At 47.2% G+C, this 70,928-nt stretch overlaps 3 protein-coding genes and 1 pseudogene across 3 annotated transcripts; all 4 read right to left on the bottom strand.

Moving 5' to 3' along the window:
• Positions 1–2,608: 2,608 nt before the first annotated feature.
• LOC129052841 (melanoma-associated antigen 8-like) lies at positions 2,609–3,481 on the bottom strand (annotated as a pseudogene).
• A 12,744-nt stretch (positions 3,482–16,225) lies between these two features.
• On the bottom strand, positions 16,226–22,591 carry LOC100456992 (melanoma-associated antigen 9). Its single transcript, XM_054545172.1, has 4 exons — positions 21,866–22,591; positions 18,095–18,181; positions 17,873–17,943; positions 16,226–17,797 (listed from the first exon to the last, which is right to left on the bottom strand). The coding sequence occupies exon 4, from the start codon at positions 17,730–17,732 to the stop codon at positions 16,785–16,787; it is 948 nt and encodes a 315-aa protein (XP_054401147.1). The 5' UTR covers positions 17,733–17,797; positions 17,873–17,943; positions 18,095–18,181; positions 21,866–22,591; the 3' UTR covers positions 16,226–16,784.
• Positions 22,592–27,043: 4,452 nt separating this feature from the next.
• LOC129053093 (heat shock transcription factor, X-linked-like) lies at positions 27,044–30,194 on the bottom strand. The gene is made up of 2 exons (XM_054545171.1): positions 28,670–30,194; positions 27,044–27,832 (listed from the first exon to the last, which is right to left on the bottom strand). The coding sequence occupies exons 1-2, from the start codon at positions 29,231–29,233 to the stop codon at positions 27,125–27,127; spliced, it is 1,272 nt and encodes a 423-aa protein (XP_054401146.1). The 5' UTR covers positions 29,234–30,194; the 3' UTR covers positions 27,044–27,124.
• A 462-nt stretch (positions 30,195–30,656) lies between these two features.
• LOC100440565 (transmembrane protein 185A) lies at positions 30,657–35,018 on the bottom strand. Its single transcript, XM_054544200.2, has 3 exons — positions 34,843–35,018; positions 34,095–34,218; positions 30,657–32,806 (listed from the first exon to the last, which is right to left on the bottom strand). The coding sequence occupies exons 1-3, from the start codon at positions 34,990–34,992 to the stop codon at positions 32,562–32,564; spliced, it is 519 nt and encodes a 172-aa protein (XP_054400175.2). The 5' UTR covers positions 34,993–35,018; the 3' UTR covers positions 30,657–32,561.
• Between the last annotated feature and the right edge of the window lie 35,910 nt (positions 35,019–70,928).

Below are 70,928 nucleotides of genomic sequence, written 5' to 3'. Positions count from 1 at the left end.
GGCTTATTCTAGTAACTCCACTAACCCAGAGCCTTCCAAAGAGGAGATGCTCATAAAAGTTGTGGAAAGAAAGAGTCAGTGAGCAAGTCTTTTGTTTAAGTTGTAATTTCTCTACAACCTTAAAAAAGCGAAGCAAATCCAGGTATATGTATATGTTTCAATTTTATAGAACAACAGATGAAAATGGATAAAAAGGCTAGAATTAGCAGACTTTTCCTTTTATTTCTCTATTTTATGGCCCCATGAATCTTATTGATAATTTCTTACATTTGCCAAGAAAATATCTATTCCAATGCCATGGTATATTGTTATAAGTCACAAAGCAATATGGAAGGCTTCCCAGTATGTCTCACTGAAGGCAGCAGCAGCAGCCAGTCTGGAGTGGATGCTACCATCACATGAGCTACAACAGGGAGGTGCAGCCAGGGCTGCACACTCCTTGGAACCAGCATGAGGCAGGGACAAGTGGGAGCCCTGCCCCTTCCGAGTTGATGGGGTGGGAGCTCCCTGGGTGCAGCCACAGCCACCCAAGTTGCAGCTTTGGATACAGGCCTCCCGCTTCATGAAGCAGACAGGAGACTCACTCCCCTGGGTGCAGCTGCAGCCACTCAAACCATGGCTGCAGACCCAGGCATCCTGCTCCATGGAGCAGGCAGGAGCCCCGCCCCCCTCCCCTGGTCACAGCTGCAACCGCCCAAACCATCACTGCAGATTCTGGCATACCTGCACTCTTGGGGGCCCAGGAAGGCCCCCACTGCCCTGGCAGGGTCAGAAATGCCTGCTCCTACTCCTGGCTTCTCCCTGCTATCAGCAACCACTCCAGACTCAGAGCAAAGTTGGGCCAAGCCCAGGTGCTGTCACAGCCTGGCTGGGTGTGCACACACTCAGGGCAGTGCTGACATGTCAGTCCCCTCCTGGCTTGGACCCCTATGGAATTTGGGCGCCAATGAGCATAGTAGGGAAGCTGATGGGTTGGAGAGGGCAGCTCATAACTGGCCTGTAGGCATCCCTTGGCACCTATGGCCTGGGCTCTGTGAATGACAGCAGGAGGCAGACAGGTTCCGGGGCAGAAGTGGGAGAGTCCCGGGTGAGGCCCCACCTTCAGGCTGGGGAGGGCCTGAAGTCTGGGGGCTGGGCTGCCAGTCCTGTGGACCAGAGGAGGAACTTGTGGTGCCTTTTCTGGGCCCACCCATGGCCACCTATGGACCAACTGGCATTCACTTTCTCCCTTCTGAGGCCCAAAAATCCCCAGGCTCAGCCAGAGGTGAGCAGATGTCGGGACAACCAGCTTCAGAGTGGAGCTATCCACTCCAGGGCCTTCCCTCTGCTGGAAGCTGCAGAGACGGGAGGACCTGCTTGCCGAGAGAAGCTTCCCACTCCAGGGTCTCCTCTCTGCTGGGAGCTGAACACTTGTTGGGACACCCTGCCTGCAGGAAGGAGCTGCCCCCCTGCAGGAGACTAAGCTGTTCTACTGCTAATTAAAGCTCCTCTTCATCTTGCTCACCTTCCATTTGTCTATGTACCTCATTCTTCCTGGTTGCAGGACAAGAACCTAGAACCCATTGAATAGCTGAGCTAATAGAGCTGTAACACAAACAGACTGAAACATGCCCCTTGCTCACCATGTTGCGAGCAATGAGAAGGAGATAAGAGCTGTGGCCCATCCGGGAGCCCAGACCTGGGAGCTCCCTGAGCCAGGGCTGTGACTCCCTCTTTGGGGCCCTGCAGTTCCTGGCATCTCCAAGCTTCCAGGTGCCACCATGTTCTGCAGTGCCAGCTGTGGAAGCTGCTTGTGGTGTGCCTGGTCCAGCTGCAGGTTTGTGGAGAGCCAACACCTGTGCCAGTGCCTAAAGCTGCCTGCCCCACTGCAGCAGCTGGCATGTCAGACTGTGGGCAGTGGCTGGACCCCACAGTCATTCACGCAACCCTCACCATTACACGCCTGACTCGCCCTTGGCGGGAATGGGACCCAGACTGGTAATGTGAGCTGAGCGCAGCATGCCAGGTTGAGTGGTCAAAACAAGCCCAGCAGGCCCAAGCAAAATTCAGGCAAAGGTGCCACTGGCCATAAAGGTTTCTTGCCAGAAAAATGACACCCCAAAGGTCCCATAACATTACAAAATAGCGAACTCTTATACATGAAATGGATTAGTAAAAATACATGTGTGATTAATATCATTCATAAACTTAGATGTTGAAACTAATTAAATCTTCTGTTAAAAGGAACAGATTTGAAAATTACTAAAAGGAAACAAAGATAAATCTCCAATCGCTCAATAGAACAGGAAGCCAAAGATGGTATGCAATGTGTTTCCTTCCATCCACCATGACCTCCCTTACCAAGAATTCTGACTACTCTCTTCAAATACAGGGTGAAGAAAGGGCCTGATTTCACATGGGGTAGGTTGTGCCCCTGGAACGTGTACTGGCCCTGTCCCTAAACCTGCCACCTACTGGCCCTGGCTGCAACTTGTACTCATACTCCCTCTTTCCCCTTTCTCAAAGCCTCTTCATACAGAGATGGGTAGGAGGTGGGATCTGTCCCATGGACCCTGGCCACATACTCCAGGACTTTCATCTTGTTGGTTTTAGTGTGGGCTCTTGGACTCTACAGGAACTCATAGTGTGCAGGATCACTGCTGGGCACCTGGTGGTACTCCAGGTAGTTTTCCTGCACCCAGTCTTCGGTGAGCAGCTTCCTGGGCTTCCCATAGACACTGTGCTTCCTCCCAGAATACAGCCCCATCACACTCAGGGTTTCCCATATGACTTCTTCAGGGGTGCAGTTGCCCTCCATTATAATCGTGCACAGGACCGTTATCTGGAGGCCTGCATTGGGCTTGCTCTGATCATCACCCAGCAGGCCATCATAGGAGAGGCCCAGGGAAGTGACAAGGATGTAGGAGTGGCCAGTGGTATCCACTTCCTTCACGTCAAAAAAAAAAAACAGACCAGCCACATGCACTTGAAGATCACAGGAAAGTAATCCTTATAATTTTTGATGACACTCTCTAGCATTTCTGCCTTTGTGATTGTCTCCTTGACTCAACACTTGTAGAGCAGGAAATGAACCAACTCAGTCACCTTCCCATCAAGTGCTTCTTGGAACAAGGTCTTCAGGTCTGCTGGATCTGGTGAGGTGCTTGGAGCCTCCTCTTGGCTGCTGGAGCCCTCATTAGATTGGCTCCATAGAGTGTTGTCAATGGTAGTGGGGGAGGTGGAGGCTCCCTGAGGACTCTGGGGAGAACCAGTTGACCCAGCAGCAGGCAGCCCCTCCAGGGTGCCCACTGTCAGAGGAGAGGAGAAGGAGGCAGCCTCCTGCTCTTCAGCCAAGGGAGTCTGCACAGCCACCAGGCCCAAAGCCTCGTCTCCTTGGGCCTCAAGGTTTTCCTCAGGCTCGCAGTGCTGATCCCTCTGCTCAGGAGACATGATGACTCTGGTCAGAATGGCAGAGTGTGCGCAGGAGCTGGGCAAGCGGGACCTACAGGCCTGAGGAGAGAGGGAGCCAGTGAGGGACCTCAGCTGAGAGCCAAACCTTGGAGGCTCTAACAAAAGCAGACTTATGGATCTTTTCATTTGGTGCTCCTCTGGGGCCTCCTGGGGCACCTATCCTCCTAGCTGGCCTGTTCACCGAGAACTTGGAGGAAGTGAGAGTGTTACAGTGAGTAGCTAGTCAGGTATGATCAGGGAAGGAGAGGGTTCCCCCAGCCACTCCATGCCTGTGCACATGCATGCATGTGCACACACACACACACACACACACACACTAGGAATGTTGGGTGACTACCAGGCGATGGTCAAGTGGTTAACTATTTCTGTAAAGTAATAATTGTTCACAGCCCTTGCCAGCGAAAGGCAGTCTCCTAATAGAAAACACCTGAAATGGATCAGCAGCTTCCCAATAAGATCTCAGGACTGGGGAGAAAGTAACACAAGATCTCTGAAGTAGGCTGATATGGTTTGGCTGTGTCCCCACCCAAATCTCATCTTGAATTCTCACACATTGTGGGAGGGACCCAGTGGGAGGTAACTGAATCATAGAGGCAGGTCCTTCCCATGCTGTTCGCATGATAGTCTTATGAGATCTGATGGTTATTATAAAGGGGAGTTTTCCTGCAAAAGCTTCTTTTTTTTTGCTTGCTGCCATCCATGTAAGATGTGACTTTCTCCTCCTTGCCTTCTGCCATGATTGTGAAGCTTCCCCAGCCACATGGAACTGTAAGTCCAATTAAACGTCTTTCTATTGCAAATTGCCCAGTCTTGGGTATGTCTTTATCAGCAATGTGAAAACTAACACACATGCCAACATAAAACCCCAAGTCAAGAGGTCAAGCTGTGCTTTTGGTTTCTCAAGTTGACTACTTGGCCCTCTTCCGAGTTATACTTTTCTTGTTTCCTTTTCTTCCTTTCCTTACTGTTCTAAAGCTTTGTGTTTTGTTTGTTTGTTTGTTTGTTTTTTGCCTCAGTCTTTCCTTCTGCCTTTTGCCCCTCAGTCGAATTCTTTCTTCTGAGGAGGTAAGAACTGAAGTTGCTGCAGACCTATATGGATACACCATCAGTAACTCAGGGTAACTTGGGTACCTGCCACCACTAACAAGAAGGCTCCTCAGGGTGCAGCTTGTCAGCAGAAGCCAAGGCTCTAGCACTAACAGTAGGATAGATGGGGTTGGCACTTTGGAGTCCCCTCTGTTCTGGGGCCAGTGGAGCCCTTTGTATACATTCAAAGTAAACACCTCACCTTGCCTGCTGGCAATACCTGGGCCTCCTCTGCTCTATGACTTCAGGACACTGCCTCAGACCAAGGCCCAAACCTCTTTGAGACCTGGGAGAAAGAAGTGAGGGGGCACCACATGGAAACTTCTGCACAGGATTCCCAAGGCTGACAGAAGGAGCAGGTTTCAGGAGTGCCTCCTCTGTCTGCATGTCCTCCAGGTATTCAGATTTATTCCCAACAGTGCCCAGCCCTTTCGCTCCTGCTTAACTGTGGATGAGTCTTATATGCCAAGGCCACCATCTTCCTGGGACCCCCAAGGAGAAAGTGGGGGACCAGTCCCTTCTCCACAGGCCTTCCTGGCCTCCCAGGACTGATAGCAGAGGCAGATTTCCTAGGTCCAGGATAACAGTCGGCTGAGTCCTCTCTCAGGGCTCTAGGGGACTTCTCTCTTTGCTGGCCTGAGGCTCTACTCCTCATATTACACACCTCTCGTCACTGGCACCCCAAAGACACAGCAAAGATGTGCCACACACAGCCATCACTCCCAGGACCTCCCAGGGTCGAGGTCCTCTGAGTCCTCCCTCTTCTTCCTCCTCTTGATCCTGTCAGGGTTGAGCCTCACCCCTTTGTGGACCTGAATCTATATCCCTCAAATTGCCAAGGCCAATTGAGGAGGTGCCTCAGTTTCAGACAGAAGTGGAATAGGCCCCCTGTTCTGGGTTGCTGGGTCCCCACAGGCCTGCCTTGTCTCCTAGCTGGGCCTGGACCCACCCTCTGCTCCCCTGAGGCCATGCTCATGATACCAAGCCCCTTCTCTCCATCAGCCCCCGATGTGAACATCAGGATCCACATGCCTGGCCACCATGCCCGGAACTTCCCCGGGCTGACAGCAGAGATGAAGCCTCGCTCTGTGGGATCTCAGCCCTCCCTCAGGGTCCAGACCTTGATGCCTGGCAGGTAGATCATGGGTCCTGCCCTTTCCTAATCAGCCCTTCCCTGGTCACACCAAGCCCTGTCTCCAGAATCCCCTGCGGCTTAAGTGGCAGTGGAGCCGGGAGCGGCCCAGCCAGAGAAGTCTGGCCCCGGGTGGTCCAGGGCTGGCAGCAGGGGTGGCACTGGGTTAATTGGAGTCCTCTCTCTGGGGTGGGGGCATCCTCAGTCTTCCTCAGTGTCTCACCTTGCCTCCTCACAGAGCCAGGGCCTGTTTCCCTCCACCAATCTCAAGCTGTCACTCAGAGCGAGGCGCTCTTGCTATCCTCTGACCCCTGAGGTCACGTCAGTGGCGTGACATCCGGCCCTCAAGCCTGGGGCTTCCCTGGGTCGACAGCAGCAGCAGAACTGGATTCTTCCAGGTGTGGGGGTAGGAATGGTTATAGGGGCCCTCAAGCTTCCCTCAGTGTCCTGACATTGATTCCTTGCAGAGCCTGGACCTCCCGCCCTCTGCCAAATGGGTCTGCTCCCTTCACACCAAGTCTCTGACTCCCAGTCCCCTGAGGTGGCAGTGGTGGGAGGCGTGTGTTCAGGGCAACAACATTGCCAGGATCTTCCAGGACTTTTAGAAGGGGCTGAGCTGGATTCTCTGGTTCCTCTATGAGGGGAGAGTGAACCCTCAGTCCTCACTCAAGAGGATCTTCCTCCTGGCTCTTGGATCTTTAATGAAGCTATGGGCAGGAGATACTCTGTTTCTGCCACTTCTGAGCATTTGCCCAGCTGCACCTCTTGCAGAGAATGGCTGCGGGTCCCAGGCCAGGTACTCCCTGCAGAGCGGCAGCTTCTGTGATTGTAGTGACCTCTGGGAGAAGTCGCACACCTTCCCAAGGAAGCTCTTCCCCAGCCAGAGGTCGAGTTTGCAAATCTTTTTTCCTAAAATATTTGTTTTTACATTGAATAGGCTGAGCAGCAGCAGGAAATTTGGGGATTCCTGCCATTAGAATTATCTAGTATTTCATAGCTCAGTGCAGTGATTTTCATTTTTAAACTTTCATTCAGCATCAGAAATCATACTTAACCTCATTATGCCTGTTTCATTCTAATGCTCAACGCTCTATTTGTAATCCATTCTTTATGTTCAGTTAAGCCAATCTTCACCTATTAATGTGGTTTTAGTTGGTTATTAGCACAGACTGGAGCTACTACTGTTTCAATGAAACCAGACTACTGGCACCTGTGGTCTAGGTGCCACCTGACATTTTCACAGTGGAATGGGGCAAAAGTTTAAACATTTCCTTCTACACATCCTGTCATCTTCCTTCTATGCCAGCTATGGACTCTCCCTAACTTCCCCGACACTCTGGCCACTTCGATTAAAGGTACCAGTTAAACACAGTCTTCATTCTCCCCCAGGGCTTTGCTTTGTTATTTAGATTTTGTTGTTGATACTATTTGTTGTTTTTTTTTTTTTTTTTAATTTTACTCTTTCTTCTATAGTTTTTCAGGATTGATTTTGGTAGTTGAAGGCAGGAGTCCAAGCCTGACATTCATCTTGGCAGCTAAATTTTAAGCATTATATCTGTAAATCTTGAATAATAAAAATTGATATCTTTTCAATAGTCTGTTCTCTATTAAGGGATATAGAATACAGCTCTGTTTATCTGGGAACTTTTTGACCTAAATCTATCAGTACTTGCATAGTTGTTTCCATAAAGATCCTGTATGCTTTGTCTATCTCCATTGGATAATTTATATATTTTGTTGCCATTGTGAATGGGGTATTTTCTATTACTTATTCTGAATAGTTATTTATTTGGGTTGCAAGGATTTTGGTTTTACTGTAGTAATCTTCTGTATACTATTTTTCTGAAGTCTGTGATTTGACTATTCCATCTGCACAATTCTTTGAATTCTATAGATAATCATATTGTCATACCAAATATTAAATCTGTTCAATATTTATACTGATTTCTTTTGATGTCCACATCTCTGACCTTATGTTACAGTGTAATTTCCAAAGATAGAGGTTATAGCATAGTCCTATGACAAGAATTCTTCTGACATTTCATGTTTGGGTATGCTGGCCAGTGATCATGGGAAAAGCTAATTTCCTTCTAACCTCATTTTGCTAAAAGTTTTGACCACAACCTTGCGTAGAATTTCCTCCAGAATCTTTTCTGTACCTATTGTACCTATTAAAGTGATCGCTTTTTAAAATCTTAATTCGATAATGTAGGAAATTACAATTGAAAATTGTTTTATATTAAATCATGTTTTTGTTCCTTGGACACAATCTGTTAATTCACTTCTATGTTGAATATGCTACTAATTTAATTAATATATTTGCCTCTGTGTGAGTGAAGTTTGGCTCAAGTGTTTTCACGGTGCTGTCCTCCTCTGGTACTTGAATGAAGAATGGTTAGCTTGGGAAAATAATTTGAATAATTGCCCAACTTTTCGTATGCCTTGGAAGAGTTTACTTAAGGTGGCTTTGAGCTTTACCTGATAACAATGTAGAACTGGCCTCCGAAGCTGCCTTGTCCACATTTGAGGATGGCTTGAGCTTCGATTAGTTTCACTTTTTATTGTTTGGTTAAAGATTTGAATTTCTTTTTGTATCAATTTGTTCATGTACTTATTTTCCTAAAATATTATCCATTTCACTTGGGATTTCAAATTAAATATCATATTTATTTCAAAAATACTTTCATTACAAACATTTTCAAATATACCTAATAATAGGGTAAATACTATAATTAATCTAATATACCAGACTCTCAGTATCAATAATCTTCAACTCATGGCCAATCTGGTTCTAATTATACCCCTACTTACTCCGCATAGCAGAAACTGAAATAATGTGGAGCAAATGCAAGACACCATGGATTTTGACTTATATTACTTACCTATTCTTGGATATTATCCACTTTTTCCATTAGGGCCCACAGCATGTTACTCATACTTGTCTTAAATTCCCAGTCAGATCATTCCAACATCTCTATCATATCTGAGTCTGTTTCTGATACCTGCTCTTTGTCTTCACACTGTGTTTTTTTTTTTTTCTATTACTATGCTTTGAAATTTCCTTTTGCAAACTTGCCACAATGTGTCAGGTGAAAAGAATGGAGTTAAATAGGCCTTTAGTGTGAGGTTTACCTTCATCTGGCTGTGTTTACTGTTTGCTGTAGCTGTAGGTGTCAGAGGCTAAACCTCCCTGTGGTTTCCTTCACTTTTCCTCCTTGGTTGTGTTTGGTTTTCCTTGGAGACCTGTTCACTATGGTCTGGCACTCACAGTTCTTCTATCCCTCCCCTAGCCCCCCACCCCCTGACAGGCCCCAGTGTGTGATGCTCCCCTTCCTGTGTCCATGTGTTCTCATTGTTTAACTCCCACTTATGACTGAGAACATGCGGTGTTTGGATTTCTGTTCCTGTGTTAGTTTGCTGAGAATGATGGTTTCCAGCTTCATCTATGTCCCTACAAAGGACATGAACCCATCCTTTTTTGTGGCTGCATAGTATTCCATGGTGTATATGTGCCACATTTTCTTTATCCGGTCTATCACTGATGGGCATTTGGGTTGGTTCCAAGCCTTTGCTATTGTGAATAGTGCCACATGGCACGTGTATACCTATGTAACAAACCTGCACGTTCTGCACTATGTAACAAACCTGCACGTTCTACACATATACCCCAGAACATAAAATGTAATAATAATAATTTAAAATTAAAAGATAGTGCCTGGAAAAAAAATCCCATCTCGATCACTTTGCTCCTTTAGTATCACTTCTTACGTGCTCTTTTCTCCTTTCCAAATAATCATCTGAGGCCCAGCTGATACAGCGTATTATCCTCAAAGGCTTTGTTGACTCCAGCTACACTCTAAATTCTATACTGTAAATTGTTGATTTTTTTTTTTTACCAAAAAAACCCCAAAAAACAAACAAAAAACAAAAACGAAAACAAAATAGCCGTTTTAATAAAATTAAAAATGAAATGCTTTGGTATATATCTAACAAAACACGTACATATCAGGATGGTGAAAACTACAAAATGCTGATGAAAAATTCAAAGAAGGCCCAACTAAATAGACATAGCATGTACATTCACTGGAAGACTCAGTGAAGATATGTGATCTGTAACAAAGCAATCCATAGATCCAATGTAACTCTAGTAAAATACCAGCAAGCTTTTTTATACTTGTACACAAGCTGATTCAAAAAGCATATGGAAAGGTAAAGGTTTTGAAATAATTAAAACAATTTTCAAAACACAGAGTAATTGCACTAATCATACCACTCAATTTTAAGATTTAGCATAAGCCTAAAACAATCAAGTCATTATGGAATTATCTAAGGGATACACGTATAGATTAATGGATTAAAACAGAGACTCCATAAATAGACCCACACGAATATAGCAATGGAGGTTTTAGAAAGGGGTAAAGACAATTTATTGGAAAAATATTAGTCTTTTCAATTAGTGGTATTGGAACAATTGAACATCCATGTGTTATAAAAAAGATTTGACCAAAACCTCACATGTAATACAAAAATTAACTCAAAGTGGATCACAGATCCAAATGTTACATGAAATACTGTAAAACTTTTAATGAAGGCTGGGTGCGGTGGCTCACGCCTGTAATCCCAGCACTTTGGGAGGCCGAGGTGGACGGATCACAAGGTCAGGAGTTCAAGACCAGCTTGACCAACATGGTGAAACCCCATCTCTACTAAAAATATAAAAATTAGCTGGGCGTGGTGGTGCACAACTGCAATCCCAGCTACTCGGGAGGCTGAAGCAGGAGAATCGCTTGAACCCGGGAGGCGGAGGTTGCAGTGAGCTGAGATCGTGCCAGTGCGCTCCAGCCTGGGCAATAGAGTGAGACTCCGTCTCAAAAAACAAACAAACAAACAAACAACAACAGCAACAAAAAACTTTTAAAGAAAACATAGGGTGAAATATTAGTAGCCTGATGTGAGGCAAAGAGGTCTTAAACATGACACCAGCAGTGTGATTCATAAAGAAAAGAAACAATAAATTAGACTTCCTCAAAGTTAAAACTTTTGCTCTGAGAAAGACAGTGAGGAGAGACTAAAAAGCCAAACGAAGTATTCACAAGTATTTGCAAATCATGTATACACCAAAGGCCTTTTATGAAAATTGTATAAAGATTCCTAAAATCTCAAAACTTAGAACACACGTCAGAACACATTTCAAAACACAAAGTTTCACCAAATTTTGTTCAAAGATCTAACTGGCTTTTCTTTATGATTCTTGAATGGGCATTTTTTCTCTCCGTCAACTTGAATGAGTGTCCCTATGTGTTGAGCAAAAGACGTTGGCTTATAGGCAGAAGAGGACTGAAAAAAGTAGAAACAGGGAACAAAACGTGGTTTGGTGATTTCAAAGTTGATTTCCTTGTAGGATTAAATCAGAGAAAACTTTCTTATCGTGCCTGCTGAGGTACGGTGGGCTCCTTGTTATTGGTTGCTGTGACTATTCTGTCTTTAATTTTTTGAGAACTGGCCCATTTCAATGTTCACTTTGATGAATGGCAATTGGTACAAGGGACACTATTCTGATTTTGTCTGTTCTGCTGGGGCCTGGGGCCAGAGATTAGGGCAAAACAATGGCCTCCCATGAGTTCATTTAACACAAACAACCACATTTTTTAGAAGGGCAAAACATATCAATAGACATTTCACCCAAAAGGACATACGCATGACAAATAAGCCCATGAAAAACTATTCTACATCACAGCTATCAGAAAAATGCAAATTAAACCATGATCGGATGCCATAACACATATTTGAAAATGACTGAAATTTTTAACGAGATACTTCTAAGTGCTAACAAGGATGAAGAACAACTTGAAATTTCATACATTGCTAGTGGCAGTTATGAAACGGGACAACTGCAGAAAACGATTTGGTAATTACTTATGAACACATGCCATGTGACTCAGCGATTTCACCTAAGGGAAAAAGAAAAATTTATGTTCACACAAAAGCCTATGTACATGAATGTTTATAGCAGCTCTAGTCATATTTGTCAAAACCTGGAAATTATACAAATGTATTTCCATGGATAAATGGGAAATGAAATTTTGGGGCATCCTTACTTACTATGAAATACTTCTCAGCAATGAAAAAGAATGGACTACTGATACACACAACAATGTGTTTCAAACTCGAAGGTGTTTTGCTGTGTGAAAGGAGCCAGTCTCAACCAGTTACATATTCTATTACTCTGTTTACCTGACATTCTTGAAAGAGAAATCTGAAACAATGGAGTACAGATGAGTGGCTGCCAGGGTTCGGCGCGCAGTGGTGGGTACAGCTATAAATGAATTGCACATGGAAGAGGTTTCTTTTGGGGAGAAGACATAATAATCTTAACTGTTAATTCACCTAAAAGCAGAGCTTCAAAATGCAAGAAACTACATCTGATAGAACTGCAAGGATAAATCGTCAAATCTACAATGATATTTGGAGATGGCAACAGTCCTCTCCAAGTAAATGATTGAAGTAGACAGAAATTCTGCAAGGGTGTAGGAGGAGCTGAGCAACAAAGAACCAATTTGAGCTGATTAGATTTTAGTGAACACTCCTCAGAACGACAGTAGATTATATGATATTTTCAAGTGTGTGTGGAATTTTTACCAAAAGAGACCAGAAAACAACCCATAAAAAATTTAAAATAATTGGAATTGTACAAAGTATCTTTTTAAAATCTATAATGGAATGTAATTCAAAATATAACAAAGGAAATATCTGTAAAGTCCTTAAGTATTTTTAAAATGAATGACACATTTTTACTAATCCGTGTTTAAAAAATTCTTGAGGAAAGTTAGAAAATATTTTCAAATAAATAAAAATGGAAATTGGAAATGTGATGTTTTAAAATATCTGCAATTTAGCTAAAATGTGCCTAGGGGACATTTTATGTACTGAAATGTTTATATTAGAAAGTAATAAAAGACTCAAATATGTATATTTTGATCTTAAATAACTAGAAAAAGGAAATTAAACCTAAGGTGAGCAAAACGATGGGGATATCATAGACAAGAAGAGAAAAATTAATGAAATTGAGGTTTCAGAAATTTTAGAAAAACAATAAATAATACTGACGGAATCAAAAGTTAGATCTTTAAGTAGATCAGACAAGCTGAAAGGCCCGAAGTCAATCTGAGAAATTTGAAACACAGGGGTTTGGGCCAGGTGCGGTGGTTCAAGCCTGTAATCCCAGTACTTTTTGAGGCAGAAGCAGGCAGATCTATTGAGGCCAGGAGTTCAAGACCAGCCTGGCCAAGATGGTGAAACCCTGTCTCTACTAAAAATACAAAAATTAGGCAGGCGTGCGGTGCATGCCTGTAATACCAGCTATTCGGGAGGCTGAGGTACGAAAATGGTTTGAGCCTGGGAGGCAGGGATTGCAGTGAGCTGTGATCTTGCCACTGCACTCCAGCTTGGGCAACAGAGTGAGACTCTGTCTCACAAAACAAAACAAAATCCCAGAAAACGTGGTTCTGGAGAAGCAACAGCTTTGAACACAGCTAGAAGGAGAGGACATTTTACAGAAACTATAAACTGTTGTGACAACAACAATGTTTGTTTCTTAGAGAAGTTTCTGAGAAGACCAGATTTGCCTTGAAATGCTCAACGTGTCTGCTATGTTACAGATGCTTTCAAACGTATTAACCCAGGGGTCCCCAACACCCCCGGCCATGGATAGGAACTGGGCTGCACAGCGGGAAGTGAGTGGTTGGACAAGCAAGTGAAGCTGAACTCCACCTCCTGTCAGATCAGTGGCGACATTAGATTCTCATAGGAGCAGGAACCCTATTGTGAACTGCACACGTGAGGGGTCTAGGTTGCGTGCTCCTGATGAGAATCTAACGTTTGGTGATATGTTACTGTCTCCAATCACCCCCAGATAGGACCATCTATTTGCAGGAAAACAAGCTCAGGGCTCCCACTGATTCTACATGATGGTGAGTATGCAATAATAATAGAAATAAAGTGCACAATAAATGTAATGTGCTTGAATCATCTTGAAACAATGCCCCACCCCCACCCCGTGCTCATGGAAAAATTGTCTTCCAGAAACCGGTCCCTGGTGCCAGGAAGGGTGGGGATCGCTGCATTAACCCATCTAATTTGAAGAGGATCCTGTAAGGTCAGCATGAAGAGTTCACCTTCTACACTCCATAGCATTTTCTGCACTTCTCTTTGCAACACCATCTATCATCTCAGGAAGCTGAGGATTTCCTCCTTCCATCTGATGCAGGGGCAGAATCTTACCCATCATCTCTGCTACCCTCCATATGACTATTCTTACCTGAACACCTGTATAGGTGCCACTAGTCACGCTGAAAGCCGGCATGTTCCTGGGGACAGATGCCAGACAGGGAGCAGTGGAAAGCTAGTTAATTATTCTTTTGAAACTCCAGCTGGCATGTCCGCCATGGAACCATTTTTCACCTCCTGGGAGGAGCCCAGGGTTTGTAAGAATTCAGCTTCATAGAATGGCTGCTCCTCTTCTACCTCTTGGGGGGGAATTTCTGAGCACCATCCATCTGTTTGCGTGTTCTGTCCCCAGCTTCAGATAACAAACTCAATAAAATCCTACTGCAAATAGGCAACTGACTGAGAAAACACTCTCTCAATCTTCGGGGCTGTAACCCAACCAGGAGCTTATGGGTCAAATTGGACTCTTCTCACAGCCCACTGGAAATACACAGAGTAGAATTCTCCCAGGGAGGGAGGACCGAGTGTCTAAAGTCACCGTCCAGAATGGTTGCGGCTGTGGGACTGGACTAAGGGCGAGCCATGCGAGAAGCAGGGGACTACTTCAGGGGCTAGGAATGCTCCATGTTGCAGGAAGGGCAGGTGGGTCTGCCCAGCCTCCAGGGGAGGCAACAGTGAAGAGCAAGCAGTAAGTCAGGTCGCAGAGTCAGAAGGGAGGAAACATGATAGTGACCGGGGAAGGGCACTGTGACACGGGAACGTGCTGGTGCCAGACAGAAGTGCTGATTATGTATTCGTCCCTTGTGCCCAGGAAAGAGAAGACAAAAGATGTGGATGGAGCATTTGTAGGTGCTCCTACAACCTGTTTCATAGTAGGTGCTCAACAGGCAGCACCCAGCAGACAGTTCCCAGGGGACCCACCGCATGCCATCCCCAAATTGTATTTGATGCTCATTGTCACTTTCTTTAGGCCTGCATTTAGTATCTTGGCCTGAGAGTCCTTCTTTTTGTTACTTGAGAGAGATGATGCATTGCTGAGAAGAGAAATGAAATACCAGTGAGGAGGTCTGCCTCCGGCTCAGGGGAGTGGGAACAGCACGGGCTCTAGAGGAATTCAGATCAGGGATCCGGTTCCAGCTCTGTTCCTTACTAGCCACCTGATCCTGGGAAATACCCAAGTACTGTGAGCCTCTGCTTCTTCATCTGTGAAGCAGGTATGATGAGGCCCTTCCACTAGGACGGTTAGGGTGTGTGCAATGTAAGTGAAGCATCTGGCTCGGGGCCTGGCATTAAGTTAGAAGTTTAAGGAATGGCGGATGGCTGTCGTATCGAATACTATTTGACCCTAGACCCTAGCAGTCTGGGATTTCGTAAATGTTGTTGTTCTCCAAGACTTACCAGAGAATATATAGCTCAATAGGACAAGGGATAATTAGCCCAAACAGGAAGTTTCGTCAATAAAATTAAGTATTTCCTCTCAGCGAATGTACTTCAAAATTTGGGTGTGCTGGAGTCTTGCGCAGCTGAATGCAGCTCAAAGCTCCTAGAATTTGAATCGAGGATCAACTCCTTTCCTCTCTCCCACCTGCTTTTTGATCCAAGACACTGTTTTCACTTATTTTGTTAACACTTGAAATCTCGCCTTTGCTCACAATTGCTCAAATCCCACCTGAGATAACTTGATTAGAATGCCTTTTAAATATGATCAACTCTGACTCTTCCAGACAGGCAGAAAAGCACCTGGCCAATGACTTCTGTGCGTCCCTTCTGGGAGATTCACCCTCATCTTGCAGGAAACCCTTGCAGATGATAGGTATCCATCACCTAGCCCCTGCACTGTGTTCAACCGCACCGAGACAAGAGCGCAGGAGAATTTCCTTCTATTCCTGCCCCAGGCGGAGACTCTTCTCTGTTCATCCACCATCCAAAAGGAACTGCTGAGCAGTCATCCACTCCAGGCCTTTCTCTCATCCTCTGAGAATCTGGCTCTGGCACCACCCAGCTTCAATAGAATTACCTCCCCCAGAAGGAACTGCAGTTTCCCAAAGCCCAAAAGGCCCTGGCTCAGGGCATGTACACTCGACTGCTGTCATCTAGAGCCCCAAACCCTCACCCATGTTTTATTTTCCTCTGGTTCTTAGAGGACATGGCACCACCTTAATTTTAGGATTGTAGCTCCTGGACTTCACCACCCTATGGTAAAGGGGTGGGTCTGGCTTACCTAGCATCTCTACTATTAACCCAGGGTGTTCCGAATAACAGAGGCTCAGTGCATGTTTGAAGAAAAAATGAGCCAGTGAACAGGAAAAATTATTCTTTCAATTTTTATTTCTCTTACATTCTCAAAGAAGCCAAGCAAATCCAGGTATACATGTATATATTTTAATTTTACAGGGGAGAGAAAGAGGTATAAGGCAAGAATTAACTACATTTTCATTTCACTATTTCTTTATGAGCTCTATTTTGCTGCTAAGTTCAAGTTTCAAAAAAAATTATTAATTCCTCTGCTATGTTATCTTGTCCCAATTCACAAAATAACAGGGATTTCCCCATGTGAATCAAAAGCAAGAATCTTACTCCTAAATAACATAAACAGCAATATGTGTGACTACTGTCATTCATTAACTTCGATGGTGAAGTTCATTAAACTGACCATTAAAAGAGCATTTGAACAATTCCAAAAGGGAGCAAGGATAAACCTCCAAATCACCCAATAGACAAGGAACCCAGAGGTGACATATAGTGTGCTCACTTCCACCCACTGCCACTGAGAACACTGATTGCTCTCTTCAAACACAGAGTGAAGAATGGGCCTCATGTCACATGGGGCAGGGCAGCTGCTGGATGGGGCCCTGACCCCACAAACATTGGCCCTGGCTGCGGCTGGTGCTCAGACTCCCTCTTGCTCCTCTCCCAAAACCTCTTCATAAAGGGATGGGTAGCAAATGGGCTCTCTTGCATTGACCATGACCAAATAATTTATGACATTCTCATAGCTGGTTTCAGCGTGGGCCTTTGAACCCCACAGGAACTCGTAGTGCGCAGGATCACTGCCGGGCACCTGCCGGTACTCCAGGTAGTTTTCCTGCACCCAATCTTGGGTGAGCAGCTTCCTGGGCTCCCCATAGAATATGTGCTCCGTCCCAACATACACCCCCATCACACTCAACGCTTCCCAGATAACCTCTTCAGGGGCGCAGTTATCTTTGGTTAAGATCACACCCAGGATAATGATCAGGAGGGCGGCCTTGGGCATGCTATGACCATCACCCAGCATGCTATCGCACGAGAGGCCAAGAGCAGTGACAAGGATGTAGGAGTGGCCGGCGGGGTCCACCTCCTTCACATCAGTGCCAAAGATCAGCTGCAGGAACTCGGAGGCTTTGCCGAAGATCACAGGAAAGTAGTGCTTGTAATTTTTGATGACACTCTCCAGCATTTCTGCCTTTGTGACCGGCTCCTTGACTCGGTATTTGTGGAGCAGGAAACGAACCAACTCAGCCACCTTCAATTTCAGTGCTTCTTGGAACATGAACTCCAGGTGAGCTGGGTCGACCGAGGTGCTTGGCCCTTCCTCTTCTTGACTGCTGGAGCCCTCATCGAATTGGCTCCATAAAGTGTAGTAGATGGAAGTGGAGGAGGAAGCGCCTCCCTGAGGACTCTGGGGAGGACTTGATGACCCAGCAGCAGACACCTCCTCCTCCTTGTTGTCAGAGGAGGAGGTAGTCTCCTGCTCCTCGCCTGTGGGATCCTGTGCACCCATCAGGCCCAAGTCCTCTCCTTGGGCTTCAAGGTCTTCATCAGGCTTGCAGTGCGGACTCCTCTGCTCAAGAGACATGATGCCTCTGGTCAGGGCAGCAGTCAGGAGCGTGGGCAGGAGCTGGGCGATGGAGACCCACAGGCCTGCGGAGAGAGGGAGTGTGTGAGAGACTTCAGCTGAGAACCGAACCTTGGAGGTTCTAACAAAGGCTGACTTACAGGTCTTCTTCAGTGCTGCTCTGGGGCCTCTTGGGGCTCCTGTCCTCCTGGTCAGCCTGTCCCCTGAGAATCTGAAGGAGGAAGTGAGAGGGCTACTCAGCTAGCCTGCAGAGATCAAGGCTCTATGAGTGACAGTAGGGGGGATGGGGCCAGGTGCTATGGGGTCCCATGTGTGCTGGGGCAGGTGGGGCCCTTGGTGCACATTCAGGGTGAACACTTCACCTTCACTGCTGACACTGCCTGGGTCTCCTCTGCTCTGTGACCTGAGGACACCGTCTCAGACCAAGGCTTGCCTGCTTCCTGGAGCTCCTGGAAGAGGAATCGAAGGGCCCTTAGGCTGCAGACTGCAGGCAGAGCCCCGGTCCCTCAGTGCTGTCAAGAGGGCGGGCTGGACACTCTTGAGTTCTACACACTTTTGGGGTGGATGGTCCCCTCTGCGTTCACTCGGGGCCCTCACCTTTCTCCTGGCAGGGACTGGACTCCACTCCTCTACTTGCCTGAGAGTCTCTCAGATCAAGAGCTCACATCCCTGATGTGGAACAGAAGGACATGCCCCAACCAACATCTGCCCACACCTCCCCAGGGTTTCCTCGGAAGTACAGTAAGAGATGTCCAAATTCAATGGGGTCCATGTGTCCTGGGGTGAGGATACTGCCTGGTCCTCATCTTGATGCCTGCAGGGTCTGGAACCCTCCCTCTGTTGACCTGAGGCCCTATCTCCAGGAGACACCTGAAGAGGAAGTGAGGGGAGTCCATCCACCCAGCGGCTTCCCTCAGCTGACAGAAGGGGCAGGGTGGGGCTAGGTCCTCTGTGTTTGGTGAGTGGAGTCCCCTCAGTCTGCACCTGGACTCCTGGCAGGGCCTGGGACCCTCCCTCTGCTGACATGAGTGCAGCCCCCTCAGACCAAGGCCAGCCCTCCCTGACACCAGTGATCCCAGGATAAAGGAGGGACCTCAGCAGACAGCCCTGCCCGGGCTCTCTGGGGTGACAGTAGGGGCAGGGCAAACTCTCTTGATCTGAGAGTTTCTCTGGCCTGGAGGTACCCTCGATCCTCCCTTAGGTTCCTCACCTGGACTGCTCTCCAATCCTGGGACCACTGTGTCTGTCGAACACAGGGCCTCCCTGTTTTGTCCACACACCCTCTGAGAACAAAGTCCTCACCTCCCTGAGATCCAGAAACAGAGGGGAGGAGGCCCCACATCTGTCACCCCTGCGTGGGGTGTCCGGGGCTGACCCCACCAGCTGAACCCTTCAGGTATGAGGTGGGTGTTCCAAAGTCCTCCTGCGGGTTATTCATCTTTACTCCTGCTGGGGCTTCTACTTCCTCGACCCTCAAACCCTTGAGATGAGAAGACATCTCCCTTTACATCAACGCCTCATCCCCCTGAGGGTTCCTCAACTTCCTGCCGTGGTACAAGTGAGCTTGCCATTTAGCGCCATCCTTCATCAGGCCCCGCCCCCCCCGTCCCCAGATCTAAGAACAGAGTTCACCTAGACTCTGTGGGGTGGCTTCTTTCTGGGTTGGGGGTACCTCCATTCCTCATGAAGGGGGCACACCTTGGGTCCTGCTGATCCTGGGAGTCCTCCTTCTACTGACCAGGTGTGGAGCCCTCTGTTGAATCTCTCAGTGCCCCCTGGCATCAAGGTACTCACCTCCCTGAGACCTCTCACCCCCAGTCACGTGGGAGAAATGAGAGCATGCCTCATGCCATTCCTGCCTGGGGCCACCTGGGGCTGAGAACAGGTGACACCAGTGTCTGTGAGGTCCTTTCTTTTTTGAGAGCGTGGAGGTACCTTCTTACCTTCAGTCCTCACCAAACTTCCTCCCCGTCACTCCTGGAAGACCCTGGATTCCACCCTGTGCTGACCAGGTGTGGCTCCCTCTGCTGAGCTGAGGAAACCCCTCGGACCAAGGCCCCCACCTCCCTGAGACCCGGGAGGCAGAAGTGAGGGGCCACCTCATGGTCACTCATGCATGAGATACCCAAGGCTGACCAAAGGAGCAGGTTCCAGGGGGCCTCGTCGGTCTGGGTGTCCTCTAGGTATTCATATTTGCTTCTGACAGAATCTGGCCCCTTCCATTTTGCTGAACCAGAGATGAGTCTTGCAGACCAAGGCCAATTTCTCCCTTAGACCCTCTTTGAGAAAGTGTGTGTTGGGGGTGGAGGGGGCACTTCCCTTCCTCACAGTCCTGCCTGGGGCCTCCCAAGACTGACGGCAGGGGCAGGTTTCCTAGGTCTGGGATGAGAGGTCTGGTGAATCCTTCCTCAGGCCTCTGGGACTCCTCCTCCTGCTCACCTGAGGCCCCACTCCTCATACCACAGCACTGTTCCCATTGACACCCGATCCCAGCAGCCACAATGCACCACGTGCGGCCACCGTGCCCGGGATCGCCCAGGCAAAGATCCCCACTGAGCTGGACTCCGGGGTCCCCTCTGTCCTCCGTCTTGTTCCTTCCCTGGTCTCCTAGAGGGCTGGGCCCCACCCCTCAGTGGACCTGAGTCTCTATCTGTCAGATTCCCGAGGCTGAATGAGGAGGGGCCTCGGTCTCAGATAGGGGCGGGGTGGGCCCCTTGTCCTGGGGTACTGGGTCCCCTCAGGCCTCCCTTGTCTCCCAGCAGGACCTGGGCCCTCCCTCTGTTCTCCCGCGGCCATGCTAACGATACCAAGCCCCTTCCCTCGGTCAGCCCAGGATGCAGATATCAGGATCCGCTTGCCTGACCGCCATGCCCAGAACTTCCCAGGGTTGACTGCAGGGGCAGTGACTCCCTCTATGGGGCCTCAGGCCTCCCTCAGGGTCCTGGCCCTGATGCCTGGCAGAGCCTGGCCCCCACCCTCTCTTAACCAGTCCTGCCCTGGTCACACCAAGCTCTGGGGCTTAAGCGGTGGGGTGGCGAAGGGTGGCCCAGCCTGAGAAGTCCGCCCCCGGGGTGGTTCAGGGCTGGCAGCAGGGGTGGTGCTGGATTCTTTGGGGCCCTCTATCTGGGGTGGGGGCGTCCTAAGTCCTCCCTCAGCGTCTCACCTTGCCTCTTCACAGAGCCTGGGCCCGCTTCCCTCTGCCGATCTTCAGCCACCACTCAGAACCAAGCCCTTGCTACTCTCTGACCCCCAGTGCGCAAGTCAATGGCCTTACATCAGGCACCCGGAGCTCCCCTGGGTTGACAGCAGGGGCTGAACTGGATTCTGCCACGGGAGACTTGGGGGTGGGGTGGAGTGGGGAGGGTGAGGATGGAGGTGGGGAACCTGAGGCTGTAGGTCATGGTGGTGGTGGCTGGGTTAGGGGTGTGGAGGCGTTCAGCCCTCCCTCAGGGTTCTGACCTTGATGCCAGTCAGAGCCTGGGCCCAGCCTGATAAGCCCGAACCCGTGGGGTGGTCCAGGGCTGGCGCAGGGGCCGCGCTGTATTATTTGGGGTCCTCTATCTGGGGTGGGGGGGGTCTTGAGTCCTCCCTCAGGGTCTCACCTTGCCTCCTCACAGAGCCTGGGCCCGCTTCCCTCCGCCGATATCGACTCACCCCTCACAGCGAGGCCCCCGCTACTCTCTGACCCCCAGTGCCCAAGTCACTGGCCTTACATCTGGGCACCTGGGGCTTTCCTGGGTTGACAACAGGGGCGGAACCAGATTCTGCCGCGGGAGAGTTGGGGGTGGGGTGGGGTGGGGTGTAGCGTGGGGCTGAGGTTGGGGCTGGGGAACCTGGGGCTGTAGGTCATGGTTGGGTTGGGGGGGCCCAGCCCTCCCTCAGGGTCCTGACCTTGATGCCCGGCAGAGCCTGGGCCCTGCCCTCTCCTAACCAGCCCTGCCCTGGTCACACCAAGCTCTCACTCCAGAGTGCCCAGCAGCTTGAGCGGCGGAGGGAGGGGGTCGGCCCAGCCTCACAAGTCAGCCCCAGATTGGCCCCCGGGTGGTCCAGGGCTGGGAGCAGAGATGGCACTTGGTTCTTTCGGGTCCTCTATGTGGGGTGGGGGCATCCTCAGTCTTCCCTCAGCACCTCACCTTGACTCCTCACAGAACCTCGGCCCGCTTCCCTCCACCGGTATCAAGCCGCCCCTCAGAAGGAGGCCTCTCCCTTCTCTCTGACCCCCAGTGCGCACGTCAGTGAGCGCACGTCAGTGACGTCACATCCAGCCTCCAAGCCTGGGGCTTCCCTGGGTTGACAGTAGGGGCTGAACCGGGTTCTGGCGGAGTAGGGGTGGGGATGGGGATAGGGGCCCTCAGTCATCCCTCAGGGGGTCCTGACCTTGATGCCTGGGTCTGGATCCCCATTCTCTGCCGATTGGGTCTGCTCCTCTCGGACCAAGTCTCTGACTCCCAATCACATGAAGTGGCAGTGAGGGGAGGGGTGTGGTCGGGGTGACAACATTGCCAGGGTCTTCCAGGGCTGACAAGAAGGGCTGAGCTGGATTCTGTGGCCCCTCTATGTGGGGAAGGTGGACCTTCAGTCCCCTCTCAGGAGGGTTCTGCTCCTGGCTCCTGGCTCCTGGCTCTTTGATGAAGTGATGGGTGGGAGATGATCCGTTTATGTCACCTTTGAGCATTTGCCCAGCTGCACGCGTTGCAGAGAATGGCTGCGGGTCCAAGGCTAGATGCTCCCTGGGGGGCTGCAGCATCTGTGATTGTAGGACCTGTGAGAGAAGATACACACCTTCCCATGGGGGCTCCTCCCCAGCCAGAGCTAGACTTTGCAAACCTTTTGTCGCAAAGGATTTATTTTTACACGGAAGAGGCTGAGCAGCAGCAAGAGATTTGGAGAAGCCATGTGTTTTGAAGGGATCGAACACAGCAGAGTCCAGATTAGCGATTTTCATATTTTAATCCTCATTCATATGGTAATAAATTTTACATTGTATGTGTACATTATATATGGTATATGTACATTTTGTTTATATCTACGTTTATATACATACGTGTTTTAGACATTATATATATTTATGCTTATATGTATATACACATGCATATATATCTTTATATCATATATGTATAATTATATGTACTTACATGTATATATCTTTAGATACATATTTGTTTGTATTTGTAGACTTTATACTATATATATGCACACATATTTTATTAATATCTACTCACAGTATGTGGCCTTCACACATACTTACTATTCTATTCCTAGTTCATTCTTTATATTCCATTAAAATAATAATTTTTTGGAAGGCTGGTCTTCTCCTACTAAGTTTGTTTCAGGTGGTTGTTAGCAGAACTCTGGAGCCATAGTGTCTCAATCAACTCAAATTTCCTGGTGTCCTGATATTACCCCAGGGCTACTGGCATCAGATTTTGTGGTGCTGCCTGAGATTGTGCGATGATGTGGGGTGGAATGTTAAACACTTTCTCCTATCCATCCTGTAATCTGCTATCTGTGCAGGGTACAGACCTCCTCGATTTCCCTGCTGCTCTCTGGACCCAAAACACAAGTACTAGTTTAGCACAGTCTTCAGTCATCCTCAGGGCTTTCCCTGTTTTGATGGTTTTTTTTTTTTAATCTTTTCCCTCCTATATTTTTCCAGGGTTGATTTGGGGAGCAGAGCACAGCAACCTGAGCTTGGTTGTCACTTTGGCAATGACAGTTAAGGCACTCACTCTGTATTTAATTTAAGTAGCATTTACATCTTTGCCATATTCTGTTCCCCATCAAGGAATATGGTAATATGGTATACAGATCCATTTACTTGAGATTATTTCCTGAGTCTATCAGCAACTTTGCACAGTTGCTTCCATGAAGGTCTTGTTAGGCTCTTCTTATTTACATTTTGGATTTTAATGCTGCTGTGAATGGTATATTTTCTATTTTCTATTTTATGCACTAAGTTGCTTTTGTGTGGCAAGGCTCTTGATTTTGCTGTAATGACCTTCTATATGATGTTTTCTGAAGTCTTTTATTCATTTGAATATTCAATGTGTCTATTCCTTTGAATTTTCTATGTAGATAATCATATAGTTAACAAATACTATCTATTTCTTTGCAGTCTTCATATCTCATTTTCATTTTGACATCCATAGCTCTGGCTCTTTTTCATTTTGATATTCACTGCAGATGTAGGTGGTAGTGGTGACAGCATATGTCAACGACTTGTCACTGCCGTGAATGGCAGAGCTTCTGACATTTCACATTTATGTATGCTTGCTGCCGATTTTAGGAAACGGAAGTTCCTTTTAATGTTAGTTTGCTAAACATTGTTAATTTGTACTTACACAGAATTCATTTCAGAGCCTTTTCCTGTACCCATTGTCGTGACTGAATGTTTTTTTCTAGTCTATCTTGTATGCAGGGAATTAGAATTGAATTTTTTTCTAACATTTAATCGTATTTTTATTCCATGCATACAGGCGGCTTGTTCGTTTAATCCACTGTTGTGTTGGATATGTGATTATCTGTTTATGACATTTGCTGCGATATGTGTGAACACTTGCCTCACAAATTCTTTTCATGAGCGCTCGGGTGCCTTCATCTGTTTATGAATCTAGGAGAGCGAGCCTGGGAGAATGAGTTAAACAATTGCCCATTTTGGGTGCATTGGAAGGGGTGAGATAAGATGGTGATTCATTTTCCCTTGCCACTTGGCTGAACTGGCCTCCAAAATTTCCTGTCCTGGAATATTTGAGGGTAGATTGAACTTTGAATACACTTTCAGTTTGTGGAAGTACCATTGGTTTTATCCATTCACCTCTTCAAGGACATCTTGGTTGGTGATTATGAATAAACTACTATATACATTCGTGTACATGATTTTCCATGTGAGAACCAAAGTTTCCAATTCACTTAGGTAAAACCTAGGAGTACGACTGATGGATCTAAAGGTAAGTCTATGTTTTACTACATAGGAAAGGGCCAAAAGGCCTTCTAGAGTGAATGAAACATTTTTCTTGTATACCAGCTATGAATGAGAATTCCACATCCTCTCCAGAATTTGATATTCTCAGGTATTTGAATTGTATCCATTGTAATAGGTGGATAGAGGAATCTTAGTGCTGTTGACATTTGCATTATTAGTGAATAATTGTGGTGATCATCTTTTCATGTGTGTATCTTCATTGGTGAATGTATGTGTATTTCTGCGTGTCTTCATTGGTGAATGTCTTCAAATCATTTACATCTTTAGTTGGATTCTTTGTTTTCAAAGGTTGAATGTTAAAAGTTTGGTATTTACTCAGCATATGAGTTCTTTATCGGACATCAGATTACTAATATTTTCTCTCCATCTATATAGTTTTTTCCATTCCTATAACAGTTTTTTTTTTTTTTTTTTTTTTGGAGATGGAGTCTCACTCTGTCGCCCAGCCTGGAGTGCAGTGGCGTGATCTCCACTCACTGCAATCTCTGCCCTCTGAGTTCAAGCGATTCTCCTGCCTCAGCCTCCCGAGTAGCTGGGATTACAGGTGCCTGCCAACGTGCCCGGCTAATTTTTGTATTTTTAGTAGAGACAGGATTTCACCATCTTGGCCAGGCTGGTCTTGAACTCCTGACCTCGTGGTCCACCTGCCTCAGTCTCCCAAAGTGCTGGGATGACAGGTGTGAGCCACCGTGCCCGGCTGAGATTCACAGGAAAACCATGATCGGAGGGGTGTAAGTTTGTAGGAAAGAGGTTTTTAAGTGGCAGCATCTTTGCATGATTCAAACTCTGGAGGCATATGTATAAAGTCCAAGAAACACATGAGAAAATTGTACTTCTTGGAAACTACGGAGCTCACAAATGATGAAATGTGATTCACACCGATTTGTAAATGAGCACCCATTTGTAAGTGAGCAGGCCGAGACAGGGAGATCCACCTGCAGACCATGGCTGGACTCTGGATTAATCCATTCCCATGTCTGCATTCTCTTATGGCCTCTTCCCACGTCTCCCAGGACTCTGCCACCTACTGTCAAATTAAAAATCACAGGCAGGGATACCTCTGGGTTCTGGTGTGTGGGTGTTGGGGCTCTCTGCATGCCCTGATTTCAGAGCTCTTTTGATGTCTGTGCCCAGTTGTCTCTACGGTAAGAACTTGAATCTATTTCCTCTGATCATTCAGTCAAAGAGGTTTGTCGATGATAGCATGTGTTCTAAGATGAACACCCCAAGTGACCAGAAAAGGCTGCTTCCTAAGTTAAAACATGACATGACATCTTTTAAATTAATTTTTGACTCCAAAAGAAAGAAGGAGAAGGAAGGAAAGGAGGGAAAGAGAGAGAGAGAGAGATGGAAGGAAGGAAGGCAGGAAGGAAGGAAGGAAGGAAAGAAGGAAGGAAGGAAGAAGGAAGGAAGGAAGCAGAGAGAGAGAGAGAGAGAGAAAGAGAAAGAAAAAAGGAAAGGAAAGGAAAGTAGGAAGGAAGGAAAACAAGAAAGAAAAAGTGGGAGCATAGTGGAGGAATCAAGGAAGGAAATAAAAAACCCCACCGGATCCAGTACAGACATAAAAGCCAAACGTAAATCCTGTCCACCAGACACTAATGAGCACCCTCTAAACTGCAAACCCGTAGGACTCCTTGGTAGTATGTGTAACCTCCACAACTATCAAGGGCACTTTTTAACCCAATGAAAAAGCCAGACGTGATCTCATCTGTATGTAAAGTGAAGATCCTGTTATATAAAGGCACTGCCATGACAAGGAATGGCCAGCAACACAGTGTCATTGTGAACCCTCGGCCAGCAATGCTAGCAGCACAACTGGCACTCAGCGAGCAACTCCAGGTAATTTTTTTTTTTTTTTTTGAGACGGAGTCTTGCTCTGTCGCCCAGGCTGGAGTGCAGTGGCGCGATCTCGGCTCGCTGCACGCTCCGTCTCCCAGGTTCATGCCATTCTCCTGCCTCAGCCTCCCGAGCAGCTGGGACTACAGGCGCCCACCACCACGCCTGGCTAATTTTTTGTATTTTTAGCATAGACATGGTTTCACCGTGTTAGCCAGGACGGTCTCGATCTCCTGAGCTCGTGATCCGCCCGCCTCAGCCTCCCAAAGTGCTGGGATTACAGGCGTGAGCCACTGCGCCCGGCCGGCTCCAGGTAATTTTTAATGAGCAGAGGCAGGATGTCTGAGGGGCTTCCTAAAACCCAGCACCTGCTCGAGTATCTCCTGGGCACTTTTCCAGGGAGGCGTGTTAGGCTGAAGCCTCTATCATGCAAGCCAAAGATGTCGGAGGGGGGTACTCAACTGCAAAGAAAGAAAAAGGACGGAGACCACGAAGACTTTTTTGTGCAGTCAGAAAATTACTCATTCTCTGACACATTTATTGACCAGCACATATTCTGCCCAAATGCTCGCCTCTATGTGCTCTGGTCTGCGTAGTCTGGGTACGCCTGGGGCCCATCGCTAGCTGGCATGTACTGTGACGTGTGGTGGCTGTGGGGGCAATGGTGGTGCAGAGCTGGGGGATGGGGGAACATGGCCATGGAGGCAGCAGGCTGTGCAGTCCCAGCAGCCACTAGGGTCACCGGTACCCAGAGATGGCAAAAGGGCAGCACGCCGGGTGCAGGAAGTCCTGTGGTGTCCATGACAAGGGTACTAGGGGAAGCTGTGGGAAGGGCCACCACAGGCCCATAAGAATTCATCTGAGTGGGAGATCCAGGGACATAGAGGAAGGGCAGCGCTGCAGGCTCAGGGACAGCGGCCACCAGAGTGACGTGAGCCTGGCTGCCCTCTGACCACTCGCCGGCCGGCTGGGTCGCTGGAGCGTTGTCACTCGCCACGGTGGGATCGGGCACCGTCACAGGAGTTGCTGGTGGAGCAGAGCCACTCCTGATTTGGGTGTTGGGACCGGCCGGTTCCTGGTGTTGTGGTGTGACCTGGTCATTCTCATTCGGAGACGTGTGATCTTGTTGCTCAGGGTCTGCTGGTGCCAGACAGGATCCAGCAGCTTCTGGCTCGTCCTCTTCCTGATGTCTGGGTGCAGACTTGACGCCCACTCTTCTCTTCATCCTCACGAGGAGGTGAGGGGCGTCTCTTTGAAAGTAAGGATGGCAGTAGAACTCTAACTGTAAGTCAAAGTTTAAATAAACAAAAGGAAACTGCAAGTCACAAGGATGGACTACAACTACCAACCATCTACGCCCCTGTGCAAGAGAACTCTACTGGCCCAGGAGGCCTTTCTGGAAAAGGTCCCAGTCCCCAAAGGAAGCTGGCGACTCGCGTTCACATCGTCAAGGTTTACCAAGTTGTGGCGGGCCTTTCCGTCTTGGAAAAAGCCTCAAAATGGCAGATTAGGGTGTCCACGGCCGGTGGAAAGGGTCTTTGAAGTTGCAGACCAGGAGGGAAGAAGATTCTGGGCCTCCCCCATGCAGTGGCAGCTGGCAACAGAATGCACCCCGGCTGGGCTGGAGGCCCTGGGCACTGGCTCTTCCACACCAGGGGCCCACCTACTAAGGGCAGCAGGAGCATCTGCACCTCCTGCGCCAGGCGCCCTTCAGCGCTTCAACTTGAGCACTTCTCCAGACACCAGCTAGGGTGACAGTGGTACAAATACCAGACTCCCCTGGCCTGCTCACCTCACAGGGTGAAGCGCTATGGAGTCAGCGGGACACAGCCACCACCAGACGACATGACTGGCCCCAGGCAGGAGGACATGCAGATACGGCTACTTAGCACCTGTGATATTTTACACACTCGAGAGGGGCCGGCACCATTCTCAGCCCTCTCCCCACATTCACTTTTAGTTCATGTCACCTCCACCCAGAGGGGGACACAGGCCCACAGCGATGGCCCCACACCCTGCCTGAGGTCACCCACTTCCCAGGAGGCAGTCTTGGGACTTCCACCCGACCAGGCCCCAGAGCCCACCGACTTAACCCCTCCAGAGGCTTGTTGTTCATTACCTTATTCAAGATGGAGCCCAGCCTTTTTGCGGAGACAATGCGGGTGAAGGTCCTGAAAGTGCATTGACGCCGTTTTCGGAAGCCGTACAAGTTTAGCTGGCGGAAGAAGCTGGTTATCGAATTTGTGGCAAACACTTTGTGTGCGACGTCCCTTTTGAGAATCTCCTTTTCAAAGAGTTTTTGATTGATCACTATACAAGCCCCACTGTCATCCCACCAGATGGACAAAAACTGGTTGCTGCTGACCAGTCTCCACAGTTTCTGCGGAAAGGGGAGGGAGAGGAGATTATCTTCTCCCTGGGGCGGGTCGTCACCGTCAGGGTGTGGCCTTCTGAACGAAGCTTCCTGGGCCAGAGGTTGGAAAGCGATTTCTTCTGTCAGCAGCCTGAAGTTAGGGCTCCCAGTGGACACTGGGTCATCCCAGGCAGGGGAAGGATCTGCTGGGTGAAGGTAGGTCTCTGAGTGCAATTGGGGAGGAAAAGGCACCCTTTCCAAGCCATGACCCTGTCCTCTCGAATGTCTTTCCTCACAGCGAGCCATACTCAATGATGGCTTGTTCTCCATCTGGCAAACTTGCTAGTGCAGTGTGGCCAGCAGCACCCCTTGGCAGTCATGTAACCAGCCCCACGACATCATAAAGGGGCTCTGACTGCGGGGGGTGGGGGGGGGTGGCATCTCCACACACCCAGCAAGTTATGTAATAAAGGGCCAAGGCAGACAAGTAGCTGCCCATCTGCATGTGCACATTCTGGTCCTCACAGTCATTTCAATGGGAAAGATGACACTAGTGCACAAGAGTGCCGAGGGGCCCTGCCACACCTTAGATGCAGACCTGGAGCAGTCCCCTTGTCCTAGAGCTCCTGAGCCAGACAGAACTACAGCAAAGCCCTGGCTCAGGAAGGTCAGAGCTCACCGTCTGAGTCATGGGCCCACAGACCCCAGCACATGACTGACACTTTGAAGCACAGAACAAAGGGTAGGACGGTGCCCATGGGTCAGGCTGTAGCCACGCCACCCTTTCCACCCTGTCCTAGCCAGAGGCAGCAATGTGCTCCATACAGATCCTCCTAACACATCCACACTATCGGTCCCCAGCACGCAGATGCCCGACAGCCACTCAGGCAAATGGCTTAGCTGACTGCCCCACCACACACCGTCGCCATGCAGTCCAGTGGGGAGTCGGAGGCAGCCTTCTTCCTGCCTCTCCTCGGCCTGCACGTGTCCTCCCACCAAGCAGAGACACCCTTCTACACCCCGGGTCTCTGCGGTCACGTCGTGGTGGGGCATGCAGCTGTTGGCCTTCCAACATGTTTTGTTTTCCTTGGCCAGTGTCTCCAGAGAAACGCACGTGGGTTTGTGTCCAGCGGTCCATCTCTGCAACAGTTGTTCCTTTGGGATTGGATGCTAGGAGGTCACGGGAGAGGTGTCCATCCAAAGCAGTGTCTGTGTCACACACTGTCCCCACACACAGGGCCACCTCTGCACAGACTCCCCCGACTCGATTCTGGGCACAGAGCTCAGTGACCCTCCAGAGACTGCCACGAACCGGTGATGCCTCCACGCTTGAGACATCCTGACCGCAGGGCCCAAGACGCACTGGCTCAGGGGGTGACAGTGAGGGGTCTGCAAACAGACTGCTGATGCTGGTGTCTCAACCTGGCCGCTGCCGAGCTGTGTGACTTGGGCACGTCACTTAACCTCTCTCGGCCTCTGTCTCCTCCCGGGGATAAGAGTAGTAGCACCTGCTTCCCGGGGCTGTGAGGATCCAGTGGGACGTATAGGAACCAGCAAGGCACCGGCAGTTGGGTCACAGCTACTGTTGTCACTTCACAAGGCATTTTCTTGAACAGCAAGTCGGAAATCTCATGAGCCTAGGGCAGAATCCACCTGTGGCCTCTGGTTACAACCCACAGGACTGAAAATCCTTCCAGCCACAGCAACTGGTGGATTTCCTGGTCAATTGCCGCAAGTCATGAGCTGAACCCCACTTGAGTTTCAGTTCAGGCAGAACTCTAGAGACGGCCAGGGCGAGCTAGACAGCAATTGCAGAGCCTTTTGTTGCAGCGTGAGCAGTCCTCAGCTGTTGACATCACTGGGGAGCAAACCAGGACCAGGAGCGGTAAAAGGACAGTGTCTGCTGCAGATTGTCGTAGCACCCAAGGAACAGTCCAGAAAGCCTCCTAAGCAGTAACAAGTGTGGCATGGTGTAGCCCAGCCAACAGTGGCATCTGCGAGGCGTCCCCTCCTTCCTGCAACTACCCCGTATACCCTGGGACCTGTGCACTGAAGGACTCATTCTAAAGGCTGTGCCCCTGCAGCCGCCAGCCTCACTCGGCTGCCTGTGCCAGCTAGAGATTTCTTTCCTCTGAGGCTGGCTGAGAGGACCATTCCAGTTTCCTGGGCCATCCAGCAAATAAGATACACATCATGCACGTGTAAAACGAGGAACCGGTTTATTGAACAGCTTAAGAGAGCAAAAATAGTGGCTTTCACTACATTTTTTACACACTGAGCAGGAAAGGCTAAGCCATCCCGTTCCCCCGTACCCCAAAGAGAACAGGGCTTGCTGGAGGCCAGTGCCAGGGGCGGAGTCGTGTTCGCAGCAGACTTGAATTAACCCCATGTAGGCCGGCGAGCAGTTGCCCGCGTGAAAACGCCACACTCTTCTCCTGGCTGAGACGATCAAAGCTCTTTTTTTTACCCTCTTTTCAGCAAAGTACCTATTTGTTTTCAGGCAGGAGGATGTTAAACTTGCAGCCTCTGACACACGGCGGAACCTGCAGTGCTTGGAGAAACGGCACGCACATGTGAAAACATCGTGCCTACCCCAAAGCCTTCTTGTTGCTGGCAGGAGGGAAGCTTGAGACTTTCCCACGCATAGTCGTCACCCGCGTGGCCGTTTCTGCCCTCAGCAACATTCTCTAGTGTTCCGGCTTCAAGCAGCGCTTGTCAGGTTTGAAGCTAGCCACTATTCTGAGAACGTCAGAAAAGCATGGACCATCTCTTGCTTGGCATTGCTGTTCTGGCAGTAGCAGCTACTACGTACCTGCACGAGTTCCAGAGCAGAAGTGGCAATGTCCCATGAAGGCGTGGCACTCCACTGGGGCAGGGTGGGTGTGCCACGGGCGTCCACTTCTGCAGCAGAAGGCATGTGCCTACAGCACAAGCTTGTAAAAAAAATACTTGAACAGAATATGCTGTACAGGACTAGGGGTTAACACCGCATATGAAGATGCTAAAACATTTGTATAAATACTCTGTATACAAGCATGGAGTCACTCCCGTAGAAAGGGCTCATCGGTGAGGCTATGAAAAACTGCTGTCAGCATGCCCAAAGAGAAACTACTTCCACAGTAGGAACAGAAAAAAGGACTGTGCTGTGTCTAAACACGTGGTGCATCAGAGACATAGTTACAGTTCCTACTGACTGCCCCAGCCACGACCTGGGAGTGCTGAGGACCTGGGAGTGCTGAGCGAGCTGCAGGAGGTCAGCCCTGTGGAGAAATACATTTCTAAACAATACTTTTGATTGGGATTTCAGCACCGTGTAGACAGATGTTCCTTCCGGGGGCCTGGCAAGCAGCCATCCCCCAGTGGGTCTGACGGGGAAGAGGGGTACCTGGAGCCCCTCCCAGACAGATGGAAATCCCACCCCTGTTCTCACACTCTTCCTGGCATCCGCATCTGCTGGCACACAGCCCCGTCACCTGCCACTTCCACGTCCCGTCGTGGTGAGTGGCTGATAGGCGCTGGATGCAAACAAGGCATGAGATGGACGTACCTGGAAACCCAGCTCCAGTTCTGGTTCTGGTCTGCGGGGTGAACGAGGAGGCAGAGGAAGGCGGAGAGAGTGTGTCCCAGTCCACTTAAGCTCTGTCCCCGGAAGTGGCATCTAATCTGGCATTTCGATATTTAATTTGGGAGGTGGGAGCACATACTTCCCAGGACTCTGGGTAATGACCACTCTGGCCTTCTTTCGAAACATGGGTGCGATTTTAGGAGGCTCCGGAACTGGGGTCTCCTCGGTTTCTTCATTATCTTCGTGATGGAGCTCATAGGAAATGTTTCCATATTCTCGTAGAAATGGGAAGATTTCAAGCAGAAACTGACAGAAATCTTTGCGGATACCAAACCACCCTGAAAAATAAGAATGTTTTATTTCACACACGAGGCTCAACTGACCTTCCTGTTAACTTTCTTTCCATAACAAGAAGTTTCACTCCTACAATGTCATAACATACTTTATCCAGACTCCTGAGTCACAAAGCCTGAACAGGGCTTGAGTACCCAAAATGGGGAAGAAGTGCAAATGCTAGCTCTGTGGTGCTCGGAGTGGGGTTCCCGGACCGGCAGGGACAGCGTCCCCGGGGCTTAGTTAGGGATGCCATTCTCCGGCCCCAGCCCAGACCTCCAGAAACTGAGTCGGGCTAGGGTGGGCTCCAGCGGTCCCCTTTTCCTGGCCCTTTTGGGATTCTGCTGGGTGCCCAAGTTTCAGAACTATTGCTCTAGTGAGTCTCAAAATATCTGTTGTGAGTAGACTATGGTGTCTTCCGCTAATCTTCTCCAGCCAGGATAAGCTCATGGATGACAGTGCAACCCAAGAACAAGATTTCTGTCACCCTCTAGAATCCGCGAGGGCGGTAGTCATGCGTGGGTCCTGGGCAGGAGGGGGCCTGAACTCATGGAGCCACCTTAAAGCCACTTTCCCAGTCCCGCTATTCCTCTCTGTAGGCTACTGGAGTGTCAGCTCTGTGCAAGCCCTCCCTGCTCCCGGGGGGCGCAGAGGCACAAACAGCAAGCATAGCCTGGGCTGCTGGGCTGCAGTGAGGCCCTGCCCCCATACCCACTGGCTTTCGGAAGGGCAATGCTCTGGGCTTCCATGCCATGGAGCTCACAGCCTTGCCAGGAAGGCACCCTCTGCAGAGATCATTTTGGAAGTGTCTGCCTCAGCAAGCAGGTGGAGGGGAATAGAGTGTTAGCAAGGCAAGATAGGCAAGACTCGGGTGATGGCAGCAAGGATATGGGGGAGGCAGAGGGGCCAACAGGGACCTAGGATGAATCCCAGGTTTGGGTGGGAGATGTGGATTTTCCATCAAACCCTCCCGGGCCTGGGAAGAATCTGTCTTGATCCCCATTTTGCAGAGGAGGGAACGGGATCTCTGAGAGGTTGCCTGCCTTGTCTGGTTCTACCTCAAATGGCAATGTGCACTGCGAGAAAAGTCCCGGTGCAGGCCAGCAGAACACCAGAGTTATGGCATGCCCTTCCCTTAGAAGGTCCCAGAATTTCCTCAGCCCTCACTTTCCCACACAAACTTCTAAATTGGGGCCCTCGGGGACTCATCCCTTCCTAGACTTCTATCCGCCCCCCACCCCCTGGTCCCACCCCAGACACACACCAAGGACTTCTGAAATGTTGAGTACATACAGTGGTTTCCTCCCTTCTGTCCAAATGTGGTTGCCATCAGCGTGATCAAGGAGAGCCAAAGGGGCACAAAGATCGGGATGCAGGAGAAGGCGTTGTGGCCATCCAGTTTGTGCACCAGCAGAATCTAAAGAAAGAGACATAGTCCCGGTAGAGCCAGCACCAAAAATGGACAGAGGCGGAAGCCAGACCTCATTAGGCAGTTCCTCCCCACCACCCCACCCCCGCGTGTGCTCCCACGAAAGGGAACATCAGCACCGCCAGAAAAAGGCAGGAAACCACCTATCACTGGGGAAAGCTCGAAATGAGCTTTTATGTCCCTCTTCAGAGCTCGGCAATAGCCTATCCACTTGAAAAGTTCCCAATGCCAGCAGTTTTATGGCAAACTCCTCCCGGTGTTTGTTCTAAGGAGTCAACGGCTCCCATTCGAGAATTCTCCACGTGACTCCAATACACAAATCTGACATCCAACTCTGCTTTTCCAAAAGTGGAAACTGGAGCCATACAGAGGCACCATGGCTAAAAAGGTGCAGTCTTCTCCCTGCCAGCCCCACGCGCTGTCCCCAAGAGAAAGGAAGGATGCTCTCCTTTCACCGAAGCTCCCTCTCGGAGACGGCCGTGTTCTCTCCCTTCTCCTGGAGTGGGCTCACTGTGAGCTCAAGGGACAGAGGCTGCCTTTCTAGGGGTGCAGAATCCTGTCAGGGGAAGCGCAAGCTTCAGGGGCTGAAGAGGCTTCCCGTAGAATGCTTACCTCAAATGTAAGAAAGGGCACGATGATGGTCATCCAGCTCAGGGCCATGGCTATATGTGTCCTGCGCTGCTCCGCAATCACATCCACAGAGCGCAAGAACAAGACGGACCACACGATGTAGTAGAGGACCACCAGGCACAGAAAGGACATGAGAATCCACAGCGGGACACACACAACCTGGGGGTGGGTGAGAGAACAGCGAGAGAAAGTCTCTTTGGAGCTTCCAACCTGGCCTCTGATGGAAGGCATCTTTAGCACCTTGCTGTTAAGGCGGTCCTTCCCGTGAGCCGAATAAGGACCATTCCATCTCCCAGGACTGCTGGGAGCATCGCTCAGGACTGAAAAGGTATGGTATGTTCACTATGGGGCCTGCTGCCACCAAGGGACACACACACTCAGTGAGTCATCAGTCCCTCTTCCTTTGGGTGACAGCCAGCCCTGCATCTGGCTCCGCAGCCTCTACTCTTCCAGAGGCCCGCCCTCCCACACTGTCTCAGGCTCCCCTAGGTTCTGCTGCCATCACAGCTTCCCGGGAAACGGGACACAGCTGTCACCCTGTGCACACACACAAGATCTCACCCCAACAGACTCTCTTCACAGGCAACATTCCCACAACCTGCTGGGGGTACTTTGGCAACACAAATGGGAACGGGCTCCCCAGAAAGTGTGGCTGCCTGGGCTCCTAAGGATCCCTAACCTCACCCCTACCAAGTTAGTGAACTTGGCGGGTTGATGCTGGATACAGGTTGATGCTGGATACGTAGTGCTGCCGGGTCCCCGCCTCCGTGACAAGGGGGCATTCCAAGTATATCGCTGTCGTACCAGGTAGACCTTGTCTCATCCACACACAAGCCCAGAGGATGAGTTCTGGGGGCGCCACTTGGCCAGGCTCCCCTGTGACACGTCTTTGCCCTCCTGCCCTGCCCCCTGGGACGACACTCCTCCGTTCTCCCTTTTTATTAATTATCTATCATACAGTAGGAAAAGTGACTGTCTTCCTTTGGTGTGATTTCCCTCTTCACACAAGTGTAGATTCGCACAGCCGTAGACAGGATGCAGAAGAGGTCTGTCACCCTGCAAAACTCTCCGTGCTGTCCCTTCACTATCACACCGTCCCACCATTAGCCCCGGCAAACACTGATCTGTTCTCCGTCACTGTACTTTTGTCTCTGCTGGAACTTTATGTAGATGGCATCGCGAGACAAGTAACCTGTTGAGACTGGCTTCCCGCCATCCACATAATGTCTGTAATGAGATTTGTCCAAGTTGTTCCCTCCCAGTATCCACAGGTCGTTCCCTCTCAGTTCTGAGTGGTATTCCATTGTATGGATGCCTACAGTTTATCTGACTGTCTGCTGAGGGTGGTTTTTGAAAACCAAACAAGGCCGCTATCCAAAATGCAAACAAGACTGCTACAAACACTGGTGTGTGGGTTTCTACCAGGCTGCGCGCTTTCACTTCTCTGGGATAAATCTTATACCCAGGAGTGGGGCAGCCAAGTTCCACGGTAAGTGCGCTTTTAACTGCATCGGAGATGGCCAAACCATTTTCTACAGCGCCGGTACCACCTGCCTTCCCGCCAGTAACACTGGAGTGTCCCAGTTCCTCTGCATCCTCCCAGGCACGTGGCCTTGTCAGTGTTGTTGAGTTTCACCATTCTGAAGCCATGTGTTTCGGGCCCTTATCCTGGTTGTAGTTTGCCTTCCGTAACCTGTAATGACGTTGAGCATCTTTTCCTGTGCTGTTTCCCCATGCATATATCCCCTTCGCAAATTGTCAACTCTTTTGCCAATTTTTAGGTGTTTCTTTTTGCAGTTTTGAGTTTTTAAGAGTTCTCTGTATGTTGTGGGTGCAAGTCAATGTTTTGATGTGTGCTTTGCAAATATTTTCTCCCAGTCTGTGGCCTGTCTTTATTTTATTTTATTTTTGAGGAAGTCCAAATTTATTTATTTATTTGGTTCTAGGACTGGGGCATGGAAAATACAAGGGGAGCTTAGCATTTTGTGGTGCCAGAAAATAAAGAAGTGCTTAAGAAATGATGCAGTATATAAAAAGGGCACAGGAGCTTCCAAAGACTAAAAGGGCTCCCAAAAGCTGGAAAATTTGAGCAACAATATAAATAATGATGGTACTGAATTATAAGCAATAGAAGAAAAGAACAATTTAGATTTTTCTCAGATATGAGCATGGATTATCTCTTCATTTATTTAGATGTTTTCAAATTTTTCTGTCATATTTTGTAGTTTTCAGTGTACAGGTCTTACAAATTTTTCATTAAATGTATTCCAAAGTACTTTATGTTTTGCTATTCATAAAGCACTTGCTTTTTGTCATTTTCATGTGTTTGCTGTTAGTATAGAGCTACAGTATTAATTTCTTTGTATTAAAAGTGTATCTTATAACCGTGGTATATCCACTTATTAATTGCAGTTTTCCTTTTTTCTTTGTAGAATCCTTAGGATTTTCCACACTGATCATCATGTTGTTTGCAGTAAAGGCCATTGTATGTCTTCTTTTTCAATCATGTTTTTCATTTCTTTCTCTTACTCTATTGCAATAGTTTGAACCTCTAATAGAAAAAGTTGAGGAGAAGTATGAAATCCGTTATTTTTGCCTTGATCCTGACCTTAGATGGAAAGCATTCAGTATTTCGTCATTAAGCATATTCTTAGCTCTAGTTTTTTTGTAGATTTCCTTCAATGAATTGATAATGCTCACATATATTTTTAATTTGCTGAGAATTTTAAAAAATGAAATGTGTTGAAATTTTCAAATGATACTCTGCATTTAATGGTCATTAGATCTTCTTTGTTCTTACTGATTTTCTATTTTTTTCTAACAATTATAGGAATCTTATATAGGTCCTAAGTTTAGGTCTACATAAAGAAAGAATACCAGAGAAGAAATAAATAAAGGTAAAATAAAATGCTTTCTTATTCTTAACTGACCTAAAAGGTAACTATTTAAGTTAATAATAGTAACAATGTATCAGACAATTAGTGTATATGGATAAATGAAATAAATGATTGTAATGTTACAAGCAATGCAATGAAGGAACTGAGTATATACTCTTTTATAAGGTATCTATACTACATATGAAGCAGTATAGTGTTGTTTTATGGCATGTTATTGAAATATATATTATAAACTCTAAGACAAAGACTAATTTTTTAAAAAAGGTGTATTTTACATCTACTAAATGTTCTGTAAAGTGAAAGAAGACAGAAAAGGAAGAGGAATAAAGAAAAATAAAATCATAGAAAACAGTTACCTACATGGTAGATATTAATGCAATTACATTAATAATCTCTTTAAGTTTGAATGGTCTAAATATACCAATAAAAGACAGGTTGTCAGAATTAATAAAAAAATACTCAAGAACATGTTGTCTATAAGAAACCCATTTTAAATTATAAGGACTCACATAAGTTCAATGTAAGGAGGTTGAAAAAGGTATTCTAACACTGACAAAAGAAAGCTGGAATAGCTACATTAATTTCATATTTAGAGTCTCTAAAGTTAAAAAAACAGACAATATCAATTGCTGGCAAGGATGCTGAGCAAAAAGAATCACTCATTGCTGGTGGGAATGCAAATAGTACAGTCACTTTGGAAGACAGTTTGTGAGTTTCTTACAAAGCTGAACACAGTATTACCATGTGATTCAGAGAACACACCCCTAGGTATTAATCCAAGTAATTTGAAATTTTATTTCTACACAAAATCTTGCATATAAATTTGTATCATAGCTTATTTTATAATTGTCAATAATGGAATGAACTAAGTTGTTTTTCAGTAGGTGAATGGATAAACAAACTGTGGTACAACCATTTAATAGAACACTATTAATCAATAAAAAGAAAAGAGCTATCAAGCTATATTAGTCTGTTTTCATGCCGCTGATAAAGACACACCTGAGCCTGGGAAGAAAAAGAGGTTTAATTGGACTTACGGTTCCACATGGCTGGGGAGGCCTCAGAATCATGGCAGGAGGCAAAAGGCACTTCTTATATGGCAGTGGCAAGAGAAAAAAAATGAGGAAGAAGCAAAAGCGGAAACCCCTAATAAACCTGTCAGATCTCTTGAGTCTTATTCACGAGCACAAGAATAGCATGGGAAAGACCAGCTCCCATGATTTAGTTACCTCCCCCCTGGGTCCCTCCCACAACACATGGGAATTCTGGGAGACACAATTTAAGTTGAGATTTGGGTGGGGACACAGCCAAACCACATCACAAGCCATACAAAGACATGGATAAATATTAAATGCCTACCCCTAAGTGAAAAAAACCAGCCTGAAAAGTTTAGATGGTGTATGATGATACAATTTATTTGGCATTCTGGAAAAGGCGAAACTATAGAGACAGTAAAAAGATCAGTTGCTTCCAGGGGTTGGGTGGGTGAGGGGGAAGGATTGAATAGGGTAAGCACAGGGGATTTATTAGGGTGGTGAAGCTATCCTGTATGATACTGTAATGGTGAATATAACACTATGCATTTGTCAAAATGCTCAGAACAATTGTGACCCCTAATGTATGCAAATATAAAAAAATAATTTAGGAGGTATGAATATCCCAGGAAAGAATGGACAATATGACAAAACAGAATAACTATATTCCAAACATATGAAACAACCTCTTTAATGAATATCAAGAGAAAAGGTGCTGGCATAAGTAACTGTGGAAGTGAGTAGAGCCTGTAAGAATAAAGTTAGAAGGAACTCAACACTCCAGAAAAGAAGGGCCCTCCAGGATTCTGGCTGTTGCCGATTGTCAGCCCTACTATGACCCTTGCAAGAGGCTGGATGTGGCATGCTCTCACTTCTGCAGTGGGGTGAGAGTGGGGCTTCAGGGAGGTGAGGCCTTGGTCTGAAATGGAGAACTCAGATAATCAAGGGCTAGGTTTGGGATAGGAGTAAAATGAATGAAAATAGTGGTTTGGATGGAAAAGCAGCTGGGAGGGAGAGAATGAGTTGGTCTTTCACTCAGATTTCAAGATCTTTGAGCTGCATCCACATGGGGAAGACTCTTGCACACCCAAATTAAATAATAGGCCATCTCGGAGGGAAATTTTACTAACTTTTATTCACAAAGCTTCAATTTTGACTAATTTGGTATTATATGTTCTATTGAGCTGCATATTCTCTGAGATATTTCAGATAACAACAAAGTAATTCCCAAAGGAGATTATAGTAAGCTATGGTCTAAAAATAATATTTGAAAACTACCATTTATTAAATATTCAATATATGCCAGGCACTGTGTCAGGCGATTCAATACATTTCTTACAACAGTCTTACAAAAAAATGATCTAGCAAATAGAATCTTGTTGTCCCCTGTTCTTGGCTCTACGGAGACCTGATCATGGGTGGCCCTAAGTGTCAAGCTCACTTGTACCACAGGCAGGAAGTTAGGGAACCCCCAGGGAGATGGGGTCTTGGTGTAAAGGGCAGATGTCAGCTCATCTCAGGGATTGGGAGTCGAGGAATGGCAGGCCCCGGCAGGTGTAAAGATGAAAAACCCACAGGAGGACTTTGGAACACCCATCCCAGAACCAACAGGGCCAGCCTCTAGCTCTGGTTGGGGAGAAGCCCCTGCAGGAAGGTGTGGGTCTTCTCCCAGAGGTCACTACAATCACAGGTGCTGAAGACCCCCAGGAAGCACCTAGCCTGGGTCCCGCGGCCATTCTCTGCAAGGGGTGCAGTTGGCAAATGCTCAGAGGTGACAGAAACAGAGCATCTCCCACCCATCACTTCATCAAAGAGCTGGGAGCCAGGAGGAGGAGTCTCCTGAGTGAGAAGTGAGGGTCCACCCTCCCCACATAGAGGGGCCACAGAATCCAGCTCGGTCCCTCCTGTCAGCCCCGGAAGACCTTGGCAATGTTGTCCCCCGACCTCACACCTCCCCCTCACTGCCACTTCAGGGGACTCAGAGTCAGAGACTTGGTCTGAGGAGAGGAGACACCATCGGCAGAGGACGGAGCTCCAGGCTCTGCAAGGAATCAAGGTCAGAAACCTGAGGGAAGATTGAGGCACCTCCATGACCCCTGACCACATCTGCACCCCTCGCCACTACTCTTCCCCCCGCCCCCACCCCAGCAGAATCGAGTACTGCCACTGCTGTCAATCCAGGGAAGCTCCAGGCGTGGGGGCCAGATGTGACCTCCACTGGCTTCTGCCTCTGGGATCTGAGAGAAGAGAGGGCATCTCTCTGAGGGGTGTCTTGAGAGTGGCAGAGGGCAGCGGGCCCAGGCTCCGTGAGGAGGCAAGGTGAGAGCTGAGGGAGGACTGAGGAGGCCTCCTACCCAGATAGAGGGCCCCAAATAATCCAGCACCAACCCTGGAGCCAGCCCTGAAACAACAGGGGACCAAATTGTCAGGCTGAGACAATCCCCCACCTCAGTGCCCAAGGAGACTCTGGGAGTCAGATCTATGGTGTGACCCGGGCAGAGGCAGTTCCATAAAGGGTGGGGCCCCGGCCTTTCCAGACATCAACATCAGGACTCTGAGAAATTATGGAGAGGTTCCACCCCATCCTGATAGAGGGGCCGTAGAATCCATCCTTGTCCCTACAGTCAACGCAAAGGACCTCCTGGCTTGGTACTGCGGACTTGCACATTAGGGGGTCAGAGAGAAGTGATAGCCTGGTTCTGAGGGGCGGCTTGTGATCTGCTGAGGGCAGCGGGCCCAGGCTCTGTGAGGAGGCAAGATGAGACACTGAAGGAGGACTGAGGACGCTCCCTGCCCAGATAGAGGACCCCAGATAATCCAGCACCGCCTCTGCTGCCAGCCCTGGATCACCCCGCGGGGATGGAATTCTCAGGCTGGACCTTCCCCTCCTGCTGCACCCCCCACCCCCTTCTGCCCCCCGCCGCTTAAGCCTCAAGGGACTGTGGGGTCAGAGCTTGATGTCACCAGGGCAAGGCTGGTTAGGAGAGAGCAGGGCCCAGGTTCTGCCAGGCATCAAGGTCAGGACCCTGAGGGAGGGCTGAGGCCCCACAGAGCGAGGCTCACTCCCTGGTGTCAGCCCTGGGAAGTTCCTGGCATTGCTGCCAGGCAAGTGGATCCTGATTTCCGCATCCTGGGCTGACCGAGGGAAGAGGCTTGGTATCATGAGAACGACCTAGGGGGAGCACAGATAAGGCCCAGTCCCTGCTGGGAGATGAGGGAGGCCTGAGGGGACCCAGCACCCCAGGACAGGGGGCCGATCCCGCCCCCATCTTAGACTGAGGTGCCTCCTCATTCGGCGTTGGGAATCTGAGGGATGGAGACTCAGGTCCGCAGAGGGGATCTCTGGTTCAGCCCTGCCGGGATCAATGGGAGGAGGAGGGAGGACTCAGGAGACCTTGGACTCCAGTTCAGTGGGGACCTTGGCCCTTGGAGTTCCAAGGCACAGTGCCCACATGTGGTGCATCCTCACTCTGCCTTTGGGGTGTCAGAGAGGAGTGGGTTGTGGTCTGAGGAGTGGAGCCTCAGGGCAACCCCGGGAGAAGTCCCAGAGCACTGAAGGAGGACTCAGACAACAAGTTATCCCTGAGGTAGAAAACCTGCCCCTGCCATCAGTCCTGGGAGGCCCCAGGCAGGACTCTAGGAAAGAGAGGCAGCTCCCCACTTCCTAGTTGGATTTCTCTGGGAGATGGTGGTCTTGGCCTGCAAAACCCATCCACGATTCAGGGATACCCAAAAAGGACAGCAGGAGGTGGTGATAGTCAGCTGGGTCCATGTGTGCTGGGGTAAGGAGCCTGTTTGGTCCCTGTCTTTGGTGCGTATCTGGGCCTGGGACCCTCCCTCTTTTGACCTGAGGCCATCTCCTTAAACCAAAGCTCTATCTCCAGGAGACACCAGAAGAGGAAATCAGGGAAATAGAAACACCGATGGTTCCCGGGGACTTCGCATGGCTGACAGAAGGAGCAGGGAAGCGCTGAGTCCCATGTTTTTGGTAAATGCTGTCCCGTCAGCCCATCATGGTCCCAGGCCTTGATTCTGGTCATGGCCTGGGACCCTCCCACTGTTGACCTAAGTGCAGCCCTCTCAGACCAATGCCTCCCCCTCCCTGAGACCAATGATCCCAGTATAAGAGAGGGGTCTCAGCAGATAGTCCTGCACATGGTCTCTGGGGAGACAGCAGGGGCAGAGCAGATTTCTAAGCAGCCCTCTGTGTTCTGGCCAGGAGGAACCCTCAATCCTCCCTCAGGTTTCTCACCCGGACTCTTGGCCGGTCCTGGGACCACTGTATTTGTGGACCATATGGGGCTCTTTCTGTTGACTGGAAGTCGTCTTCTGAGAACATAGTCCTCACCTGCCCAAGATTCCAAAACAGAAGTAAGGGGCCCCACGTCCCATCACCCCATCATGTGGTTGTCCAGGGCTGACAGCAGAGGCTGGACCCTTCGGTTCTGGGGATTCCAAAGTCCTCCTGTGGGTTTTTCATCTTTACTTCTGCCAGGGCCTGTCCTTCCTCAACTCCCAACCCCTGAGATGAGCAGACATATCCCTTTACACCAAGACCTCATCTCCCTGAAGATTCCCCAACTTCCTCCCTGTGGTACAAGTGACCTTGCCACTTAGAGCCACCCATGATCAGGTCTCCAAAGAGACAAGGACAGGGGACAGAGAGACTCTGTGGGATCCCTTCATTATGGGATGGGGGTATCTCCAGTCCTCATGAGGGGTTCACATCTTGAGTCCTAAAGATCCTGGGACTCCTTCCTCTGCTGACCAGTTGTGGCTCCACTGCTTACCTATCATCACCCCCTTGGAACCAGATGCTCACCGCCATGAAACCTCCCATCCCCAACCACCTGGCAGAAATGTGAGCATGGCACATGCCTCCCCTATCTGGGGCCTCCAGGGGATGAAGGGAAAGGGACAGGCATTGTCATGAGTAAATCTGAATACCTGGAGGACACCCAGAGAGAGAAGGCACCCCTGAAATCTGCTCCATCTGTCAGCCTTTGGCATCCCATGCAGCGCTGTCCGTGTAGTGCCCCTTCACTTTGTGCCTCCCACATCTCAGAGAGGTGGGGCCCTTGGTCTGAGGCAGATTGTCAGGTCAGCAGAGGGATAGACACCTGGTCAGCACAGGGTGGAGTCCAGGATCTGCCAGTGTGTGCGGAATTGGTGGGTTCTTGGTCTCACTGACTTCAAGAATGAAGCCATGGACCCTCGCAGTGAGTGCTACAGTTCTTAAGGGCGGTGTGTCCGGAGTTTGTTCCTTCTGATGTTCGGATGTGTTCGGAGTTTCTTCCTTCTGGTGGGGTTCGTGGTCTCGCCGGCTCAGGAGTGAAGCTGCGGACCTTCGCGGTGAGTGTTACAGCTCTTAAGGTGGTGCATCTGGAGTTGTTCATTCCTCCTGGTGGGTTCGTGGTCTTGCTGGCTTCAGGAGTGAAGCTGCAGACCTTCGCGGTGAGTGTTACAGCTCATAAAGGCAGTGTGGACCCAAAGAGTGAGCAGCAGCAAGATTTATTGCAAAGAGCAAAAGAACAAAGCTTCCACAGTGTGAAAGGGGACCTTAGCGGGTTGCCACTGCTGGCTCCAGCAGCCTGCTTTTCTTCTCTAATCTGGCCCCACCCACATCCTGCTGATTGGTCCATTTTACAGAGAGCCAGAGTGGTCTGTGTTGACAGGGTGCTGATTGGTGCGTTTACAATCCCTGAGCTAGACACAAAGGTTCTCCACCTCCCCACTAGATTAGCTAGACACAGAGTGTTGACACAAAGGTTCTCCAAGTCCCCACCAGAGTAGCTAGACACAGAGTGTCGATTGGTGCATTCGCAAACCCTGAGCTAGACACAGGGTGATGATTGGTGTGTTTACAAACCTTGAGCTAGATACAGAGTGCCGATTGGTGTATTTACAATCCCTGAGCTAGACATAAAGGTTCTCCAAGTCCCCACCAGAGCAGCTAGATACAGAGGGTCGATTGGTGCATTCCCAAACCCTGAGCTAGACACAGGGTGCTGATTGGTGTGTTTACAAACCTTGAGCTAGATACGGAGTGCCGATTGGTGTATTTACAATCCCTTAGCTAGACATAAAGGTTCTCCAAGTGCGCACCAGACTCAGGAGCCCAGCTGGCTTCATCCAGTGGATCAGGCACTGGGGTCGCAGGTGGAGCTGCCTGCCAGTCCAGCGCTGTGCGCCGGCACTCCTCAGCCCTTGGGTGGTCGATGGGACTGGGCGCCCTGGAGCAGGGGGTGGCGCTCGTCCGGGAGGCTCGGGCGGCACAGGAGCCCACGGAGCGAGGGGGAGGCTTAGGCATGGTGGGCTGCAGGTCCCGAGCCCTGCCCCGCGGGAAGGCAGCTAAGGCCCGGCAAGAAATTGAGCACAGCAGCTGCTGGCCCAGGTGCTAAGCCCCTCACTGCCCGGGGCAGGCAGGACCAGCCGGCCGCTCCGAGTGTGGGCCCACCCAGCCCACAGCCACCCGGAACTCGTGCTGGCCCGCAAGCACCGAGCGCAGCCCCGGTTCCCTCCTGCGCCTCTCCCTCCACACCTCCCCGCAAGCTGAGGGAGCCGGCTCCAGCCTCCGCCAGCCCAGGAAGGGGCTCCCACAGTGCAGCAGGGGGGTGAAGGGCCCCTCAAGTGCTGCCAAAGTGGGAGCCCAGGCAGAGGAGGCGCCGAGAGCGAGCGAGGGCTGTGAGGGGTGCCAGCACGCTGTCACCTCTCACCAGTAGTCAAGGAGAGGAATATTGGTGAAGACTGAAGGTAAGAAGGTACCCTCCCACATGCCAAGAAAAAGGGATCTCACAAATCCCAGCTTCCTCTGTTTCCCTCGGCCTCTCCTATGATGGCATACTGGGTGATGAGCAGAGCATGCCCAAGTCTGGCCTCCTGATAATAGTCCTGGGTGTGATCTTCATGGAGGGGAACTGCGTCCCTGAAGAGGTTATGTGGAAAGTCCTCAGCATTATGGGGGTGTATGCTGGAAGGGAGCCCAAGAAGCTCCTCACCCAAGATTGGGTGCAGAAAAAGTACCTGGTGTAGCGGCAAGTGCCTGGCAGTGATCCTGCATGCTATGAGTTCCTGGGAGATGAGGGAGGCCTGAGGGGACCCAGCACCCCAGGACAGGGGGCCCACCCCGCCCCCATCTTAGACTGAGGTGTCTCCTCATTCGGCATTGGGAATCTGAGGGATGGAGACTCAGGTCCGCAGAGGGATGGGTAAGAAGTGGGACCCCTCCCATTGGCATTGGCTATGTACTCAAGAACTTTCATCTTGCTGGTCTCAGCGTGGGCCCTTGGACCCCACAGGGGACATTGGTGGAAACAGCAACACCACATGTCCCTTATTGGACAGAGCAAAGGAATATGGAGAATGCTCACCCTGTGTTTCCTAAGGACTGCAGGGCAGCAGCGGCTAGGACGTTCCATCCACCCCACATCCTCTTCTACAGGCATTTCAGGGTCCACCATCCTCCACAGCAGCCTTCTGTATGGACACACATCACACGGTACTGGGACAATTCTGAACATCACAGGGCAGAGCAGATGGGAGCATCCCTGTGCCCATCCGTGGATAGGTCTTGAGGGTTTCCAGGTGCCCCAAGCCTGCCCCCCGAGGGGCTGGTGAGAGGCCTCTCAGCCATGGTCTCACTTCCCTGAGAAACCTCCCTGTTCCACCAGCCATGGCTAAACCCCCTACTCCGAACTCCAGCCTCCTTGACAAGGGGCTGATCTCCTGCCTGGCTCTTGCCAGCCTTTCTCTGTGGCAATTACCCCTGGTAAGTGTTCTATAGCCCTTCTTGAGCAAGTATGGGGTCCCAGAGCATCTAGCCTTATTAGGGGGCTCTGGTCACAGTCCAAGTGAGAGGAATTGTGAGGCCAAATTAGGGCAGTGGTTGAAAGGCTGGAGATGAGGGATGGATTTCCGAGGTATCGCACAGGGGGAAGAGGCTGGTCTTGTGGGCGAGTCCAGCTTAGAGGCTTATGGGGAGGAAAGGTCTGTGGACAACTCAGAAATGGTTGGTGTCACATTTCCTAGTTCTCTGTGCTTGTGTATGGTTTCTTTTATAAAAATTAAATTCATCACTCTGCAAAGTTTCCTTTTGTTATATCCATTTTTAAAATTTCATAGCCTTTATTTATTTTGAGGTATTTTATGCTTGAAAATAATTTTCAAAGATAGTACAAAGTTTCTATATGCCTCCTCCTTCAGTTTCAGGTTCCCCTATTGTTAACATCCTACACGAGTATAGTACATTTGCTACAATTGTTGCATTATGTGTTACTAACTAAAGGTCACTCTTTATTGAGATTTATTTCATTTTTACCTAGTGTCCTTTTGGTCCTCCATGATTCCATCCAGGATGCCACATTATATTTAGTGGTAAGGTCCCTTTAGATTCTTCTTGGGTGTGATACTTGCCTTGTTTTTGATGATCTTGACAGTTTTGAGGAGTATTGGTCAGGTATTTTGTAGAATGACCCTCAGTTGTGGTTTGTCTGGTGCTTTTCTCATGATTAGGCTGGGGTTATGGGTTCTGGGGAAGAAGACAATAGAGGAGAAATGCCATTCTCATCACTTCACATCAAGGCTACATACTATCGGCATGACTTATTACTAATGATGTTTACCTTGAACACCTGGCTGAAGCAGTGCTAGCCAAGTATGGTTACTGTAAACTTTCTCTTTTATTCCCCTATTTCATAGTGTTCTCTTTGGAAGAAAGTTACTCTGTGTAGCCCACACTATGAGCAGTGGGGAATCACATTCTGCTTTCTTGTGAGAGTGAGAGTATCTGCATAAATTGTTTGGAACTCTTTCCCATGAGAAATTTGTCTGTTCACCCTCATTTTTGCATTTAAGTAATCATTTATTTATCTCAATGTGGACTTACGGATACTAATTTTACACTTTGTTGAAAATCCAATACAACTTTTTATGTTCTGTTGTTAAAATTACTCCAGGTTTGGCCATTGGGAGCACTTTCTCTTAGTTCTCTTTGTACATGTCTTTCTTATACATTTGTCAATGTGTTTAAATTTTTTTTAGTATTTCTTTACTGTCAAGCACAATAAGATGTTCCGGGATTAGACTGCATATTTCCTGATCTGCTTCAACCATCAGCGATTTCTCCACTGAGCCCATTTTTTAAAATTGGAGAATGGTATTAGAAATCTAGATCTGTATATTAGGTATGCTCATTCCTACTGGGGTGTTTGTGGCATCTGCTGACAGAGCAAGAAATTATATGTGTGTATAGTAACCTGTTTATATTAATATATCTATGTGCAATGATCTGCATGAATATTAAGTCAACAGTGAGTTCTTCCTAATATCTCTAACCCAAATCTGCTATCACAGAGATCATTACAGCCTCCTCTCCTTGTCTGTCTGGAAATTTTTACTTAATAGTAAGAAAGCTTGAGGTTGACAACTGGTTTGTGTGTCAGTGTCATGTTGCTTTTGCTAGATAGCCTCTGGGGCCTGGACAACTCTGGGAGAACTGCTAAAACTGAATTTGTGGGCCTGCAGAGCAGTGGTTCAGCTCCAGGACTCCCTGGATCTCACTAAAATAGCGTCTGCCCTCAAGGCTCTAGACTCTGAGGAGCTTGAGTGGTTTCCATCTATGAAGCTCTTGAAAAGGCAATGGTGCCTGTTACTCAAGTGTCTGAACTGACAAGCCATCTCCTCCTTCATGCCTGCTTGGGGCATGATCACTGGTAATAAAGATGATGCTGTCCAATAGGAACACCGGCAAGCAGCTCTTTCTAACAGTGTGGGCTGCAGGTTCAGCTAGACCCTGAGTTGCGTCTGTGCTCCTCCACCCTTACTTGCTGGGTGGCTCAGGACCTGTTACACAAGCTTCTCTGTGCCGTAGTTCCTCGTCTGTATTTGAGTGTTCATTGAGAACCACCTCTGGGCTACACATTGGACTTTACCCAGAGGATGAGAAAGGAAGCTGGACCCAAACATCTGGGGCAGGGTCCTAATGCTTCAGCAGATGAAAACTTGATTTGGGTTACTCATCTTTAAAATTAGCTTGTATAATAATATCCATTCCCCAGTGGGTGTTGGGGAGCTTATTTACCATTTATGACTTTTTTTTTTTTCGTTCTCAGAAGAAAGGTGATGCATCATGGCTAAGTATGACTATCACAATTGTGATTCTCTCAAGCTGCCCTTGGGGCTAGCCAGGATAAAATTGCCCATTGTGAAAATGTACTGTTACATAAAGTATGCCTATTTTCCACAATGATACTATATGGATATTCAAGGTATTGCTATCATCATGAAAAACTCTTAAATTGGCCAAAGTGAAGATAGACTAGCTCATCTTTTGAGGTATTATGTGCTCCAACATGGACACATGCATAGCATCTAAAAATACTGGGATTTTTTTAAATTCCATACATTTAAGAAAATCTCTATCAAATCACTAGGTGGCCGCTAAGCTAATAAATTCAGAGATGGCAGTGTCTGTACATGACAAAGAATACAGACTTTAAAATATAGTCCAGAAAAGTCACTAAACAAACAACAAAGGTGTGTGTAGAACACAAATGTACAATTAGAAACATGTTTGTTTCCAAGTGAGAATAGTTTAGGCGGACTTAGGTTTAAGGGACACAGCTGGAAGCAGGGGCTCTGGATCCAGCCAGCCTGGATATGAATCTTGGCGCTGCCACTTCCTAGTTGTGTGATCATGGGCGAGCTTCCAAACTCCTTGTATCTCAGTTCCCTCATCTGTCAAACATGAATAGCAGTAGTATGTACTTCACGAAGCACGTATAAGGACTGCATCAGGTAATGTCTTTCAAGCACATAAACAATGCCTGGTACATAGTAAGTGTCATAGGAGTGTTTATTAAATCAGCAGCTCCTGACCTCAGTAGTCACTGGTGTGTGTGTGTGGCCTCAGGATCCAGTAAGACAGCTCATGGAAGATTGGTAACATATGACCGAAACTTGTCCTCCACAGGGCTGTGAGGAAGTTGAAGCATTTATCCCACTGCCTGGCACAGTAAATGATCTGTCAACGGTGTATAGTTATCCTCGTCCTTAAGGCTTCCCCTGATCCTCGGGTGCTCCAGAGGGTGCTGTTGCATCTGCCAAATGTTCTTACTTTCTGCAGCCTCCTAGTGTCCAGTCCTGGTGAAGCCCCTTAACATCCTGAATGGCTTCTGCCATTATTATGCAGTGCTGGGCAGCCCTGGGTGGGTCACAGGCATTTTTTCAGTGGAGCTTTCAAATAACAGGTGTTTTGATTTCAAAGCTCAGTTCTTATCCACCACACTGGCTTACTGTGGGATGCAGAACTATTGCTGTGACAGCAATAGTAGCATCCTCTCACTAGTACTTTACAGTTTATTCAGTGGGCCACAGAGGTTATCTCATCTGCTGAAACAAGTAACAGGACACAGTAGGCTTGAGATTCTGGCTTTTGATTGAGCCCAAGTCAAATTCCTGGGGAGTCTATTTTTAGAGTTCCCGACAGAGGACAGGGACGGCCCCTGCCCATGGCTTAACCCTCCAATAGTGATGATATCTCAGGGTCTAACTTCCACTTCATTCTGCTGTCATTTCGGAGCACAGTAGTCACAGTAATTTTTGAAAACAGAAAGCAACCGGGATAGCCTTGAAGAAGTAACCCCATACGAAGCAGGGGGATGGGGGCTTCGTACTCCTCCCATTGATTCCTTGACTAGTCACTAGAAGGAAGCTGACCCCAGAAAGGAAGTTTCCTACAACTGAGGGCCATCCATGGAGAGGACCCTGGTTATCGGTCATCAACAAACAATACCTTTGGGGGAATGAGCGCCTCAGTTATAAAGGAAAGATCTTGGCAGCACTATACCATCCACTACAGTCCATTTTCTCTTGCAACACTTAAACCTACATTTTTTTCTATTTTTTTTTAATAATGTTTTGCGTTACATAGTAGCTGCATATATACTTATGGGGCAGATGGGATATTTTGACACAGGCATACAACGCATAATCACATCAGGGTAAATGGAATATCCATCACCTCAAGCATTTATCCTTTCTTCGTGTTACACGCATTTCAATTATACTGTTTTTTGTTATTAAAATGTACAATAAATTATGGTTGATTGTAGTCACCCTGTTGTATGATCAAATATTAGATTCAGTCAATCTAAGTGTATTTTTGTACTCATTAAACATCCTTTTCCCCCCCACTCCACTACCCTTCTCAGACTCTGTTTACCATCCTTCTACTCTGTCTCTATGAGTTCAATTGTTGCCATTTTTGGCTCCCACAAATAAGTGAGAATATGCAAAGTTTGTCTTTCTGTGCCTGGCTTATTCCACTTAACATAATGCCCTCCAGTTCCACCTTGTTGTTGTGAGTGACAGGATCTCATTCTTTATTATTGCTGAATAGTACTCCATCGTGTATATGTATCACATTTTCTTATTCCATTCATCTGTGGATGGATGCTTAGGTTGTTTCCAAATCTTGGGTTTTGTGACCAGTGCTGCAACAAACATGGGAGTGCAGATATCTCTTCAATATCCTGATTTCCTTTCTTCTGGGTATATACCAAGCAGTGGATTAACCCTACTTTTTCATGTAGAAAGTTCACCTCATTTGAGCACAACTCCTCAAGGATTCTGGTGATCTCTTACTAAAGAAGTTCACATGCGAAAGAAGAGTGGACAAACGATAGGCCCTCTGTTGCAGCTGGCCTCTAAGCCACAACTGATGATAATTCTGTTCCTTGTCTACTATCCATTCTAGAGTACTGTCAGTTTCAACCAGAATCTTTGCTGTTCTCTATTACTTACCCAGGAGAGTAGCGCAAACCCTCATCCCGGAAGGTTCTGGGCTCCTGGTCCTCCACGACCTTCTCAGGCTGTGGCACTTACAATTGTCCCTATACTATAGAAATCTGGCAGGGGACTATGAAGACACATTCAAGTGGTCACTCGAGAGCCAAACATTCCTCTCTGTTCCCATTGTATAAGGGCAGCCCTACCTCCTCCTGATGATCAGGGCCAATACCCCTGCAAGCATGGCAACTCCTTTTTATGCTTGCTGGTCCTATAGCATGAGAAGCTCAAAGTGCCCAGATGGGAGCAATAGCTTGAAGTTTAATGGAAAGAGTCCCATTAAATTGTTTTTTTCCTGGTGGAAGTAATCTTACTTTGGGAACCAATATATCTAGCCAGCACTGTCCAATATGGTAACCAGCAGCCACATGCGACCATTGAGTATACAAACGTGGTTAGTGTGACTGAGGACCTGAACTTTAAATTTAATTTTAAATAGTTTAAACTTATGTGCAAATAGCTAAATGTGGCTAGTGACACCTTATTGGAAAGCACAGTTCTAGAACTACAGAACCTAAACTTATGTAGCAGAAAGTACAAATTCCCATATAGGTCACAGGGAGTGACAGTAAGTGAGGTCATTCCACCTTTCGGTATCTGCATCATGTCTTCTATCTATTGATGGAAGAGAATGATAATAGATTTAGGGTATATACAGTACACAGTAGAGAATGACACCCCATCCTCAAGGCTGTGATCTCCAAATTTGCACCTCATTTGCATTGTGAAGAAGCCACTCCATTGTTCCAGTAGACCAGTGGCTTTTGGGTGGCGCAGTATGAGATAACAACTTTAGATCATACGGTCATGTGCCCACTGAGCACTTCCTTTGCTATATGTGGGTCCCTTGATCCCAGCTGACCATATGCAGTATCCTGGCTCAGTGTATCCAACATTCTTTAAGCCCTCTGTTAGTGGTGCCCGGCAAAGAAATGTGAGCAGGAAAGTCAAACTTATACATGTAATGTGTACAAATTCCAGTAAAGATGAATCTCTGCTCCTTCCAGGATGGAAGTCGCTGGACGCAATCAACAAGCCACAAGGGGCTGATTAGTCTCCTTAAGTAATGGTGTCGTGCTGGGTATTCAGCACTGGCCTCTGTTGCTGGCAGTTTAAACATTTGGCAAAAATAGCTGGATATGCCTGGGTGAATGGGGACCCGTGCTGTTGAACACATGCATAGCATCCACTTCTTCCACTGTGGCTATTCCACACATAGGGCCACCGTGTAGCATTAATGTGGCCAGCGAGTGAGGCTGGCTAATGTCAACTAGTTAGGTCATTTTTTCTTCATTAAACGTTTAGTGTCTTTTCCATGGTGAATGCTCTCTTGAGCCTTAAGACGTGATACAAACATCTTCACATATAGTGTCCCTTCTCATACGTCCATCAATAAACCTCCTTCCCCAATCCTGCTTATTGCAATCTGTCACTATTTCTAAGTCCCTGAGCAGCTGTCCAATTTATTTTTCACTGTCCATAAGTCTATTCGTAGTTTGGGTCACTTCTTTTTTAGATATGAAGTGGATCATCAGATGCACCATTTGAAGCTCTGCCACCTGGGGATTTCTGCTCAGCGTTGTATTTCTTGACCGGATGTGATTGAGGTAGTATTACAACAGAAGTTCATTTTCAGTTTGCGCTCTAAATCCGGCCAAACCATCTATTGTCTAAGCTCAGCACTTCTACTCCTCCAGCAGCTGGTCATAAGAGAACTTCCTGGTCCATTAATCTATAGGAATAAATAAAGAACTGAAGGAGAGACACAGACACAACATTGGCAGATGACATTGGGGATTATGTCACCTGCTTGTAATCTATAGCCGTGCTGGTATCTGATCCTGGATATACTACTTCTATCTTATCACAGATTACCTTTGGAATCACCTGACTTTGCGGGTCTGACAGAACCTAGCTCATGATGATCAATAGCGACATGCCATGTGCCTGAGGCCGTGGTGATCCGTTCTAGGGAAGATAACAAATCTGTTAAGGCTCTTGCCATTGAGCTTGCAGTAGTCCAAAGTTGCAGTAGTCCCAGTGACCCATCAGGTTTTTGTAGGAGCCAGGCTGCTAACTTAAATTAAGATATGATGGGGATCACCACTCCTACATCCTTTAGGTATTAAGGGTGTCATTAACATTTTCCATCCCTCAAGATGCAATATTGTTTATTGCTTACTATCGTGGCCAAGGTGCAGGAAGTGCACTTGGCCTTCTCTACTCTGCTAGCTCTTCTACTAACAGCCATGGACCCAATCAGGGTTTGTGCCCATTATCGAGTAAGTCCATTTCAATTTCCCATTTGGAAACTGGATAAATGGGCACTCTGGGTCAGACCTAGGCAAGAACTCCATTTATTCCTGGCCCACATTTGCTTCCACTCTAACAAACACGGGGCCATGATGAAGCTTCAGGTCCTAGGTGTCAGTGTCAATGCAGATTCTGTGTCCAGTGGTCCTTGAAATGTTTGGGTGTTTTCCCCCTTCCCAGTGTTCAGTTACTGAGGTGAATAGACATAGGTTCCTTGGGAAACTGGGCTTGGAAAACCACTATTGTATCAACTTGCCATAGTATTGCAGGTGGTTTCCTCAAGAGGACTCTACCGTTGTATTATCTTCAGTTAATAAATTCTGTGTCTGAGAATTGGCTGAGGTCTGGAAACTGGGAGATGGATTAAAACTTTATTGGAGCAGTTTACCCAGCCTACTGCTTATTGAGCCTTGATTTCATGTGCGTATATAAGTTAAGCAACATACTTGTTGTCTGTTCTTCTATCTTGGCTCTAAAAGCACTGTGTTCTCTTAACAGAGTCTACTCCTCTCTGCAGATGAGATTCCCTGGTTGCCACTCAAGTGTCCTGCTTATTATGATCATTGTGACCATCTTGCTTTTGAAATTTAAGTGCCACTTCCGGAGTCAAAGGGGCAGGTGGCCCAAAGCTTCCAGTTTGGGGTGAAATTGCAAGAAATAGAGACTCTGTAGACAGCATCTGCATATCACCAATTCCAGAATTCACTGACCACAGGTGATGCTGTGGGCCCTGACCTCCCGTGGCTTCCCAGGGTCTGGACTAGGGGAGAAAGTATAAATTTCAGCAGAGCACTATTCATGAGCACACATGCGGCAGCTCCAGAAATACAAAAAAAAACTGAGTCATATTTACAAGAGGATAGATACCCCGTGCCATGCAGGAGTGAGTGCAGTCAGTGAAGACTGAATTGTTAATGTTAACCCAACTTGGAAGAAAAAAAGTGCAATTGATTTTATTCATTGACATGATCCCGTATGCAGAAAATTCTAACAAACCCACCAAAAAGTATTAGAACTATTAAATGAGTTTAGCAAGTTCACAAGATACAAGGTCAATACAAAAAATTAGTAGCATTTCTATATACTAACAATGAATAAACCCAAAGTGAAATTAAGAAAATAATTGCATTGAGAATAAAATACTTAGGAAGAAATCTAACAAAATGAGTGCACAGCTTATACACTAAAAACTAAACAACATTCTTGAGAGGAGTATAAGGAAATCTAAATGAGAGAGATGTATGCACTGTGTTCATGAGTCAGGAGATGCAATATTGTTAAGATGTCAGTTCTTTCCAAATTGATGTGTAGATTCTACACGATACCTATAAAAATTCCAGCAGATCTTTGTGTCGAACTTGACTAGCTAGTTCTAAAATTTATATTAAAATTCAAAAGACCCAGAATAGCCACACGCATTTTGGAAAAAAAAAAAAAAAAGCTGGAGAACATTTACTTGCCGATTCAAGATATAGTAATCATGACTATATGGTTTTGGTATAGGAGTAGACATACAGATCAATGTAACAGAATTAAAAGTCCATAAATAAGCCCACATATCCTTGTGATCAACTGATTTTTAACAAAGGTGCTAACATATTAATTCCATGGGGGAAAGAATACTCTTTTCAACGAATAGCACTGGGAAAATTGAACATCCACCTGCAAAAATATGAATTTGCACCCTTATAGCAGACCTTACAAAAATTAACTCATAGGAGAAAATCTTCATTACCTTGGCTTAGGCAAAGTTTTATTAACATCAGCAAAGCAGACTTTTGAAAAAAAAATCAACAAATTATACTTCATCAAAATTTAAAACTTTTTTTACTGGAAAAGTCACAATTAAGAAAATGGGCCAGATTTGGCGGCTCATGCCTGTAATCCCAGCACTTGGGAGGCTGAGGCAGATCGCTTGAGCCCAGGAATTCGAGACCAACCTGAGGCATATGGTGAAGCCTCCTTTTTACTAGAAATACAAAAATTAACCCAGTATTGTGACACGCGCCTGTAGTCCCAGCTCCCTGGGAGGCAGAGGTGGGAGGATCCATTGAATCTGGGAGGTTGAGGCTGCAGTGAGCCATGTTTGCACCACTGCACTCCAGCCTGAGCAACAGAGCAAGACTATCAAAAAAAAAAAAAAAAAGGCCGGGGGCAGTGGCCCACGCCTGTAATCCTAGTACTTTGGGAGGCCAAGACAGATGGATCGCAAGGTCAGGAAATCGAGACCATCCTGGCTAACACGGTGAAACCCCATCTCTACTAAAAATACAAAATAAAAAATTAGCCGGGCGTGGTGGCAGGTGCCTGTAATCCCAGCTACTGGGGAGGCTGAGGCAGGAGAATGGCATGAACCTGGGAGGTGGAGCTTCCAGTGAGCTTAGATCGCGCCATTGCACTCCAGCCTGGGCAACAGAGCGAGACTCCAACTCAAAAAACAACAACAACAAAAAAAAAAAAAAAAAAGAAAGAAAAGAAAGAAGAAAGAAAAAAAGAGAAGCCACAGACTCACAGACAGGGAATAATATTTGAAAAACATATTTTTCGTTACTTTTTCCCAGGATGTACAAAACTCTTAAAACTCAATAATAAAAGCAACTGAATGTCTTTAAAATTTACACATAAAGCTACCGTATAAGAAGCAATTCTACTATCCAAGAGAAAAGAAACATAGGTCTGGCCAGGTGCGGTGGCTCAGGCCTGTAATCCCAGCACTTTGGGAGGCCGAGGTGGGCGAATCACGAGGTCAGGAGTTCAAGACCAGCCTGGCTAACATGGTGAAACCCCATCTGTACTAAAAATACAAAAAATTAGCTGGGTGTAGTGGCAGGCGCCTGTAATCCCAGCTACTCGGGAGGCTGAGGCAGGAGAATCGCTTGAACCCGGGAGGCGGAGGTTGCAGTCAGCTGAGATGGCGCTACTAAACTCCAGCCTGGTGACAGAGTGAGACTCTGTCTCAAAAAAAAAAAAAAAAAAAAAAAGACTCATACGTCCGTACAAAGACTAGTACAGGAATGTTCATAGAAGCATATTCACAGTAACTGAAAAGTTACAACAATCCAAATGTCCATCAACTAGTAAATGGATAAGCAACATATGCTGCATCTTTGCAATGCTGTTCAACAATAAAAAGGAAAGGGCTACGGGTACATGGTACAGCATGGATTAAACAAATAAGCCATGTGATATCATTCCTTTTATATGAAATTTCCAGCAAAGGCAAATCATTAAAGATAGAAAGAAAGTGGATTAGTTGTTGCCATGGAGTGGGCTGGGCACATGAATTAACTATAAGTGGGCGTAGGAATCTTATTGTGTGATGGAAATGTTCTAAAACTAGGACTGCGGTGATGGTTGCATGACCTGGTAAATCTAGTAGAAAATCATTGATTTATACATTTCAAATGGGTGAATTTTGTGGTTTGTAAATTATACATCAATAAAGTTTGAAAAAACCCAACAACCTAAGACTGGGCAACCTTGAAGATTTTACTCTCAAGTTTGTCCACACTGAGCCTCCAGCAGTTCTTCAGTTACAGTTTAAGTTTTCTACACCATTACTGGCTCCAAAAGTGATTTCTGTTTCTGGGCTTCTGCTCCAGTGAGCTGTGATTCTCTGTATCCACCTGTCTAACTCTCCAATTTTGGGGGCACTGGTTTGCTCTGTGACCATAGTTCTCCGATGAATCTGAGAAGAGTTACTGATTTCTACTTTGCTCAGTTTCTGTTCTTGTTGTGAGGATGAGAGTGATGATTTCTAAGCTCCTTCTATGCCAGAGCAGAGACCAGAAATTTCCAATAAAAAGATATTTTCTTGTTTAATTTTGAAAGGTGATATTAAGCCTCTGCCTGGCACAACCTCCCTGGTCCTCCACAAGCTTGGGCCAACTCAGGACCCCGGTGTAGCCAGCCCTGGAGGGCCTCCACACCCTGAAGCATGAGGGACATGCCTGGAGCCAGCAGCTTTACAGAAGAGCTCTGGGGAGCAGGTATCTGGGTGGGGGTTATAGAAGCTGTGGCTCAGCATCTACAGCTGGAAGCTAACAAATTGATTCATTCGTTTGAGCTATTATCACAGAATGGACTTGTGTACCTTGCAGCTGTCATCAAAAGCCATCACTCTTCCAACAGTAACTTGTCCACAAACCGCATTTCGTCTTTGCCTCTGGAGCTGCATGAACTAGTAGTAGACTAGATTTTTGCCTGGATTCTATCTCTACTTGTGAACAAGCGTTTTCCTTTAGTTGAAATTCCTTTATTCATAATTGCCAAAAATTGGAAGCAACCAAGAGGTGCTCAATACGTGAATGAATTAATAAACGGTGGTACTTACAGACAATGAAATGTCATCAATAAAAATAAGTCAGGTCAGGTACGATGAGTCACACCTGGAATCCCAGCACTTTGGGATACCAAGGTGGAAGGATCGTTTGTGGCCAGGAATTCCAGACCAGCCTGAGCAATATACTGAGACCCTGTGTGTACAAAAAAATTTAAGAAAATAGTTGAGCGTGGTGGTGTGTGCCTGTAGTCACAGCTACTCAGGAGGCTGAGGCAGAAGATTTCTTGAGCCCAGGAGTTCAAGGTTTATTATGGACAGTGAGCTATGATGGTACCACTGCACTCCAACCTGGGTGACAGAGCAAGACACTGTCTGTTAACAACAACAGTAAAAACAAACAAATAAACAAACAAACAAAAAACCCATGGAGGAACCTAGTGAAGAAGCCGGTCTGAGGGGACAACATACTGTGTGATTCCAACTGCATGACTTTCTAGAAAAGGCAAGCTGGAGAGACAGTTACAAAGATCAGTGGTTACCAGAGTTTTGGAGGCAGCACGGGAGGGATAAATAGGTGAAGCACACGTATTCATTGGGTGGTGAAACTGTAATGGTGGATACACAATATTATGCATTTGTCAAAACCCAAAGATCCTTGCAACACAAAGAGTGAACTTTCATGTAAACTACGGACTTTAGTTAAAAACAATGTATCAATAATGATATTAGTTCATTAATTGTGAAAAATGTAGCACACTAGCAGAGGATAATGATCGAGAAAACTTTGTACAGGGGACAAAAGGAGTATATGGGAAATGTATTGTCTGCTCAATTTTCTAGCAATCCAAAATTTTTCTAATAGTAAAGCCTATTCATTAAAAAAAAACTAGAACTAAATATACAACTAAGAAACAACCCAGCAATCACACACCTGGGAATTTATTTCAGAAAACTAACAACTTATATTCACACAAAATCCTGTACAAGAATGTTCACTGCAGCTTTATTAATCAGCAAGTACTGGAAACAGCCCAGATGTCCCTCAACAGACTAATGGTTTAAAAGACAACTGCCGGCCGGGTGCGATGGCTCGCACCTGTAATCCTAGCACTTTGGGAGGCCGAGGCGGGTGGATGACCTGAGGTCAGGAGTTCGAGACCAGCCTGGCCAACATGACGAAACCCCGTCTCTACTAAAAATTTAAAATTAGCCGGGCGTGGTGGCGGGTACCTACAATCCCAGCTACTTGGGAGGCTGAGGCAGAAGAATCAGTTGAAGCCGGCGGGGAGCGGAGATTGCAATGAGCTGAGATCACATCACTTCACTCCAGCCTGGGTGAAAGAGCGAAACTCCATCTCGAACAAACAAACAAGCAAAACCTGTGGTTCATCCAGATCCCTTGGAATACTACTCAGCAATGAAAAGAAATAGACTGTTCACACACACAATAAGCTGGATGAATCGCCAGACAGTTATGCCACATTTTTAAAAAGCCAGTACCAAAAGCTTACATAATTGTATGATTGCATTCAAATAACATTCTTGAAATGATAAAATTATAAAAATACAGAACAGATGAGTGGTGTTTCTAGGGCTTGAGGAGGAGGTGGTGTAGGAAGAAAGTGGCTGTGGCTACAAAAGGGTAACATGAGGGACCCTTGTAACATGACACAGGCAACATGACTGTATCATGTTAATATCCTAATTGTGATAGTGTACTACAGTTTTGCATGATGTTATCATTAGAGGAAGGTACATAAAGGGTGCACAGGGTCTATCTGTATTATTTCTTACAACTGCATGTGAGTCTACAATTGTCTCAAATAAAAATTGAATTTGAATAATAATACGTAGACAATGCTCCCCTTTATTGCCTGCACGAGGGATGAGGCACTCCCACACCCCATCCTTGGTAGCCAACTGCTCCATTCCAAAGGCATTTTTTAAGCGGGAGTGTTGCTGAATCAGTGTTGGATTCTCAATGTCCAAACACCATTAATTTAGTGCTTCAGAGTGCTGTTCATGATTTTTAGTGGGAAGGTTTTCGGTTTTTATGAGGGCAATTCCTTTGCGTGCCTTTTATGGGGGGCGATGCTGGAACCATACACGTAACTCCTCTCCCCAGCTGGGTCCACAGCCCTGCAAGCACACACGGATATACCAACCTTTTCCTCTTCTCCCATGGGCCGACGTGTTAAGGAGGAAATTCCTCTCCAGAATTCAGCCCCGACCGAATCCTTCTCCTATGTGGTTGGCTAACTGTGAATCAACCTGGCTGGGGTTGCCCATGTGACCCCAGCCGGACAACACCCACCTCCATCTCTTCCCACACACTACCTCTTCCCTCCTTCCTCTCTCCCCACCATCTGAGAACATGTAGACACACATATCAGTTTACAACAGACTCATTTAGTTTTCTTTTTTGATTTAGATTTATTTTTATTGATAAGGTTTATAATAAGAAATTAAATATTTAAAATCAAAGGCCAATTATTAGGTCTCATTTAGTTGCTTATTTCATTCAGTTTTATGTACCTTTCCCTAGTGTCTGAATAACTATCAAGAAACAAGTCAAACCTGTGAAAATACCTGTTAACATTCAACATATAATTTATGTATTTCTGTTCTATGATTCATTTAATTTTCATCACCACGGAGCATGCCCTGCTGGGTATAAAATGTACCCTAGACCTTGTTGGCTATTTCTCTGGGGACTAGACCTCTGGTGACTTTGCAGATAGATCTCAGGTCTCTGGTATTGCCCTGAACTTACTGGCTGCCCAGGGACACACTGGAGATGGTTTTGGTCCCGCTGGGGCTCATTTTGATTGAGCTCCTCATTCAGCTGGTCACAGTGGCCTGATAGTGTCGGCCCACTCCCTTCCTGGAGTTTTCTTGAAGCAGTGGTCATTTTGGGAGAGGTTTCTTTTCTGGAACTCCATCAAAGGGTTTCTTTTCCCTTGCTGGCTGTTTGGGAACCTGGAAGGACAACAAGGAGATCACAGAAAGGCATGGGTTTTGGGGAAGTGGGTGGAGGAGGGGTGGAAAGACGGGTTTCATGAGAAGGGATACAGGCTGGGGTGGGCGGTTGTGTCAGGCCGGGATAGGGTAGAAGTCTTGGGAGGGAGGAGTCAAGGGGAAGACGAGGAGGAGCTTGGGTGGGTTCCTCACCTTGATAGGGCTTCTGGACCTTGACTGAGAAGGAGTTTTCTTCTTCCTCGCCTCTTTGGTGTTGGCAGGTGGTTGTTCCACAACTGGGCTGGAGGCTCATGGTTTCCTAGCCATCTTCCCCTTGTCCTCGTCTCTCAATGGTCTACTCCAGGCCACCTGGCCTCCCCATATATACCCCTCCCCGGACAATGACGAACCACATCCCTAAGCTTTGACTAGTCAGAGAGCCACTACCCATCCAGTGGTGGCTCTGGAAGGCTTAAATATACAAAGCACCGACCTGACACCTCTGTGGTGATGGTGGCGGAGGGGTGGCAGTGAGGGGCCAAGACGCTCTGGTTGAAGAAACGTAGCATTTCACTAGCAACCCTATACAGCCATCCAAACTAACCTGCTACCCTCTTCATCTCTCCATATTAAGTTCTGGTGGGTCACATCGTGGGGAGAGAGCGTTCCCTCCAAGCCTTCCCCCATGGCCACCTCATTCAGTGGCTCGCTCCATTCTCTCCTACCCTTCACGATTATCTAATGTTTGTACATCTTACCAAAAATCCCTCCAAGGTAATATGGCCGATTTAGCTGTACGCAGAGATGTGAATCATCCCACTTCCCTCCTAAAAATTTATCCTATGTAACTTGAAGACCACTCCCTTCTTGGTTACTGTCAGGGAAAATTTCCATCTCGCATTCTTTTCCTAGTGTCCATAGAGGTCCCTTCAGTTTTCTGTTTTCCAATCTGAAATCGCTGCCTTCAGGCTGTCAGGCTCTCATGCTGTAAATAGCCTTGTTCTACTGAGTATCTTATTAGTCTTGTTTCAGCTATGGGCATTGTGTTCATCTCAGTCTGTGTAGTAGCAGATTTGGGTTTTAGCAGGAGGGATGAGGGAGATATTCATTTGCCAGAAGTTGTGTGGGGTGTTTGCATGCAGGAAACTACAACCTAAGACGTTTGAGTTCACAGAGGTGGAGTGGTTGTTCAACATTATGCTTGTTGCTCAGTGCAACGAAGAAAGAAAAAGACCTCCAGATTGGAAAGGGAAAAGCAAAACCGTCTTTAGTCTATGCAGAAACTTGTACAAATCTAAAATAAAAATCCTTCTAGAACTAATAATTGAATTCAGCATGGTCACAAGATAAAATATCAATACACAAAAATTAATTCTGTTTTATATGCTAGCAATGAGAAATTGGAAATTGAAATTAAAATCAGTGTGATTTAAAAGTAACACTAGGCCAGGCGCGAAGGATCACACCTGCAATCCCAGCACTCTGGGAGGCCGAGGCGGGCGGATTACTTGAAGTCAGGAGTTCGAGAACAACCTGGCCAACATGGTGAAATCCCGTCTCTATGAAAAATACAAAAATTAGCAGTGCGTGGTGGCGGGCACCTGTAATCCCAGCTACATGGGAGGCTGAGGCTGGAGGATCATTTGAACCCGGGAGATGGAGGTTGCAGTGAGCCGAGACCTCGCCACTGCACTCCAGCCTGGGCAGCAAGAGCAAAACTCCGTCTGAAAACAAAATAAAAAAATAAAATAAAAGTAACACTAGAAAACATGAAATACGTAGACATAACTATGATGAAATATGTAGAAGATCTGTACACCGAAAACTACGAAATATTGCAGTGATAAGTTAATGAAGGATAAATGCCTAAATAAAGTTTATTTTGGTATTTGTCTCTTTTTTTTTTTTAACTATTTATTGATCATTCTTGGGTGTTTCTCGGAGAGGGGGATGTGGCAGGGTCATAGGATAATAGTGGAGAGAAGGTCAGCAGATAAACACATGAACAAAGGTCTCTGGTTTTCCTAGGCAGTGTTTGTGTCCCTGGGTACTTGAAATCAGGGAGTGGTGATGACTCTTAACGAGCATGCTGCCTTCAAGCATCTGTTTAAGGAACCACATCTTGCACTGCCCTTAATCCATTTAACCCTGAGTTGACACAGCACATGTTTCAGAGAGCACGGGACTGGGGGCAAGGCCGTAGATCAACAGCATCCCAAGGCAGAAGAATTTCTCCTAGTACAGAACAAAATGGAGTCTCCTATGCCTACTTCTTTCTGCACAGACACAGTAACAATCTGATCTCTCTTTCTTTTCCCCAAATTTCCCCCTTTTCTTTTCAACAAAACCACCGTCGTCCTCATGGCCCGTTCTCGATGGTCGCTGTCTCTTCGGAGCTGTTGGGTACACCTCCCAGACGGGGCGGCCGGGCAGAGGCGCTCCTCACATCCCAGATGATGGGCGGCCGGGCAGAGGCGCGCCTCACCTCCCAGACGGGGCGGCCGGGCAGAGGCGCTCCTCACCTCCCAGACGGGGCGGCCGGGCAGAGGCGCTCCTCACCTCCCAGATGGGGCGGCCGGGCAGAGGCGCTCCTCACTTCCTCCCAGATGGGGTGGCGGCCGGGCAGAGGCGCTCCTCACCTCCCAGACGGGGCGGCTGCGCAGAGGCACTCCTCACCTCCCAGACGATTGGCAGCCGGGCAGAGGCGCTCCTCACATCCCAGACGATGGGAGGCCAGGCAGAGACGCTCCTCACTTCCTATACGGGATGGCGGCCGGGCAGAGGTGCTCCTCACTTCCCAGAAGGGCAGCCGGGCAGAGGCGCTCCTCACTTCCCAGACGGGGCGGCCGGGCAGAGGGGCTCCTCACTTCCCAGACGATGGGCGGCCAGGCAGAGACGCTCCTCACTTCCTAGACGGGGCAGCGGCCGGGCAGAGGCTGTAATCTTAGCACTTTGGGAGGCCAAGGCAGGCGGCTGGGAGGTGGAGGTTGTAGCGAGCCGAGATCATGCCACTGCACTCCAGCCTGGGCAACATTGAGCATTGAGTGAGCGAGACTCCGTCTGCAATCCCAGCACCTCGGGAGGCCGAGGCGGGCAGATCACTCGAGGCCAGGAGCTGGAGACCAGCCCGGTCAACACGGCAAAACCCCGTCTCCACCAAAAATACAAAAACCAGTCAGGCGTGGTGGCGTGCGCCTGCAATCCCAGGCACTCGGCAGGCCGAGGCAGGAGAATCACAGGAGCCCGAGGCAGGGAGGTTGCAGCGAGCTGAGATCACGGCAGTACAGTCCAGCCTCAGCAACAGAGGGAGACCGAAGAAAGAAGTAGAGGGAAACTGAAGAAAGAAGGGGGGAGAGGGAGAGGGGGAGGGGAAGAGGGAGGGGGGAGGGGAAGAGGGAGAGGGGGAGGGGAAGAGGGAGAGGGGGAGGGGAAGAGGGAGAGGGGGAGGGGAAGAGGGAGAGGGGGAGGGGAAGAGGGAGGGGGAGGGGAAGAGGGAGGGGGAGGGGAAGAGGGAGGGGGAGGGGAAGAGGGAGGGGGAGGGGAAGGGGGAGGGGGGAGGGGGGAGGGGGAGGGGTATTTGTCTCTTAAATAAATGGAGATAGGTATCTTATTCATGAGTTGGAAGACTTACTACTGTTAAGATGTACATTCTTTCCAAATTCATATATAGATTCAATAAAATCCATATCAAAAACCTGAAAGACTTTTTAAAAAAATAGAAATTGACAGACTGGTGTTCACATTCATGTATAAGTACAAAGAACTTAGAGTAGCCAAAATAACTTTTAAAAAGACAACAACACTTCTATACCTATGTAAGAAACCTCCACATTCTGCACATGTATCCCAGAACTTAAAGTGTAATAAATTAAAAAAAAGACAACAAAAGTTGCATGGGTTACACTACTTATTTTCAAGGCTTATTATAAAGTGACAATAATCAGAAGAGTGTAGTATTGTCATAACAACAGAAATGTGTCAATGGAACTAAAGAGAGAGTCTAGAAATATTCTCACACATATATGTATTTATAGATAATTTATTATTGATTTGAATAGGCAGTTCTCAAAAGAAGACATACATATAGCAAACAAGCATGTAACAGGTGCTCTGCCTGTTTGATCATCAGAGAAATGCAAATCAAAGCTACAATGAGATATCATCTCACCCCAGTTAGAATGGCTTATATCCAAAAGACAGCAACAACAAATGTTTGCAAGGATGTAGAGAACAGAGAACTCCCATACACTGTTGGTGGGAATGTAAATTAGTATAACCACTATGAAGAACAGTTTGAAGGGTCCTCCAAAAACTAAAAATAGAGCTACCATATGATCCAGCAATCCCACTGCTGTGCAGATACTCAAAAGAAAGGAAATCAGTCTATCAAAGAGATATCTGTATTCCCATGTGTGTTCCAGCACTATTCAAAACAGGCAAGATTCGGAAGCAACCTAAATTTCCATCAACAGATGAATGGTTAAATAAAATATGGTACATATACACAATGGAGTGCTACTCAGCCATCAAAAAAATGAGATTCTATCATTTGCAACAACGTGGATGGAACTGGAGATCCTTTTGTTAAGTCACAACAGGGTGACTATGGTCAATAGTTTTTAGTTATTTTAAAATAACTAAAAGAACATAATCGAATTGTTTGTAACACAAAGAGTAAATGCTTGAGGGGATAGGTACCCCATTTCACATGATGTGATTATTACACATTTCATGCCTATATCAAAACATCTCATGTACTTATGAGATGTATAACTACTATGCACTCACAAAAGTAAGAATTCTTTAAAAATGACACATAAAATGTTTTAAAAATGCTGTTCCCACAATTGATTTTCCTTGTCAAATATTAATGGTACCCATTTTAGTCTAAACATCCCTGATAAAAGAAAAAACATAAGAAGACTCACACTTCCAGATTTCAAAACTTATGACAAAGCAACTGGTCAAGACAGTACTGGTACTAGGATAGAAGTATAGATCCATGAACTAGAATTGAGAGTCCAGAAATAAACGCATGTCTCTGGGGACAACTGATTTTAATAAGGGTGCCAAGAGAACCCAATGGGGGAAAGAATAATCTTTTCAACAAATGGTGCTGGGGCAGCTGGATAAGCACATACAAAAGAATGAAGTTTGACCTTACCTCACAGTGTATACAAAAATTAACTCAAAATGAATAAAAGACCTAAATATAGAGCTATTACTATAAAATTTGCAGAAAACAACATAGGGGTATATCTTCATGACCTTAGATTAGGCAAATAATTCCTAGATACGACACCAAAAGCATGAACAGAAAAAAAATAGATAAATTGGACTTCAGAAAAATTTTAAACTTTTGGGCTTCAAAGGACACCATCAAGACAGTGAAATGCCAACCCAGCTGATGATGATTATTCTCAGATTTCTCAAAACTACTCCTGTACATTGTCGTATACTCCCTCCCACTCTGGCTCCTTTCCCTTGGGTTCCTGGGTCCGTGTCCCCACTGGGCTGAACTCTGGATTCAGAGCTCTGAGTGCCAGCCTGCCTGGGGCTCTGTGGACTTGGTTTTGCATGTGGTCTCACTCATGAACTCTGACAATTGCTCTCCCCTGGATCCACCCAATGCCCCTCACGGGCTGAGCGTGTCCTGTCTGCTCTCCTTCCCTGCCTCCTGGTCAGTCTGACTGAATCTTTCTTCCTCAAATGAAAAACATATGTTGACATTTCAAAATTTTACATTTTAAATCATGCCCAGAGGAATAGTCTTACTTAGAACACTGCAGAAATCCAGCTTCATATGGGTAAGAAATTAACTTAGTGTTCTAATTAACCTAACTAGAAAATGCAGACACAAATTAAAGTAACATTGAGAAAATATTTTTCACTCATATTTTTGATCAAAATTTTAAAATTAATATAGTAAAATGTTCACGAGAGTATAAAATATTCACATACATTAATGCCAGGTCTGACTGGCAGACCCTGACCAAGTGATGGATAAAAAATGTACTCAGACACAGGTATCCAGTGAAAGAGAGGGCTAGGGGACCAGGCCACTCACAGAAAGAGTTGTAGCAGCCATGGCCCCGACAAGCCGGCACTGCGGGCAAATATTCACTACAGATTTAATGACAAAGGCTTTGAGTCAACACATCTTGTGGGTAATTAACATGGTCGCCCCCCAGAGAGAGCAGTCCTGCACACAGATGATTAACGGCCAGGTTTCGGGCCTAAGTAAACTAACTTATCTAGATCAATTCCTTTACACTTCCTTGTTATCTACCTTTTGCTCTCTGGCTCTGGATAAGAGACTTTGGCTGCGTTCAGCCAAATTTTTGAAGCTTTTGCAAAACCTCCTGGCCTTCCAAGGTTTGTGTTTTTCCTATAATTCCTTCTTATAATTTCTCCCACCACCCTGACCGATCTCTTACATCTCCCCCTTTTCTGTTTTTTGCATCAGGTTTTGTTGATTGAGGAGCACAGATGTGTACAGCAACATGTTTGTCTGGCACAGCGGTTATAACTCATATTCTGGCTTTGAATCCTAGAATTAGTAAATAACATAAGGCAAACATGAGTATAATTAACAACGTTCTTTTCCAATCAAGGAGTGACCCCCAGGAGTGGGGATCTATCCAGGAGAGGTGTTGTCGCATACCCTTCCATATGGCTATTTGTTGGGCTTGTAGATCTATGGCGTTTAGGGATTCTAGAATTTTAGTTTTAAGTTGCTTTACATCTGCTGTTAAATTATCATGAAAGGTTCCCCAGAGGTGTTGTTTCACCTCATCCCAACTATGTATTGATTGACTCCAAGGTAGAGAGGTAACACAGATGTGCCTAAGCTCCCAGTCACAGTTTAATTGCTGTTGGAATGCAAGTGCATCTTGTCACTCCCCTACATATTCCAAGTCAGCCTCAAGGGCTTGCAGATGTGCAAGAATCTTCTGATCTATACCCTGCTGTAAGAGAAGTACATCAGACACATTTCTGGCCAAATTATCTACAAAAGTAGCTGTCTGTACTGATTCAGTAATAGATGCTACAGCAACACTAGCAGTTGTTAGGATGACTATGGCTGAGACCATAAAGGCTATAAGTGTAACTATAAATCTTTTGCGTCTGACCTGGGACAGGGCACATTCTAAGGTGGCAAGGGCAGAGGAACCTTGCCAATTGCATGTTAAGTTGACTGGTAGGAAAGCCTCAGGTTGTCTCCTCAATACCATGACACTAGCAATATTTAAATTAGATATATTATAATTAGTGATACAACAGATGAACCAAGCCTGTCCCTGCATTCGAGTCACAAACGTGAAGTTTTGGGGTGTAATAGAAATATTGGTTCCCATAAGGAAAACATATGGATGGGTAGTGCAAATCAGGCACTGATCAGTGGGATTATGAAAAAGGTCATAGTATAATTGTGACTGGAATTATGATATGTCCCATGCCAGGTGTTAAGGGAAGTGCTAAGATGTCCCAGGTGCCATAAAGTGTCTTGGGGTGGCATGGACTCTACTTGGGGTCTGGGATATCCCTCCCCTCATCAGCCCAAATTATAGGGGAACGGGATGTGGCTACAAAACTGCCATTGATGCCAAGATAGACATGGACATCAATACGATCGCCTTGCAAATGGCTGTGGGGACTCCAGTCTAAGATGTTATAATTGCTTAACTGGAGGCTACAGGCCTGTTCCCCGTGACAGACCTCCCAGCTAAAGTGGAATCCATTACTTTCCCAGCTTTGTTCTTCAGCACAGGGAGGAATGTTTGGGAAAATGGCATTGATTGCATTGCCCGGTTTGAGGCTACCTGCTACTAAGACTGTTAAAGCATTTCCTTTGCCACAATGTAGCCAAAATTGTGTTTGGGCAGGTACACAGTAAGGGTTAGAACTTTTATAACTTACACACAGTGCGAGGATAGTGGAGTGATACGTAGTGTTACCTGGCACCTTAGTCCACTGTGTGTCATTAATGAGGGACCCCACTAGGGGTAAATCTATCTCTCCCAGCCAAGCAGTTATGTTATTAGAGGCTGGGAAGGGGGTGTCTGCCCAGGTGACGGGGCAGAAGAAGGGCAGATCTAAGCGATGAGCCCAATAGAGTATAGCAGGTACAGGTTGCAGACAAAGCGAGAGCATAAAAAGGATCAATGCCCTACGTGAGTTGCAATGTACAACAGAGAGCATAGCAAGGAACACATTATCTGGAGTGAATGGTGTCTGTGTCCGGAGCAGAATTCACTCGGCCTCCTGAGTTGTCTTCTTCAGCATCCCCCAGGTAATGTCTGGGGCTTGTGTCATCCGTGGAAGCAGTATTGTCTGGGGCTGCAGGTCCTGCAGGGTCATTTTCTTCATTTCTGGTACTGGGTTGGGTCCTAGCCATGCCATGGTATAGTTTGATGCATCCTGCTGGAATCCAAAAAGGATCTGAGGGGGTGTGAACACAAGCATATCCTCTCCCCCATGTTAGCAATTCATTTGGACCATATCATACATTACTGTTTACATCTTTCTGTAAAACAGCAGGTTTTATGTCTTGAGAGGTTTTAGTAAAGTACTTTTCTGCAGCTGATTGAAATTTATCATTTAAATTTAAAAAATTAAGGGTAAATAAGGCTTGTGCCAATAGTGTTGCAGGGTCCTTACTCATATTCCCCCTTTTTTGTTTTTTGAGCATATTTTTAAAGGTGAAATGGACATGTTCTACTATGGCCTGTCCTTGGGACGTTATACGGGATGCCTGTGGAATGTTGGATGTTCCACATGTGACAAAATTGTTGAAGTTGTGAGCTGGCATAAGCCAGACCGTTATCAGTTTTATTTTTTGTGGGCCGCCCCATAAATGCAAAAGTTAAAAGAAGATGTTTAATGACATATCGGGTGGACTCTCCAGGAAAGGCATGAGCACTAATTAAGTGAGAATTGGTATCAACGGACACATGTACATATCTTAGTTTTCCAAATTCAGGGATGTGTGTAACATCCGTTTGCCGTAACTGATTAGGTTCTAGTCCTCTAGGGTTAACACCTGTAGAAGGAAGGGACGTGCCTGTGAGCTGGCAATCTGGGCTTTGCAGGATAATTTGTCTAGCTACTCTCTGGGTAAGTTGAAATCGTTTAGATAAGTTTCTCCAATTTTGGTGGAAAAATTGATGCTATTGGGTGGCTTGGTTAAGCCGTGGTGTCACAACTTGTAGATCTGCTTGTTCATTGCCATAAGCCAGTGGGCCAGGCAGTGAGCTGTGGGCTCGAATATATGTGATAAAAATAGGATGTGTACGTTGATCTAGCAATTGCTGAAGTTGAACAAAAAGTGCACACAGTGTGGGCTCCAGAGTGGACTTAATGAGGGTTGTTTCAAGGTTCTGCAGTAAATAAATAGAGTAAGCAGGGTCACTAAAAATATTGATGGGCTGAGTGAAAAAATTCTCGAAGGCCAATATTAAGGCTCCAACTTCAGCTCTCTGAGTGCTAGTAAATCCAGAACGAATGAGGGAATTATGCGGTCTCCACCAAATAGCCGCTTTTCCATGTTTACCAGAGCCATCGGTAAACAGTGTTAAAATGTTAGGTATGGGGGAGTGAGCTATTTTTGTAGGCAAAACCACAGAAGTATGAGATAAGAACTAAAGTAGTTTATCAGCAGGAAGGGCATGCTCTACATGGCCTGTGTAATCAGAGAGTGCTGTTTGCAGGTCTAAAGATAAAGGCAATACTGCTTCA

Source organism: Pongo abelii, chromosome X (genome assembly GCF_028885655.2).
Source record: "Pongo abelii isolate AG06213 chromosome X, NHGRI_mPonAbe1-v2.0_pri, whole genome shotgun sequence".
Taxonomy (NCBI): domain Eukaryota; kingdom Metazoa; phylum Chordata; class Mammalia; order Primates; family Hominidae; genus Pongo; species Pongo abelii.
This window is presented reverse-complemented; position numbering and strand designations above follow the sequence as displayed.

Coding starts and splice junctions, on each gene's coding strand:
- LOC100456992 (XM_054545172.1), bottom strand. CDS start 17,732: ATGTCTCTTGAGCAGAGGAGTCCGCACTGCAAGCCTGATGAAGACCTT.
- LOC129053093 (XM_054545171.1), bottom strand. CDS start 29,233: ATGGAGAACAAGCCATCATTGAGTATGGCTCGCTGTGAGGAAAGACAT. Junction 27,833..28,669: donor TGGGCTCCATCTTGAATAAG/GTAATGAACAAC, acceptor TTTGACTTACAG/TTAGAGTTCTACTGCCATCC.
- LOC100440565 (XM_054544200.2), bottom strand. CDS start 34,992: ATGTCCTTTCTGTGCCTGGTGGTCCTCTACTACATCGTGTGGTCCGTC. Junction 34,219..34,842: donor TGCCCTTTCTTACATTTGAG/GTAAGCATTCTA, acceptor CTCTTTCTTTAG/ATTCTGCTGGTGCACAAACT. Junction 32,807..34,094: donor ACAGAAGGGAGGAAACCACT/GTATGTACTCAA, acceptor CTTATTTTTCAG/GGTGGTTTGGTATCCGCAAA.